Source organism: Rattus norvegicus, chromosome 17 (genome assembly GCF_021556685.1).
Source record: "Rattus norvegicus strain SHRSP/BbbUtx chromosome 17, alternate assembly SHRSP_T2T, whole genome shotgun sequence".
In the NCBI taxonomy this organism is placed as follows: domain Eukaryota; kingdom Metazoa; phylum Chordata; class Mammalia; order Rodentia; family Muridae; genus Rattus; species Rattus norvegicus.
Genome location: NC_141550.1, coordinates 34,051,539 through 34,123,627, shown reverse-complemented (window position 1 = coordinate 34,123,627; position 72,089 = coordinate 34,051,539). Strand labels below are relative to the sequence as shown.

Here is a 72,089-nt window from a genome sequence, read left to right as displayed (position 1 = left end):
TGAAAGAGACTCAGACCACCTGCTCCGTCTGGAAAGGTTACTCTACAACCTTTGAGGCTCTGTAGTGTGCTCACAGGTGAGCTGTCACCGAAGCTAGGGTGGGCTTTCATGATACAGCTGTCTTTGAGTGCTTTTTCCTTGTGTTGTATCCTCTCACTTATATCATCTATAAGTAATCCCAGTAAAACTCATCACTGAGCTGGAGTTTGGTGGTACACATACTTTGATCGATCATTGGCTCCCTGTGTGGGGTAGACATTTGCTCATGTCTCTCTAGGGAAAGGCTCTCTTACAACTAAGTGCCAGGAAACATCTGCTGTCAACTGGCTTATCCAAGCTCCATTAGTGCCTCTTTAAGTGAGCGTTAGGTCTCTGGACTTCTAGTTAACACCTTGTCAACAAAATTATGCTATCTTTTGATCTTCAAAAAGAGGCATAAAGTTCAAAGGAAAAAGTAGTAACTACAGGTGGATATGAAAATAAACTTAAGAAAACTAGTCTTTGATCTCAATTTTTGAGGATAGGTAAGTTTTCAAATAGCAAAGGTTAGAAGGGAAGTCTAAACAATGGGTCGTAGAGGATAAAGATTAAAGTAGAAAATTGGGAGAATGTATAAAGACAGGAAAGGGTAAGAGAAAATGAAGTAAAAGGAGGCCTTTGAGGGTTGAGAGTCAGCAGTGCTCTTTCTTAGCATTTGACCTGGCATGCTGCAATAGCAACTGGCTAGGCAAGAGAGTTTACTGGTGGAATAGTGGCATTGCTGTTACACAGGTAACCAATTGATTACTGGTTGGCTCTGAGGCTTACTCCATACAAGGACGTTAAGGCCCATGAATGGGGAGACATTAAAATGAGTCTATTACTTTTGTTTTACTAAATTGACATGTCAAACTGCCTCATAAATATTTATGTTTGTACAACATAGACTAGTGATGTTCTCAGCCTTGATCAAAGTAGCTTCTCTTTGTAACAAATGGCTGTTAATTCAGATATTGTGGTTGACAGGTTGAAAACAAGTGATATTTGAATGCTTGATCTTAAGTGGGGACACCCACAAAACTCCCTTCAAGCCTTAGAGGACATTATGGAAGACAGGTCCAAAATAACACAAGGGCTGACAGTGGAGAGGAGGCTGTGAAATAAGGTTTTTGTGGAATGCCGCGGTTGCCTGGATAGGGCCATCACCAGACTGAGCCCAGAAATGTTTAGTCATGATTAGGGAGGGGATAATAGGGCCCCGCCCCACCCTATAGAGCCAATGGGAGCCAAGGGCTATGAGGAAGATGACGTCATTGCCTTCAGGGATGTAGTTACTGGTGAGTTCCTTGTGCTCCAGCAAATAGCTTCATACACCCACACAGCGGTCCTGCTTATACCAGTGGGTCACAGAGCAAGACAAAGCAAAGCAAACAAACTGGCAAAAGAAAAGGTCAGGAATCAGGAATGGCACCTTGGTGGTGGGAGGAAGGCCTGTGGGGGACAAGGGTGACAAGCCAAGTGGTAGGGATGCACAAGCATGACCAGCACTCATTATGTACATGTATGAAATTAAGAGAAATAAATTCACGTTGAAAGATAATATATTCCTGGATGACTTTTGAAAAAGAGTTCTTATCTCAGTCAAGCAGAGGTAAGACATGACTTGGTGAATTTGGGCCTTAAAAAAAAATAATCTAAAACCTACTTAGAGGCTTACAAATGCATTTTGAGGTTAATAATGATAATTATTTTTCCATTCATGATAATTATATTTTCCATCTTGTAAAGTACCTGGCATGATAACTCATCTCTATGCTTTTAGCTTTAAAGAAAGAGAAAATAATTTAGGTAAGATACTGCTAAATGATTAACAAGCTTATCTATAGAGGTACGGTTACCTCAATGGAAATGAGATAGACAGGGAATAAAACTACAGACACCAAAACCTTATCTTGCCTCAAGTGCCTTAGGAGTCCAAATAAAAAGTAAAAACTGTTGAACAAAAGTGCTTTTCTATGTGCCTGTTACATAAAACTTAAATGTCCCACAAAAGTTTCCAAGGCCATTGATTGATGACTTTGTCTCTGTTCTAGATACACTTTCCTGTCTTTCGTTTACAGATAATTAGCTTATTCAGAAAAAAAAATTATCCTATAAAAGGTTTCAAAACATTTATACATTTTATAACAAGAACAGTAACAATGATGCAGGAATGAACCATTATATAAATAAAAACATGTAAAGTTTGTAGATATAAAGTAAAATTTTGATAAAGTGTTAAAAGAAAATGTTTTTATGGGAATGTTTTTTGTATAGAGGGTTTTGCCATGAAGTAGATGATTATTTTAAGATAGAAAGAGGACAAAGCTGATGGTTGGGAGTGCCAAACTTACAGAAAGAAGACATGGTTACAGCTAAGTTAGCTGTAATATAAAAGTCATTAAAATGTTAAGGCCACCGAGCGGTGGTGGCACATGCCTTTGATCTCAGCCCTTGGGAGGCAGAGGAACGGATCTCAGGGTTCAAGGCCACCGTGGTCTACATACTGGGTTCCAGGACAGCCAGAGCTACACAGAGAAATCCTGTCTTGAAAAAGCAAAAGACAAACCAACAAACAAAAATGTTAAGGTCAAAGTTACATACGCAGAGCTGAAACTGAAGTTCAGTTCTGCATTCACAACAAGAAGGTTTTCCTCTATGATGATCTGTTCTAAGGATTGCTACACCAGAATCTGGTGTAGAAAACAAGAATTTTCTTTCATCCTTTTGCTCAATGAGGCATTTAAAGCTCTCTCTCTCTCTAACCACTAGGCATGTTTTCCTGTTAGATCAAATACCCACTTGCTGGCTGGCCTACACAGTAGGAAAAATTCTGTTAAAATGCACTTATATTTGGGGCATTCCTGGTGAACTCCACAACGACAGAAGATTTAGCTTAATGGTGAAATTCAAACCTACTAATAACATTTGGGTTATTAGACAACACTAATAACTTTTCAAAATTAACCAAACCTTTGGCTTTATCTAAGATCCACACCTTTTAGAAACACCATCATCTATCTTTCTTTCTTTCTTTTTTTCTTCCTTCCTTTCTTCCTTTCTTCCTTCCTTCCTTTCTTTCTTTCTTTCTTTCTTTCTTTCTTTCTTTCTTTCTTTCTTTCTTTTTCATCTTTATTAACTTGAGTATTTCTTATTTACATTTCAATTGTTATTCCCCTTCCCGGTTTCCTGGCCAACATCCCCCTAACCCCTCCCCCTCCCCTTGTCCATGGGTGTTCCCCTCCCCATCCTCCCCCCATTACCACCCTCGGGCCAACAATCACTTTCACTGGGGGTTCAGTCTTGGCAGGACCAAGGGTTTCCCCTTCCACTGGTGCTCTTACTAGGCTATTCATTGCTACGTATGCAGTTGGAGCCCAGGGTCAGTCCATGTATACTGGCTTAGTCCCTGGAAGCTATGGTTGGTTGGCATTGTTGTTCACATGGGGTCTAAAGCCCCTTCAAGCTCTTTCAGTCCTTTCTAAGATTCCTTCAATGGGGTTCCCTTTCTCAGTTCAGTGGTTTGCTGCTGGCATTCGCCTATGTATTTGCTGTATTCTGGCTGTGTGTCTCTCAGGAGAGATCTACATCCGGTTCCTGTTGGCCTGCACTTCTTTGCTTCATCCATCTTATCTAGTTTGTTGACTGAATATGTATGGGCCACATGTGGGGCAAGCACTGAATGGGTGTTCCTTCTGCCTCTGTTCTAAACTTTGCCTCCCTATTCCCTCCCAAGCATATTCTTGTCCCCCCCCTTTTTCTTCTTTTCTTTTTTTCGGAGCTGGGGACCGAACCCAGGGCCTTGCGCTTGCTAGGCAAGCGCTCTACCACTGAGCTAAATCCCCAACCCCTCTTGTTCCCCTTTTAAAGAAGGAGTGAAACATTCGAATTTTGGTCATCCCTCTTGAGTTTCATGTGTTCTGTGCATCTAGGGCAATTCAAGCATTTGGGCTAATAGCCACTTATCAATGAGTGTGTACCATGTGTGTTTTTCTGTGATTGGGTTACCTCACTCAGGATGATATTTTCCAGTTCCATCCATTTGCCTATGAATTTCATAAAGTCATTGTTTTTGATAGCTGAATAATATTCCATTGTGTAGATGTACCACATTTTCTGTATCCATTCCCCTGTTGAAGGGCATCTGGGTTCTTTCCAGCTTCTGGCTATTATAAATAAGGCTGCTATGAACATAGTGGACCTTGTGTCTTTGTTACATGTTGGGGCATCTTTTGGGTATATGCCCAAGAGAGGTATAGCTGGGTCCTCAGGTAGTTCAATGTCCAATTTTCTGAGGAACCTCCAGACTGATTTCCAGAATGGTTTTACCAGTCTGCAATCCCACCAACAATGGAGGAATGTTCCTCTTTCTCCACATCCTCGCCAGCATTTGTTGTCACCTGAGTTTTTGATCTTAGCCATTCTCACTGGTGTGAGGTGAAATCTCAGGGTTTTTTGATTTGCATTTCCCTTATGAGTAAAGATGTTGAACATTTCTTTAGGTGTTTCTCAGCCATTCGGCATTCCTCAGCTGTGAATTCTTTGTTTAGCTCTGAACCCCATTTTTTAATAGGGTTATTTGACTCCCTGCGGTCTAACTTCTTGAGTTCTTTGTATATTTTGGATATAAGGCCTCTATCTGTTGTAGGATTGGTAAAGATCTTTTCCCAATCTGTTGATTGCCGTTTTGTCCTAACCACAGGGTCCTTTGCCTTACAGAAGCTTTGCAGTTTTATGAGATCCCATTTGTCGATTCTTGATCTTAGAGCATAAGCCATTGGTGTTTAGTTCAGGAAATTTTTTCCAGTACCCATGTGTTCCAGATGCTTCCCTAGTTTTTCTTCTATTAGTTTGAGTGTGTCTGGTTTGATGTGGAGGTCCTTGATCCACTTGGACTTAAGCTTTGTACAGGGTGATAAGCATGGATCGATCTGCATTCTTCTACATGTTGCCCTCCAGTTGAACCAGAACCATTTGCTGAAAATGCTATCTTTTTTCCATTGGATGGTTTTGGCTCCTTTGTCAAAAATCAAGTGCCCATAGGTGTGTGGGTTCATTTCTGGGTCTTCAATTCTATTCCACTGGTCTATCTGTCTGTCTCTGTACCAATACCATGCAGTTTTTATCACTATTGCTCTGTAATACTGCTTAAGTTCAGGGATAGTGATTCCCCCTGAAGTCCTTTTATTGATGAGGATAGTTTTAGCTATCCTGGGTTTTTTGTTATTCCAGATGAATTTGGAAATTGTTCTGTCTAACTCTCTGAAGAATTGGATTGGTATTTTGATGGGGATTGCATTGAATCTGTAGATCGCTTTTGATAAAATGGCCATTTTTACTATATTAATCCTGCCAATCCATGAGCATGGGAGATCTTTCCATCTTCTGAGGTCTTCTTCAATTTCTTTCTTCAGTGTCTTGAAGTTCTTATTGTACAAATCTTTTACTTGCTTGGTTAAAGTCACACCAAGGTATTTTATATTATTTGGGACTATTATGAAGGGTGTCGTTTCCCTAATTTCTTTCTCGGCTTTTTTCTCTTTTGTGTAGAGGAAGGTTACCGATTTATGAGTTAATTTTGTAGTCAGCCACTTTGCTGAAGGTGTTTATCAGGTTTAGTAGTTCTCTGGTGGAACTTTTGGGATCACTTAAATATACTATCATATCATCTGCAAATAGTGATATTTTGACTTCTTCTTTTCCAATCTGTATCCCTTTGACCTCCTTTTGTTGTCTGATTGCTCTGGCTAGAACTTCAAGAACTATATTGAATAAGTAGGGAGAGAGTGGGCAGTCTTGTCTAGTCCCTGATTTTAGTGGGATTGCTTCAAGTTTCTCTCCATTTAGTTTGATGTTCTGACCAACTCCCATGCTGCAAACCTTCAGGACATTAACTCTTGAATGTCTATTTCTCACATCAAACTTGCTCCAACTTCTGTGATCACATAGACTTCAGAAGTGCTGGGAGATAACCCCTTGTGCTGCGCTGAGAATTGAGTATCACAAGGGGTTAGAAATTCTCCTCACTTCCACATGTTTCTTAACTCTTGTGTTTAAATTATTATTGTGTTGATTGTGTATATATGTGTGTAATTAGGTATGTTTGTGTGTGTATGTGTGTGTGAGAGAGACAGACAGACAGACAGACAGACAGACAGACAGAGAGTACATGTGTGTGTTGTATGGTGTGGTGTGTGTGTGCACTTGCAGAAGAATTCAGCAGTCAACTTTCTTCTTCCAATTTGAAGATCGAGGGAGTAGAACTCAGATTGTCAGGTGTGGCGTTAAGCACCCTCACTCGCCAAGCCATCTTGCCAGCTGAAATGATTTTAAGTTTAGTACTAAATGTTGAAAGGCCAGTGAGCTAGCTCAGCAGATGAACTTACTTGACATGGAAATCTGACAACTTGATTACGATCCCTAGAACACATGTGAAGGTGGAAGAAGGCAGACGCCACAAAATTGTCCTCTAATATGGAGCACAACCCCTCATAATAATAATAAATGGGGGACTGGAGAGATGGCTCAGAGGTTAAGAGCACCGTCTGCTCTTCCAGAGGTCCTGAGTTCAAGTCCCAGAAACCACATGGTGGCTCACAACCATTTATAATGAGATTTGATGCCCTCTTTTGGCCTGCAGACATATGCCCAGGCAGAACACTGTATACATAATAAATAAATAAACAAACACCTCTTAAAAATAATGAATAAAAATTTGAAAGTAAATAAATAACATTTTTAAGATATTTAGGTGTTTCACTTGGTATGTTTCTAAGTGATAAAATACTATTCATGTGTTTTTTATGACTTTAAATTTTTTATGTGTTTGTATTATGTATCTATTGTCCATGCATGCACATGCCTGAGGAGTTCAGAGGAACCGTCTTCCATCAGCTGGAGTGGCAAGTGTTAGCAAGCTTGCTGACATGAGTTCTGGGAAATGAACTAAGGTCTTGTGCAAGAAAAGTACCCATTCTTAACAGCTGAACCATCTCTCCAGCTTCTCTAATCTTTTTTAACTTAAATATTTTTTGTTTAGGAATTTCATATGTGTTTTCTCCTTTCTCTCTCACCTCCAATATTCCTCTCTCTTTCCCATTTCCAACTCCTCTCATGTCCCCTTTCCCCACCTTATATATGTGTGTGCATGTGCATGTGTGTGCACATGTGTGACCCACTGAGTCCATATAGCATTGTTAGTATGTATGTGTGTACAGGGCTGACCTATCAGGGGGCACGCTCCTGGAGAAAATCAATTCTCTTCTCTCCATAGCCATTGAGCTCATCATTGGAGGTGGGAACTTCTGGGATCTCCCTATTTATGTTGGCATGTTAATTCGGTTTGTCATTATGAAGGTCCTGTTTAGGACCATACTGCATCTCTGTGGTAACCTCCATCTGCTGAAAACAGAGCTTCTTTGATGAGGAGTGAGAGCTACACTTATCTGTAGGATAAGGTTAGATATTTATAATATACTTAGGAACTATATTGATTTAGACAGATGTCATTAGTAGGTTCTCCTCTTGGGTCTGTAACTTCGCCAGCCACCAGTGATTGGCTAGGCACAGTACCAAGGATGCGTTTCTTCCTATTGCATGGGCCCTTTCTTGAATTAGGTAGGTGTTGGTTACCCCAAGATAAAAGTGCCACTGTTACACTTTTGGGGACATCTGGCAGTGCAGCCATTGTGGGTCACAGGCTTGGCAGCCCACCTATCACCTTCTGATATTATGTGAGCAAGCCCTTAGGCTCGAAAGTCAGTTCCAACTCAATTCTTCCAACTCCCATGTCCAACTTGTGTGGTTTATTCTGGAGGGCAACTAAGGGCATTGCCCATATTGCTTTGGAAAACTCTTGACCCAACAACTTAAAAGATTTCCCATGGTTAGCCCTGGAGTTATGGAAAGGTAGTATGTGACTCTTGTGAAAATCATTATCACCTCGTGTGGCATGACTCTTTTAAATGTACAACACACACACACACACACACACACACACACACACACAAGCACATATTTTAAAGTTCATAAAATGATACTTTGCTTTGTGGCCTCCTCTCCCGATGTGTTACTCTTCCTTCTCACTTTCCAGTATTGGCCTCCCTCATTTCTCCATTTTGTAGCACAGGTCTCCTGCTAACCCCTCTCTACGGTTTCTCCTCCCTTCTGCCCAGGCTCTCCTTCTGTTTTCCTGGTTTCTTAGGATGCTTCAGACTACATCTGGGTTGCCTTACTCAGTGGAATACTTTTCCAGTTTCATTCATTTACCTACAAATTTCATGGTTTTATTTTCCTTTTTAAGAGTTGTATAGTGTTCCATGTGTCTCTGAACCACATTCCCATCATCTATTCATTAGTCGAAGGACATTTAGGTTGTTTCCACTTCTTGGCTATGATGGATAGCGTGGCTATGAACGTGGATGATCAAGTGCAGTGGAGTAGATGTCAGGTCCCTCGGGATTGTGACAAGAGTGGTGTAGCTGGGTCACATGGCAGATGGGCTTTGAGTTTTGAGAATTTTCCACACTGATTTCTATATTGGCTGCATCAGTTCGAAGTCTGACTGAAAGCAAATGAAGGTCCCCTTTTCCCTGTGTCCTCAATAACATTTGCTGCTAGCTGCTTTCTTCATCTTCACTGTTCTAACTGGGGCAACATGGAGTCTTCGACTAGTTTGATTTTCATTTCTATGAGTGCTGAGTCTGTTAAACATTTTATAATATATTTCTTAGCCATTGTTATTTCTTCTTTAGAGGACTCTGTTCATATCCAGAGGCCATTTTTAAACTGCGTTTTCTTACACACATGGTATGCACTCATTGATATTAGCCCAAAAGCTCGAATTATCCAAGATGCAATCCACAGACCACAGGAAGCTCAAGAAGAAGGATGACCAAAGTGTGGATGCTTCCACTCCTTCTTAAAAGGGGGGGGGGAACAAAAATATCTATAGGAGGGAACATGGAGGCGAAGTTTAGAGCAGAGACTGAAGGAATGGCCATTCAGAGCCTGCTCCACATGTGGCCCATGTATATACAGCCACCAAAACTAGATAAGATGGATGAAGCTAAAAAATGCATGCTGAAGGGGACCGGATCTCCTCTGAGAGACACATCCAGAGCATGTCAAATACTGAGGTCAAAGCTAGCAGCAAATCACTGAACTGAGAACAGGACTCCCTTGAGGGGAATAAGAGGAAGGATTGAAAGAGCTGAAGTGGCTTGCAACCCCATAAAAACAACAATGCCAACCAACGAGAGCTTCCAGGGACTAAACCACTACCATAAGACTATACATTGACTGACCCAGGGCTCCAACTGCATATGTAGCAGAGAACAGCCTTTTTGGGGCACCAGTGGAAGGGGAAGCCCTTGGTTCTGCCAAGGTTGGACCCCCAGTGCAGGGGACTGTTGAGGTGGGATAAGGAGGGGCAGATGGGGGGGAACACCCTTATGGGGAGGGGAGGGGATAGGGGGCTTATGGACAGGAAACTGGGAAAGGGAATAACATTTGAAATGTAAATAAAGAAATATATCCAACAAACCAAACAAACTGTGTTTTCTTGACTGTTTTTTCCAAGTTATTTATATGTTTTGGAAATTAATCTTATAATTTAATAATTTATATATTACACGTTATATGTTAATACTATATGTTATGCCATACATCATATGTCAAATGTCATAGATTATATGCTGTATGTTACATTTCACACATTATATGTCAAATGTCATGTTATATAATTTTTCTGTATATCACATATTATATATAATTAAATAATGTATATGTTTTGGAAATTATGTATAGCTGGAAAAAATTTCTCTCCTCTTCTGTGGGCTTCTACCTCACTCAGTTGGCTGTTTCTGTTTCCCTCCCTGTGCAGAAGACCTTTATGGGGTCTCATTTATCAGTTGTTGGCCTTTATTCGGAGGGAACAGAATTCAGGAAGCCCTTTCCTGAACTTGTCTCTTGTATGTCACTGTTTTTGTTCTCTTCCAGCAGAGTTTCATACTAGAAAACCACCTGAGTTTATATCTTTGCAAAGATTTAATTAACATGCCCGTGACTTTTCACAACATCAGGATTTATTGGATAACAACAAATTCACAAGGAATGTTGACTTTGTAAGAACCAATTTGTAGTCTCTAATTCCTTGATAGCTTGACAAGGCAAACGCAGAAACAGAGTCTTTGATTCCAATCTTACCTATGAACATTAACTTTCAGATTATGCACCATATATCACACATACAATATATACATATACTTACATGTACACATACATCATATAATACAACATACACATATACTATATACACATACACATTCATAGTCACATACATGTACATATACATCAATCATATACATGTATATGTACATATATCATATGCATATACATATGCATATACATATACGTACTTTACAGACTGGCTACATGGGATTGAAGAGTATGTAACAGGGCTCAGGGAATTGCAAAGACACTTGGGAAGCAGGCAGGGTAGCTAAAGGGGTCAAAAGGGTAATAAGATAATCGCTACTGGAGGTCTGCTGCTAAGAGTCAAGGTTTGAGCTGAGCCATGGGCAGAGGCTTTAGATGCCAAGTGCAGGACTCAGTCCAGAAGGCAGTTCCATGGCAAGTAGAGACAGACAGATGGGCAGCTAAGTTGAAGCCCCTGGGAAGGTTGGGCTTTCTCTGCTACACACAGGGTGGCAAGATAAGGGCTTCTCCTCTTCAATGGGCTCAGGCGAGAGAGCCACATCCTTTCCCAGTCTTGTTAGTCTAGTGTGTCATCACTCCTGGTTTGATATTAACATTGGTGTGTGTGGCTACAGTCCCCCCCGCCCTGTTTAGTTTGCTTTATTTTATATAGTAGGGGCCCTTTCTGCTTTAAGAGTAAGTTGTTAATCTGTCTGTGCCTTGTGGGTGGTGCTAGGCAGATGGTGTTTATGTGCCCATCAAGGTGTGAATTCTACTTCTGCATTTTCACTTTAAATGGAACCAATGCTGCTTGTAAAATACAATCTTGGCAGCTCGAAAGCCATTGTATTGCACAGTGTGGAGTAACTCAGAGCAGGGCACATCCTGATTTCAATATCTTTATTTTTCCACTGGATTTGAATTGCTAGTGAGGACTCGAATCTCCACGCATAGAAGCTGTTAGTCTGAAGTAAGCTTGTACACTATTGCCTGAGTTGAGTATTAGAGTGATTCTGGCTCCCGATGCAGTGGGGAACGTATTTTCCTTTTTCGTTTCTTTCTTTCCTTTCCTTTCCTTCCTTCCTTCCTTCCTTCCTTCCTTTCCTTTCCTTTCCTTCCTTCCTTTCCTTCCTTCCTTCCTTTCCTTTCCTTTCCTTCCTTCCTTCTTTTCCTTTCCTTCCTTCCATCCTTTCCTTTCCTTTTATTAAATCTAGAATTGTCCTCAAATATTTTGTGCCATTTTGTTTTGGCAGTCTGTTTTTATTTTTAAATAAATGCAGCTCGAGCAACGTGTAAACTAGAAGGAACTGATAATCTTTTATTTTACAACTCTGAAATTAAACCATGCCATCTGTAATCCACAACAAAGGCGTCACATTTTGAGTCAGCCACAGTAAAGACAAGGGAGTTCCCTAAATCACCCTTAAACGTTTTCCAAGCTTCTTCTTCTTCTTCTTCTTCTTCTTCTTCTTTTTTTTCTTTCTAAGTGGAGCATTTATCTTGGAGTCAGTTCATGTGGCCTTATGCCCACCTCCCTCCATCTTCAACACTTCAAGCTGGGATGAGGGAGTCAGGACCAGCTGAGCTTGGATCTGGAAGGCGACACTGGGTGACTGGCAGCAGGGAAGGCGCCGTCAGAAACTAGAGAGGGAGCGGGTTGGACAGAGGGTCTCAGGGCGGGGCGGGGGAGGAGTGCAAAGCCGAGCCTGAGGGTTGGAACCTGCAGAGCAGCGACGCCCCCTAGGCTATAAATATGGAAGTGCCTAGCTGCTGACCTCCAGGCAGTTGGGAGGGACTGGATGATGCTGTCCCGCTGGAGAGGATTCGTGGCTTGAGTCCTGTTCCACCCGATCACCGATCACCGGGGTGGCCGAGGCCGGTACCAGCGCTGCGGCTCTCTCAGCTCTGCCACATTCCCTGGTGAGTCCCAGCCCAGGCGTCCCGCCAGCGTGGTGATCAGAGTCCGGAGTGGTCGGTTCCTTGTCACCACATCTGAATCCAGAGTACTGGGCACGGAGGACTTGGGGGACCCGGGGGAACGAGCTCATTCCCGGTCAGGGGAATGAGCCTGGAGCGGGCTGCCCTTCTCCGGATCAGGTGGGAGTAAAGTGCGTTGGTTTGCAGGGTGGTCCAAAGGCGTACTAATGTTTTGATCAAACTCTTTCGAGTACAGGGTAGAACTCTACAGAAATGGGGAGGGAAGCAAGCCAATTTTCCTCCGTGCTTTTAAATAACTTGTATTTTAGCTGTGACCTGAATTTAACCGTGGCCTGTGTGACCGCGGGGCCAACTATTTGAAGTTGTGCTACTTTGAGCTTAAGTTAAGGGTGTCCCCAGCCTCACCTCTTTGTTTGCCAATGACCCCCCCCCCCTACTGCCTTCTCTCCTTCCTCTCCCCCAGGTTCTACTAGCAGCAGGTCATCGCATCAGACAGTCAGTCAGTGGGTGGGCCACACTTCATCACCACAGGTGTTCGCAGCCATTCTGATTCCTCAGTCAGAGGTGGGGAGAAGCTAGTGGCTGCTCCTCAGTGGTCTGACTTTAACTGTAGTCCCCAGTGGATTTCAGTGGTCCCATTTCAGTACTGAACAACCGAGCTAGCGGAGGGCTCACCATTCTTCTATCTCATTTCCTGTTCCTTAGAAACGTTTAGCCCAGTGTCTCTGCAATCTCAGAAAGCTGTGGTCTCCAGAAAATGTAACCCAATCCTACCCAAGGCTTCACCTGCCCCCGTGTTTGGTCAAGCATAGGAGCATAGTCTACCGGTGTCCCCGTTTGCCCTGTTGTCTTTCTTAACTCTGGGGAGATGGTTTTTGTTTGTTTGTTTGTTTGCTTTTTCAGGGAAGTTTGGCACTCTGTGCCCTGAGGTCTCATTTGGAAGTTGGCAACATTAATTTCCTGTGTCATTCCAGGAGAGAGAGAGAGAGAGAGAGAGAGAGAGAGAGAGAGAGAGAGAGAGAGAGAGAGAGAGAGAGAGAGAGAGAGAGAGAGAGAGAGAGAGAGAGAGAGAGAGAAGCGCAGCCTCACAGCCTGCTCTCTTCAGTCAGTAATTCTTATTTCCCTTTTCAAGGTACTTTCATTCCTAAAATGATTTTCTTGATTGAAGTCCCTGTATTGCCCCTAACAAAATACTTAACCCTCTTTACAAATATAAGGACCCCCAAGAAGCTTGTTTCAGTGTTTCATTTCCTTGGTTAAACCGAAATCAAACACTACCTGTCTAGTTTGCCTGTCTCCTGAGGCCCTCCGGAGCCATTAAGGATCCACTGGGAAAGTCACTTCTCCATCCACAGGATCAATTTCCTGCTACTGCCCAGAAATCCTCGTTCTTACCCTGAATTAGCTGTGTGATATTAAGAGTGTTTTTATTTGTCTAACAATTCCGAGTCTCTGGTCACTACCCAGAAGGTCTCTTACAGTCATTAAAAATCCTTGATACTTTCTTTTTCTTGGTTATTGCTGACAAAATAAAAGTCTAAACAGTGACCTTACTATCCCATGATAAGAGTCTTCAAAACTGTTCAAAATCGTCATTCTTTTGATCATCTCTGGTCGAATGTTTCTTAGGGAAATTCCACAGGTCCATCCTCAGATTATAGGTGACGAGTCCTATAACATATAATACATAATGCTTGAGCTTTAGGGAGTGGCCTCAAGCTGCAAGGTGTTAAAATTTACTGACTTTTCTGAGCCCTTCTTCTCTTCCTGGATTCCTTGTTTTTGGTTTATTGTGGTTTTTTTGTTGTTGATATAGGTTTATTTTCCCCTTCACAAGGTTTTGATTTCTAATTCTGTTCTTCCTTGGCACTCACTGAATATCTAACTGACTGACTAACTAACTGGCTAACTAACTAACTAACTAACTAACTAACTCAGCATCCACCACCTTAGAAGAGAGTGGGCTTTCTCTCACTTGAAAACCTGTCATCCGGAGGCTTACGGAATGTTTGCCCATCAATGTCTGAGGCATGTTTACTGGGCTTCGGTCCGTCTTGTCTTATTGTAGTCAGCGTAAGAAGGGCACGTCATAGACCTTTCAGCTTTCTAGCTTTTCTCGTCTCCTGTCTGGTCTGGAGGAAGAATTGTCCTTTTACCTTCAGAGCCTAGTTTTGCAGCCTTTGAGTGCTGCTACCTATGACTGCGCGGATCCTGCGTTACTAATTAACACTAACAACTAATTTTGCTTGTGCCGAGAAAAGGAAAGTTTAATGTTATACCTATTCCAACTCGGAGTAAGTACTTCGCCACCGAGGACTTTGAAGCATAGTGTGAACCACAGATGTGTGGCTTCTCTGTGCTCCCAGGGTGCCCTTCCCAGCAGATAGTTGAGAACTGCTACGTTTTGCTTTCAAATCTGTTCTGGGGACAGAGATGGAGCTCCTGTCCCCCTTGTGAGTTTGGGCTGCCCAGCGTAGGCTATTGTCCTCCTTTGGTCTTTTATTATCTCTGTACCTGGTTTTCCCCTGAATTTTAGGTTCTAAAAAGTCACTTCTTAATGACTTGATACCTACAATTGCTTTTAACCAGTATTACCTAAGTGGCAGAAGGTAATAGTCAAATGATTTGGCAAGTGACTACTATTAAACCATCAACAGCTCTAAAATATGGTGTTTCCTTTCCAGAAAAGGTATCCAAAGTGGCATAAATGTACCAGAAGTTTCATTAGGGTTATTACTTTAACACCAAATCTGACAAATGGAAATGCAAAACAAAGTCTATATTTAGAGCATTCACAGAAATAACAAATGAGTGATGCTGCATTACCACGAAATATTTACTGACTTTTTAATTCTTTTCATAGCGGATATTCAGAAAAGAAAAATTCCTTTGCATGTGAAAAATGAAATTCTGTTTCAATTTTTTTTTATATAACAAGAGTTTGCCATGCGGTTGGAAGGCTGTGTGATTGCTTTGTTTACTTTATTCTCATAGGTCAATTTAGCAGCACTTACTTTAAGTTTTGCATTTTCCCTGGGCACCTCTATGCGTGCTTCCTCTGACGGTCTTCAGTAGACGAGAGGCCGTCTAGAACCAGCTAGCTGCTGCTGTAACTCTTGCGCCCGAGACCGTCTTTGAGTGTTTTGAGGCTCTTATGTTCTGTTGCATTTGTAAGATTTAAAAGCTTGGGAAGCAGATGAGCAATGAGACCCCATTGCTTCGATGGCAGAGTGTCTTTCCTAATTCTGGATGTGTTCCCCATTTTAAACCACACGATCAACCATCCTTTGGTTTAGATCGACTGATTTCTTACTCGTTTTGTATACATAGAAGACACCTTGGTCTTCACCAAGAGATAAAAGTCTTACTTTAGGTCAGTGAGTTTATCTATTTGTCTGACTTAACTGCAGGGCAAGAACATTGAAAACGCATACATGTGGCTATGTGCTTGCTTATAAAGAGACTCTCTGCTTGCTAATTAACTCTCTGGGTTGCTTAGCTATTCACTTCACTCCTTTTCTATGAATCAAAGATCATACTCTGCTTTAAGAAATGAAGACTTGTCTGTGAAATTGGCATCAGCAGCTGCAGGTTCTTGCAAAGTCAATTATATGGAGCAGAATGATGTTCCACCCTTGAGGACACGTCAAAGTATAAAAATGGTCTTTGCCCTGCAGTTGTTGGTCAGGCTGCATGCATATTGAGAAAGAGGAGATTAAAAACCACTCGGCCTCCTATTCTAGTGTTCATATGAGATAGATGTCTTGTGTGGCTGAATTGTTTGGTTTCCCTGTAGTGGGAGCATCTTCTGTTCCTCTCAAGAATTCCCTTAATATTATGGACCAATACTGTGCACCCTCATAGCTTCGTACAAAGCACTGAGCAAATTCCTCATGCCAGAGGAAAGGTGTGACAGTGGAGCTACCTTTCCAATGGGATGTTTCATCCTGCCTCTCTCTCTCCCGCTCTTCCCCCCTCACCTTCCCCTCCCCATCTCCTCTCCCTCTCCTTCTCTCTCTTAACCCCACACCCCACATATATAAACACACAAAAGCTTAAAGCCAATCTCATTGAGACATAGACATTAATGTCATTTTCAATCTAAAGAAATATTGGCTGGGGAAAAAGTAAAGATAATGAAAAGATTAATCAAAAACAGTGAAAGGCCAGAGGCTCACATCAGTGCTTTTAAATGTGTCAAAGGGAGTCAGGCATCTCTTTTCTTCTGTTCAGGCTTGCCACATTTCAAATTAGAAGCAACTACCTAGTCACCTCAGGTCCTATCATAGTCCACAGCCCAGACTCCTGAGAATTTATGAAAATGTAAAGTCTCAGACTCATTGAATAAGAATCTGCATTTTCACAAGACTCCCAGGCGATTCATGTTATAGACAGAAAAGCACTCTGGTACTACCTATCCCTCACCTAAAATGATTACCTTAGATGTTATTTTCTTGGCCTTTGTATAAGACAATGCTTTAAAATTGGGCAGTGGTGGTACATACAGGCAGAGGCAGAGGCAGAGGCAGAGGCAGAGGCAGAGGCAGAGGCAGAGGCAGAGGCAGAGGCAGAGGCAGAGGCAGAGGCAGAGGCAGAGGCAGAGGCAGAGGCAGAGGCAGAGGCAGAGGCAGAGGCAGAGGCAGAGGAGGCAGAGGCGGAGGCGGAGGTGGAGGCAGAGGCAGAGGCAGAGGCAGAGGAGGCAGAGGCAGAGGAGGCAGAGGCAGAGGCAGAGGCAGAGGCAGAGGAGGCAGAGGCAGAGGCAGAGGAGGCAGAGGCAGAGGCAGAGGCAGAGGCAGAGGAGGCAAAGGCGGAGGCGGAGGCGGAGGCAGAGGCAGAGGCAGAGGCAGAGGCAGAGGCAGAGGCAGAGGCAGAGGCAGAGGAGGCAGAGGCAGAGGCAGAGGAGGCAGAGGCAGAGGCAGAGGCAGAGGCAGAGGCAGAGGCAGAGGCAGAGGCAGAGGCAGAGGCAGAGGCAGAGGCAGAGGCAGAGGCAGAGGCAGAGGCAGAGGCAGAGGCAGAGGCAGAGGCAGAGGCAGAGGCAGAGGCAGGCAGATCTCTGAGTTCTACAAATCCAGTTCCAGAATAGCCAGGGCTATGCAGATAACTCCCCTTTCCCCAAAAAATAAAATAACATTTTAATAAAGCTAAACTTTATTCATCACATATCACATGCCACAGAGTGTTCGTTCTGCAAGTGTCCTTATTTAAGCTTCATTAATCTCTATGAGATGGTCTCTACTATCTTCATGCTGTCAGTTGCAATACTAAGAAATAGTGGGGATGAAGAGAGGACCCAAATATGGTAACTGACGCTTAAGATTTAAACACGGTATTCCACAGTCCAGAGTCGTGTTCTTTGCCTCATTGTCTGTCCTACATTAGGCAACCTACTTTCTGACGAAAGCTAATGGTTTAAGAATGTATTTAAAGTTATCATTTGGAATCAAGACCTATTTCTCTAAAGGAAGAACATTAAGAATGATTGTTTTATTTGCAATATTTTATTCATAAGAACACTAATAAGAAATCTAGAAATTCCAACTATCAGTTGGAGGAGCTACTGAAACTATGTCAGTACCATTTAATGTGCACGTGAGCAGAGGAGCCCGGACAGCAGTGGTATCTCAATCAAGCTTTCTAAAAATGTAGCTGGACACAGTACAGTCTGTAGTCAATACTGCTTGGGAAACTGAGGCAAGAAGCCCCACTCAATCAGGAGTTCAAGGGCAACCTGCAAGATATCCAAAGATGGTTTATAAAAGGTTAAAAACAGGTGATGGGCTTTAAAATTGGGGTGTCGGGGCTGGGAGTGTAGCTCGGTTGGGAGCGTCTTTGCCTAGCACCTGCAGTTCTTCCCCAGAACAACATGAACTGGTTCATGTGTAGATACTGACTCAGTCACATCTTACTCTCAGCTTTCAGTGCAGGCTCTTGCTTACCTAATGCATGGTTTATAAACACTGTTGCAGGTTCTAGATATAAAGTGGTTAGGCTCCAAGCACGTGGGGATTTCTTTTAAGCCAGTGAATCTTCAAATGTTTTGGTTCCTGAAGGATTCCCTCTCAATGTATGTAGATTTCTGGCAGCTGTTAGACAGACCCAGCCAAATACTTTTTGTTTTGACAGAGCATCATCGATGTTGGCTATCTGACTTAGCCAAACCTAGATTCTCTAGAAACATGTCTGAGAATTATGTCCTCTCCATCAGGATATTGTCACAGTTTTCTGCTGCTTGCATCTAGGACTGAAGCCTGCAGGCAGCTTTAATAATACAGAATTTAACATTTATGGGAAAACGTGGAGCAGAATTCCACTCAGACACCAGCCATGCAGTGTGAGTGAGAGAGGAAGCCATACACAAAACACGTAAAACACCAGCAGGCAGAGCTTCTCAGTGCTAACAAGCGACAGAGTATCAGTGACCACCCTCACTGGCTTGTGAGTGAGACAGTTTACTTTTTTTCCTTCCACACATATTAAAACATCTCCTTGTACTTCTTCCAACAAATGTCATATGCTTACAATTTTATCTTCAAAAATTTCTCTACTCTTTGACCCAAATTCTTCTTGGTTTGTCAGCTCAATTCCATTCAGGATTCTATGCGTAATTCTTCTTGAGTGAGAATGTTCTGTTAAGCTGGGTTTAATAACCATCTTCCCGTTCAGATGATGTCACATGTTGTACCGTGAGTAAAACACACTGTACCATGATGCTTCCCAGTGCGCACAGCTCCCTGCTGCCACTTTCTCTGCAATGGAAGAGAACGGAAAGTGTTTCCTACATAATGACTTCTTAAATACTTCCTGAAACTTGACCTGTTGAGAAAAGAGATTTGCTAACAAGACCAAGCTGCCACAATGTTAAGCACTATGATAAAGAAGTATAAAGTCGTAGTATATGTATCTTATATTTTAGTAACATTTAATGACTATGTATCCATAAGACGTAAATCACAAGCACCATCCTGTGTGCACATCTTGTCAAAATACTATTGAAGTCAGACTTAGGTTCTTGGCACCCTAGTGAAAGCAATCTAGTTTCATTATCACTGACTTGTAAGTAGAATGCTTTCTTTTGTTTTCATTAATGCCTGGAAATTTGTAAAGCAGAGCCGCCTTCGCAACAACAAAAAGCAGAAGGGAAATAAGCAACAGGTCTAAGAAGCTTTAGGTCGTTAACTCAAGATTATTTTTGTTCCAAGTTTTCTTCAGTGAGTCTCTATCCGTTTCATATCCCCACTTCGTGTTTGCTTTAGACTGTCGGTCAATGTCCTTGTCTCTCTGCGCTTCTTTCCTTAGCCCGCCACTGTAACACACTGAAGAACAGAATTCTAACCGATGCGTTCCTGAATTCTCTCCCTAAAGTGCAGTCTTAGAGAGAGCCCACGGCTTTTACATCATCTTAGCATTTTAAATGAAAATCTTCTCATGAAAACACCTTTTGATAAGGAAGACAGTGCCAAAGCCCTGCTGTTATGATACGCTATCCAAGATGATCTTCATACGGGGTTTTCTCTGTCACCGTGATGCAGTCCTTTTCAATAACTCTGCAGCTTACATATCCTTTCTAGAATCTTCTGAACTCATCATAGACTCTGCTGCTGAGCTTAGCTACAGAAGACTGATAAGCAGCCCAATAAGTAAATCCCAGAGATACACTGCCAACTGGTGAAAGCTGTTTGCTGCACGTTACATGTGTAACATTAGCTTCTATAAATAGCATGTATAACATTAGCTTCTATAAATAGCACGTACTCTTTAATATGAGAGATTATGAATTGCCCGACTGAGAAAAAAAATAAGCAAAGGTAATTGCTAAGTAAATATGAGTAGAAAATCCCCTGAAAAGCATTAGCAGTTGAGAGACTGCTTCATCCATAAGTACGAAAATGCCAGTCCAAACAACACATAAAGAAGGTTTTGCAAAAACCTAGACTTTTGGCATCAGACTTTTATTGCAAACTTTATGGGTGATATTTTATGCATATCCACTGCAACATTAATGACTATGCAAACAGTTTAGTCAACAATTCCATTTTGGACTCGTGCTATTGACGTTCATGTAGGTATAAAAGTATCTACGCGTGGACGTGAGCGTTGAAACTTTTTACTGTAGCTGAAAGGGAAGCTGGAAAGAGAGAGACTTAAGGCCCAAGAGCAGGCTGGCTAGAGAAATGACCAACAAATAACCCCGCTTTAAGGGTGCTGACAGAGGAGGTTCTGTGAAACTGCAAAGCTAAGTAAAATGAACAGAGTAAGGCAGCAGTGAGCAGAGACGTAACCCACCCAGACCGCATGTACATGCACTTTGAGTGCTGAGGGAATAAACCAGAGAGGTAGCTCTGGGAAGTAAGTACAGAGACAAGATTAGAGTAAGACATTCATATTGTTAAGGAGCAATACTTATGTAACATGTGGGTCTTGTATGAAAAAGAAAAACCAAAAAAAAAAAGAGCCTTTTATAAAGGAAATTTCAAAACACAGCACAGTAACACTTGTACAAACCTCATAATAAAAACTGAGCATTTAGCAAGGTTTAACTGCAGATTCCTCAGTAAGAACTCAATCTGTTAGAGTCGGCATCCAGCAGCCTGACTTCAGAGTCTGTTTCTCCCGTCCTGTCCCCCTTGTCGAGTGTCTGTGAAACATGAGAAAGGGTGCTGACCATCATCAGGAAGACGGGGTCTGAGATAGTTTAACTCCGTATTAGGGAAAATATGTTGTCAGTGTGGAACAAGTGACTTCATTTTCTCCTCACACAGTCTTAATGTGCAGGATGAACAATTACTTAGCCAAGAAATTAAAATCTGATCACTGTCGTGAATCACTTTAATATTTCTTCTCTTCCAGAGTTAACATATGAGAGATTGGTATAAAATGGCTGGCATTTTGTCTGGATAAATCACACAACCCTCCCAGAAAGTGATCACCAGGTAAAGGTATCATCCCTCAACATTATATCTGCGAGTAGTGTTCCGTAATAGTCTATGGTGGGCCAGACAGGGAAGAGTAAAATTCCAGTTTAAATTTACTTTCTTGATACATGACTTATGAATGTGTTCTCTACAACTGTGAGTGCAATCACTAGCATAGTTACCATTCATTTGTGGATTGATAGAAAAATCATGTCAGATCTGCAAACCTTTGTCCAAGAGCCTTTGGTGGTCGCCTGTGCTGCATTCTTTCTGCACAAAGGGTGAAGAGACTCGCTAGGCAATGGCTGTGGTTTCATCACTCACTGTCGGGGATCTAAAGACCAAAGCCTTAAAACTAACCTGCTCACTTTCAGAAAGCTGGTGTGTCTCCCAGTCTCCCCTTGCAAACCTCTCCCCTATGCTATTGATAACATGGGGTAACATTAGCCAGAGAGGGAGGTCCTGTAAGTTCTGAGATAAGCCTGAGGGAGAGATGGGGTCACAGAGTAGGACACTGGTCCCTTGGAGAGTGACACAGTGCTCCAAGACTTTTTGGAGAGCCAGCTCTTCTGTAGTGGACCTTATTTAATATTTTTTACTAAGGGGGTCCTTCATTTACTCAACTAGTAGAGAAAGACAACTTCAGAGAACAAGCCTGCAGCTCTCCGCTCTACTTAGAAAGATTTAAAAGGCAGTGTGTGCACTCCAGAATGCGTGATTCCACTTCGCTGAAGCAGAAACTAGCTGGGTGCTAGTGGGGTACAAAACTGTCACCAGTGACTTTGCTTTTATTTTCCTCAGTGGCATGTAGGAACTCTGGCCTGTACCCAGGGTGGTGGTGTGAGGAAACTATTTAGGACTACTTTAGTCTTGAAGGTAAAAATAGTCACATTCTACAGAGTTGTCACTGCGTATCTTTGGAGTTTGGTTTTGGTTTGGTGTGAGTATGCATGTGTGTCCGTGTGTGTCTGTGTGTGTCCGTGTGTGTGTGTGTGTGTGTGTGTGTGTGCACATGTGCACACGTGTGCACGCACGTGCTACTGGGGATTGACCCCAGGACCTTATAAATGATGTACTTTTGAGTCACATCAACAGCCTTCTTTTTTCTTTTAACTTTTACGTTGAGACCTAGTATTACTAAATCATCCTTGCATTTGTGATTTTCCTGTGTTGGGTTCTCTCCCAAGTACTGAGGCTTGTAAGACCACAAGCCCCATTTCCAGCTGACATGATGTATTTTAATAGTTCTTGTGCTGGTTTGTTTTTGTTCACTTGTCTTAAACCTAGGAGGAAGGGCTATTAATTAACCAAACCTCTCTATAATGGTGACCTGTATGCAAATCTGTAGGGTATTTTCTTAATTAGTTATTGATGTGGGAGGGCTCAGTCACTGTGGGTGGTGCTCTCCCTGGGCTGGTAGACCTGGGGTTTATAAGAAAGCAGGCTGAGAGCTCTCTGCTCCCAGACCCTGTGAGAGAGAGACCCAACCGCCTGGTCACGTGGGCACTCCTGAGGCTGCAGAGTGGAAGTGACCACCAACACTGCTCACCCCTGCCCACATCCCTGGCCCAAGAGGAAACTTTATAAGGCATCTGGGCTCCCGTGGGGGAGGGCCCAGGAGCGGCAGGACCCCTGCCTGAGACACCGCCGGAACCTGAAGGAAACAGACCGGATAAACAGTTCTCTGCACCCAAATCCCGTGGGAGGGAGAGCTAAACCTTCAGAGAGGCAGACAAGCCTGGGAAACCAGAAGAGACTGCTCTCTGTACATACATCTCGGACGCCAGAGGAAAACACCAAAGGCCATCTGGAACCCTGGTGCACTGAAGTTCCCGGAAGGGGCGGCACAGGTATTCCTGGTTGCTGCCGCCGCAGAGAGCCCGTGGGCAGCACCCCACGAGCGAACTTGAGCCTCGGGACCACAGGTAAGACCAACTTTTCTGCTGCAAGAAAGCTGCCTGGTGAACTCAAGACACAGGCCCACAGGAACAGCTGAAGACCTGTAGAGAGGAAAAACTACACGCCCGAAAGCAGAACACTCTGTCCCCATAACTGACTGAAAGAGAGGAAAACAGGTCTACAGCACTCCTGACACACAGGCTTATAGGACAGTCTAGCCACTGTCAGAAATAGCAGAACAAAGTAACACTAGAGATAATCTGATGGCGAGAGGCAAGCGCAGGAACCCAAGCAACAGAAACCAAGACTACTTGGCATCATCGGAGCCCAATTCTCCCACCAAAACAAACATGGAATATCCAAAGACACCAGAAAAGCAAGATCTAGTTTCAAAATCATATTTGATCATGATGCTGGAGGACTTCAAGAAAGACGTGAAGAACTCCCTTAGAGAACAAGTAGAAGCCTACAGAGAGGAATCGCAAAAATCCCTGAAAGAATTCCAGGAAAACACAATCAAACAGTTGAAGGAATTAAAAATGGAAATAGAAGCAATCAAGAAAGAACACATGAAAACAACCCTGGATATAGAAAACCAAAGGAAGAGACAAGGAGCCGTAGATACAAGCATCACCAACAGAATACAAGAGATGGAAGAGAGAATCTCAGGAGCAGAAGATTCCATAGAAATCATTGACTCAACTGTCAAAGATAATGTAAAGCGGAAAAAGCTACTGGTCCAAAACATACAGGAAATCCAGGACTCAATGAGAAGATCAAACCTAAGGATAATAGGTATAGAAGAGAGTGAAGACTCCCAGCTCAAAGGACCAGTAAATATCTTCAACAAAATCATACAAGAAAACTTCCCTAATCTAAAACAAGAGATACCCATAGGCATACAAGAAGCCTACAGAACTCCAAATAGATTGGACCAGAAAAGAAACACCTCCCGTCACATGATAGTCAAAACACCAAACGCACAAAATAAAGAAAGAATATTAAAAGCAGTAAGGGAAAAAGGTCAAGTAACATATAAAGGCAGACCTATCAGAATCACACCAGACTTCTCGCCAGAAACTATGAAGGCCAGAAGATCCTGGACTGATGTCATACAGACCCTAAGAGAACACAAATGCCAGCCCAGGTTACTGTATCCTGCAAAACTCTCAATTAACATAGATGGAGAAACCAAGATATTCCATGACAAAACCAAATTTACACAATATCTTTCTACAAATCCAGCACTACAAAGGATAATAAATGGTAAAGCCCAACATAAGGAGGCAAGCTATAACCTAGAAGAAGCAAGAAACTAATCGTCTTGGCAACAAAACAAAGAGAATGAAAGCACACAAATATAACCTCACATCCAAATATGAATATAACAGGAAGCAATAATCACTATTCCTTAATATCTCTCAACATCAATGGCCTCAACTCCCCAATAAAAAGAAATAGATTAACAAACTGGATACACAACGAGGACCCTGCATTCTGCTGCCTACAGGAAACACACCTCAGAGACAAAGACAGACATTACCTCAGAGTGAAAGGCTGGAAAACAATTTTCCAAGCAAATGGTCAGAAGAAGCAAGCTGGAGTAGCCATTCTAATATCAAATAAAATCAATTTTCAATTAAAAGTCATCAAAAAAGATAAGGAAGGACACTTCATATTCATCAAAGGAAAAATCCACCAAGATGAACTCTCAATCCTAAATATCTATGCCCCAAATACAAGGGCACCTACATATGTAAAAGAAACCTTACTAAAGCTCAAAACACACATTGCACCTCACACAATAATAGTGGGAGATTTCAACACCCCACTCTCATCAATGGACAGATCATGGAAACAGAAATTGAACAGAGATGTAGACAGACTAAGAGAAGTCATGAGCCAAATGGACTTAACAGATATTTATAGAACATTCTATCCTAAAGCAAAAGGATATACCTTCTTCTCAGCTCCTCATGGTACTTTCTCCAAAATCGACCATATAATTGGTCAAAAAACGGGCCTCAACAGGTACAGAAAGATAGAAATAATCCCATGCGTGCTATCGGACCACCACGGCCTAAAACTGGTCTTCAATAACAATCAAGGAAGAATGCCCACATATACTTGGAAATTGAACAATGCTCTACTCAATGATAACCTGGTCAAGGAAGAAATAAAGAAAGAAATTAAAAACTTTTTAGAATTTAATGAAAATGAAGGTACAACATACCCAAACTTATGGGACACAATGAAAGCTGTACTAAGAGGAAAACTCATAACACTGAGTGCCTGCAGAAAGAAACAGGAAAGAGCATATGTCAGCAGCTTGACAGCACACCTAAAAGCTCTAGAACAAAAAGAAGCACATACACCCAGGAGGAGTAGAAGGCAGGAAATAATCAAACTCAGAGCTGAAATCAACCAAGTAGAAACAAAAAGGACCATAGAAAGAATCAACAGAACCAAAAGTTGGTTCTTTGAGAAAATCAACAAGATAGATAAACCCTTAGCCAGACTAACGAGAGGACACAGAGAGTGCGTCCAAATTAACAAAATCAGAAATGAAAAGGGATATATAACAACAGATTCAGAGGAAATTCAAAAAATCATCAGATCTTACTATAAAAACCTATATTCAACAAAACTTGAAAATCTTCAGGAAATGGACAATTTCCTAGACAGATACCAGGTACCGAAGTTAAATCAGGAACAGATAAACCAGTTAAACAACCCCATAACTCCTAAGGAAATAGAAGCAGTCATTAAGGGTCTCCCAACCAAAAAGAGCCCAGGTCCAGACGGGTTTAGTGCAGAATTCTACCAAACCTTCAGAGAAGACCTCATACCAATATTATCCAAACTATTCCACAAAATTGAAACAGATGGATCACTACCGAATACCTTCTACGAAGCCACAATTACTCTTATACCTAAACCACACAAAGACACAACAAAGAAAGAGAACTTCAGACCAATTTCCCTTATGAATATCGACGCAAAAATACTCAACGAAATTCTGGCAAACCGAATCCAAGAGCACATCAAAACAATCATCCACCATGACCAAGTAGGCTTCATGCCAGGCATGCAGGGATGGTTTAATATACGGAAAACCATCAACGTGATCCATTATATAAACAAACTGAAAGAACAAAACCACATGATCATTTCATTAGACGCTGAGAAAGCATTTGACAAAATTCAACACCCCTTCATGATAAAAGTCCTGGAAAGAATAGGAATTCAAGGCCCATACCTGAACATAGTAAAAGCCATATACAGCAAACCAGTTGCTAACATTAAACTAAATGGGGAGAAACTCGAAGCAATCCCACTAAAATCAGGGACTAGACAAGGCTGCCCACTCTCTCCCTACTTATTCAATATAGTTCTTGAAGTTCTAGCCAGAGCAATCAGACAACAAAAGGAGGTCAAGGGGATACAGATTCGAAAAGAAGAAGTCAAAATATCACTGTTTGCAGATGATATGATAGTATATTTAAGTGATCCCAAAAGTTCCACCACAGAACTACTAAAGCTGATAAACAACTTCAGCAAAGTGGCTGGGTATATAATTAACTCAAATAAATCAGTAGCCTTCCTCTACACAAAAGAGAAACAAGCCGAGAAAGAAATTAGGGAAACGACACCCTTCATAATAGACCCAAATAATATAAAGTACCTCGGTGTGATTTTAACCAAGCAAGTAAAAGATCTGTACAATAAGAACTTCAAGACACTGAAGAAGGAAATTGAAGAAGACCTCAGAAGATGGAAAGATCTCCCATGCTCATGGATTGGCAGGATTAATATAGTAAAAATGGCCATTTTACCAAAAGCAATCTACAGATTCAATGCAATCCCCATCAAAATACCAATCCAATTCTTCAAAGAGTTAGACAGAACAATTTGCAAATTCATCTGGAATAACAAAAAACCCAGGATAGCTAAAGCTATCCTCAACAATAAAAGGACTTCAGGGGGAATCACTATCCCTGAACTCAAGCAGTATTACAGAGCAATAGTGATAAATACTGCATGGTATTGGTACAGAGACAGACAGATAGACCAGTGGAATAGAATTGAAGACCCAGAAATGAACCCACACACCTATGGTCACTTGATTTTTGACAAAGGAGCCAAAACCATCCAATGGAAAAAAGATAGCATTTTCAGCAAATGGTGCTGGTTCAACTGGAGGGCAACATGTAGAAGAATGCAGATCGATCCATCCTTATCACCGTGTACAAAGCTTAAGTCCAAGTGGATCAAGGACCTCCACATCAAACCAGACACACTCAAACTAATAGAAGAAAAACTAGGGAAGCATCTGGAACACATGGGCACTGGAAAAAATTTCCTGAACAAAACACCAATGGCTTATGCTCTAAGATCAAGAATCGATAAATGGGATCTCATAAAACTGCAAAGCTTCTGTAAGGCAAAGGACACTGTGGTTAGGAAAAAACGGCAACCAACAGATTGGGAAAAGATCTTTACCAATCCTACAACAGATAGAGGCCTTATATCCAAAATATACAAAGAACTCAAGAAGTTAGACCGCAGGGAAACAAATAACCCAATTAAAAAATGGGGTTCAGAGCTAAACAAAGAATTCACAGCTGAGGAATGCCGAATGGCTGAGAAACACCTAAAGAAATGTTCAACATCTTTAGTCATAAGGGAAATGCAAATCAAAACAACCCTGAGATTTCACCTCACACCAGTGCGATTGGCTAAGATCAAAAACTCAGGTGACAGCAGATGCTGGCGAGGATGTGGAGAAAGAGGAACACTCCTCCATTGTTGGTGGGATTGCAGACTGGTAAAACAATTCTGGAAATCAGTCTGGAGGTTCCTCAGAAAATTGGACATTGAACTGCCTGAGGATCCAGCTATACCTCTCTTGGGCATATACCCAAAAGATGCCTCAACATATAAAAGAGACACGTGCTCCACTATGTTCATCGCAGCCTTATTTATAATAGCCAGAAACTGGAAAGAACCCAGATGCCCTTCAACAGAGGAATGGATGCAGAAAATGTGGTACATCTACACAATGGAATATTACTCAGCTATCAAAAACAACGAGTTTATGAAATTCGTAGGCAAATGGTTGGAACTGGAAAATATCATCCTGAGTGAGCTAACCCAATCACAGAAAGACATACATGGTATGCACTCATTGATAAGTGGCTATTAGCCCAAATGCTTGAATTACCCTAGATCGCTAGAACAAACGAAACTCAAGACGGATGATCAAAATGTGAATGCTTCACTCCTTCTTTAAATGAGGAAAAAGAATACCCTTGGCAGGGAAGGGAGAGACAAAGATTAAAACAGAGACTGAAGGAACACCCATTCAGAGCCTGCCCCACATGTGGCCCATACATATACAGCCACCCAATTAGACAAGATGGATGAAGCAAAGAAGTGCAGACCGACAGGAGCCGGATGTAGATTGCTCCTGAGAGACACAGCCAGAATACAGCAAATACAGAGGCGAATGCCAGCAGCAAACCACTGAACTGAGAATAGGACCCCCGTTGAAGGAATCAGAGAAAGAACTGGAAGAGCTTGAAGGGGCTCGAGACCCCATATGTACAACAATGCCAAGCAACCAGAGCCTCCAGGGACTAAGCCACTACCTAAAGACTATACATGGACTGACCCTGGACTCTGACCCCATATGTAGCAATGAATATCCTAGTAAGAGCACCAGCGGAAGGGGAAGCCCTGGGTCCTGCTAAGACTGAACCCCCAGTGAACTAGACTATGGGGGGAGGGCGGGAATGGGGGGAGGGTTGGGAGGGGAACACCCATAAGGAAGGGGAGGGGGGAGGGGGATGTTTGCCCGGAAACCGGGAAAGGGTATAACACTTGAAATGTATATAAGAAATACTCAAGTTAATAAAAAAAAATTTAAAAAAAAGAAAGCAGGCTGAGTAAAATATGAGGAGCAAGTTAATAAGCAGCGTTCCTCCAATGGCCTCTGCATCAGCTCCGGCCTCCAAGGTTCTGCCTTGATCGCTACCTTGAATCCCCAGGATGATGGACTGACTACGAATTGTAAGATGAACTGAAATCCTTCCTCCTCACGTTGCCTTTGAACATAGTGTGCTGGCATAGTGATAGAAACAGTGACTAAGACAGCGCTGAGGAGGATGGAACTCATTCTGTCATTTCCCATCAGCCTCAGGTGGAGGAAGCCAGGCAACCAGTCAGAGTGCTCCTTCTAGGAGGGGTTATGGGGCTTTAGTCCTGGACCTGCCTCTCTTCCCTATGTGTCCAAAGACTTCGTTCCTGATACTTACACTTGCAGGAAAACTTCCCAAATAACTATGACACCTTGCTTAAGAATAGCAAACCCAGAAGACATATTATTATACATGTCTTTTTCAAACATTTCAGTTTAAGGCTAATAAAACTAACATTCTTTATTCTAAGGAGCCATTTTTTTTGGTGTTGCTAAGGAACTGATGCTCTACAAATCCTTCTAACTAGGAACCATGCCCTGGTTTCCTTTTAACTAGTCCCAAAGTCCCCGTTCCCAGCTGTAGCTGCTATCCTGAAATACAGAAGATGCCTGTTTGCAGAAGGACCTTGTGAATTCGGTAATATCCCTTTAAAACTTTTACCAGCCTACAACCAAGGAACTCTGATCTCTCATTGATTGAAATGTGTAAACAGCATTTTAGAGTTTGTTTTACAGGTCCAAAGTGTTTATGTTAAAACCAACTTTTACAAGCAGGGAAACCTGAAGAGTACATTTAAAAGAATGGAAAACTGGGTCATGGACACAAAATCTGTGGTTGCTCACTGTCCAGTATTGTTGCCATTGACCGCATGTGGGTACAGAAACGGAAATAAACATTAATTCTGACTACAGAAAATAGAAACTCAGCATCTCAAGTGTTTGGTAGACATGTAGTTGGTGGATGGCACAGATGTGAAAGTTCCTGTTCTCACGGCAGCTCCATTTGACAGGGGGCAATAAACACAGTTTTAAAGAATACAGTAGTCATTTGTTGCCAGGTAAAGGAAAGTCCTATATTGTTTTTAACTTGGAAGTTTTAGAGCAGTTTGAGACTCAAAGTCTCTTAGTGCCTTAGGAATACAGCTGTCACAGACCCCTTCATGCCTTTTACATTAGTTTGTACACTTAAATATTTCATTTATTAGTCTAGTTTCACACTCTTAACTTCTTTCAAAGATGTGCACAGGGTCCTGTATCACTTTGAGCTAAGGACAAACCTGTGGATGTGACAGTTGGCTTATTTACCCACAGTGTCACTGTTGTCCCTTTCTGTAAGGTCTCAATGTTCTCTTAGTAAGAGCCGTGTCTCATTTGTCTAATTTAAATACAACTAATTGATATGTGTGGATTTTTTGAATAAAGAATTTGGTGAGCTAAACAAAACCAGTTACAGAGCACTTGTCTTTTGGACATCTCTAGTTCTATTTGACTTATACACACTACAGATAATAGTGTAGCAATTTGATTTTGTTTTTTAATGAATATAATCAACTGTAATATGTTCTTAACATTCTTGTTCATCCTGTTTCCAAACGTTCCATTAACAAAATGTCAGTCTCAGATACATTCTAGTCATTATCCCTTGCAAGGCAGCTTTGTTTATTTCCTGGAACAACACAATTGCACAAGACCGAATATTAAACACGAGATTGCCTTCACTGTTGAAGCTCAGGATTGGAAATCAGCTGTCAGCCTCGTTTTGAGAAAGGGATGTCACAGCTGCTGGTTTTCTTGTCACACCCTTACTAGTCACTTTTCAACCACAGCAGAAGTAATAGAAGCCTGGAGTCAACTAAGATTTTAAAAATACAACTCCAAACGCTTCCAGTGGGGGAGGGGTGGAATCTAGCAATTGTGTGTGTGTGTGTATGTGTGTGTGTATGTGTGTGTGTATGTGTGTGTGTATGTGTGTGTGTGTGTGTGTGTGTGTGTGTTTTAAGGAGACGAAAATGTAATTTGATTTATATGGTAAATTACCTAATAATCACAGATCATCAGTGGTAACTGGATTCCTTTGCTAACTAGCATGGGTAGCCAGAGCCCACCTGTGGACACGCCACATTAGTTAAGGAAATGCTAAAGCATCACACATTTTTATATTTCATAAGTCTTTTTTTCTGGTTCTATGACCATCAATATATATCCCCAAGAGAAAGTAATTCTGCAGTCTTTCTAAGTAATTCACTGTAACAGTGAAAATTCCTAAGCTAAAAAGTTTCATGGAGAACTTTTATTCAATATGTGCAATTAATTTTCCTTAACTTTATTAGTGAGAGTTGCAAATTGGTTAGGTTTACAGTAATCTGATCCTGGAGACCGAAGAGGGGCTGTATCTCTTACAATAAGATACCATTTAGTTCCGAAGCAAATGTGATCACATTTCTTGTGATCACTATTCTTGTCTTGACATAGAATCAGGCATATACTTAGGCTGGACTATATACTGAGAAGAGATAAGAAAAATAGTGTGGTTTTACAAATGTTGTCTTGGGCTATTGACTACTGGTGGCTAAAGAGAGCCTTTGAAGACAGACAAACTTCATTTAGAGAGAGCTGCTATAAATTCTTCAGTCAAAACTGAATTCTTTTACAGTGGGATAGTCTGCTAATTCACCACCTTGTCACTGACCCCACTGCTCTTGGTGCCCATGCTCCACACATTTACTTGACCGTCTAATTCCTGTGATAGTCCAGTTTTCAACTGTTAGTATAGGAGAGAGTCACTGAGCAACTGTGAGGTAACTAAGGGCTCTTTCCTCTAACTGCAAGGCTGGAATATCAAGTAAATGTCACAGTATAATGAATTCTTAGTGAAGATGATACACACGGTGCCCTTATTCAGCAGTGCACTTTGTACTAGAGTCTGCCATTGACCGAGTGGGTACTTTTACCGAGTGGGTACTTTTGAAAACCTGCATGCTAATTAGCACAGAGGCCAAAGGTGTGAATGGAGACGAAAGCCCCAGGCAAGGGTTCGGGATGATGGTTCAGTTGGTAAAGTACCTTTTGTGTAAGAATAAGGACCTGTGTTTGGATCCCCAGAACCCATAGAAAAAATGGGTATAGTGGGGGGAAGGACAGCAAGATTGGCAGAGTTTATGTGCCTGTCAGCCCAACCAAAATGGTGAGCTTTAGCGAGACATCCCATTTCAAACAATAGTATGGGGAATGAAGGGAAGACACCCAAAGTCAAACTCCGACACCTACACACACACACACACACACACACACACACACACACACACACACCATACCACACACCACACACACATACCACACCACATACCACACACACGCACACACACACACTACACCACACACCACACACACATACCACACCACATACCACACACACGCACACACACACACTACACCACACACCACACACACATACCACACCACATACCACACACACGCACACACACACACTACACCACAGACCACACACACATACCACACCACATACCACACACACATACCACACCACATACCACACACACGCACACACACATACGCACACACACATACACACACACAAAGGTGAGTATACCTATACACACACATACATACACTTACATTACATGTGCATACCTACAAACATAAGTACACACAAAAATGAGTTTACTTAACACACACATGCATACACATACCTACACTACACACACATATATACATATACCTACATCTCACACACACAAAGGTAAATGTGCCCAAACACACATGCATATATACACTTAAACTACATGCACATATATGCATATACCTATACTACATACACACAAGCACACACACAGGTGATTATACCTACACACACATGCACACATATCTAACACTATACTACACACACACACACACACACACACACACACACACACACACTTTAAACATGTTCCAGGCTTCATACAAGTTGTAGTGGATGGAGAGAAAACTCAACTGAGTAAAATATATAAAATGCTGAAAGGCATAAAGAATGAGAATCCTTTCAGGGAAGTAGTGAGTAGTAAGTGTGAGCAAAGAGCATGAGCAGTGAACATGAGCAGAGAGCAGTAAGTGTGAGCAGAGAGCAGTGAGTGTGAGCAGTGAGTGTGAGCAGTGAGCAGTGAGTGCGAGCAGAGAGCAGTGAGTGAGAGCAGTGTGAGCAGTGAGCAGTGAGTGCGAGCAGAGAGCAGTGAGTGCAAGCAGAGAGCAGTGAGTGTGAGCAGTGTGAGCAGTGAGCAGTGAGTGCGAGCAGAGAGCAGTGAGTGTGAGCAGAGAGCAGTGAGTGTGAGCAGTGAGTGTGAGCAGAGAGCAGTGAGCAGTGAGCAGTGAGTGTGAGCAGAGAGCAGTGAGTGTGAGCAGAGAGCAGTGAGTGTGAGCAGTGTGAGCAGTGAACAGTGAGTGCGAGCAGAGAGCAGTGAGTGTGAGCAGTGTGAGCAGTGAGCAGTGAGTGCGAGCAGAGAGCAGTGAGTGTGAGCAGAGAGCAGTGAGTGTGAGCAGTGAGTGTGAGCAGAGAGCAGTGGGTGTGAGCAGTGAGTGCGAGCAGAGAGCAGTGAGTGTGAGCAGTGTGAGCAGTGAGCAGTGAGTGCGAGCAGTGTGAGCAGTGAGTGTGAGCAGAGAGCAGTGAGTGTGAGCAGTGAGTGTGAGCCGTGAGTTCGAGCAGAGAGCAGTGAGTGTGAGCAGTAAGTGTGAGCAGTGAGCAGTGAGTGTGAGCAGAGGTTGATGCAGGTTTAAAGTGGTGTTACAGAGAAGCCTTTGCTCAGAAAAGAGCTATGTGGACATGTGAAGGAAGATTGCTCCAGGAAGAGGCTCTGAGGGAACATACCACCTTAGAAATGTCAGAGGCAGAGGGTATGACAAGTGACATGGAACACCGAAAGACACCAATTGACAGAAACTAGAGGCACATTTAGAATGGAACTAAGAAAGGCAACTAATAGAACTTTAAAGCTCAAATGGTTGTATAACTTGAAATATTTTGGTATACAATGAATCATTCCAGTTAAGAATTTTAAGTAGAAACGAGGTCCACCACTGTCCTGACCAACTTAGTCTGTGATAGTGACTAGAACTATTAGAGCCCACCTGATGGATATGATCTGTTCCCTGGGACCCCTAACTTCTGGGTTTGGTGCTTTATATACTTCAGATACACTTTGCTTACAGTTGTGATACACTTGCCTACAGTTAATCCTGTCTCTGGGGCTAAAACTACAAGTCTGTGAACACTAGAGACTTACAGCCTTACCGCATTGTCCATAGCTCAGGTTTACTGATGTATCTGCATCCTCAGACACAACGTTCTTAAGTCCTGGGATATTACCAACTTCAAAATATTCTCATGGACTGTTTGTTCCATTTAAATTATTTTATCTTCAAGCTCAGAAGCAAACTCTAATATATATTATATATGTACATGTTTATGATATATATATGATGCATATGCATATGATGTATATGCATATGATGCATATGTGTATGATGTATATGCGTATGATGTATAGATGTATGATGTATGGATGTATGATGTATATGCATATGATGTATAGATGTATGATGTATGGGTGTATGATGTATAGGCATATGATGCCTATGGGTATGATGTATATGCATATGATACATATGCATATGACGTGTATGCATATGATGAATATGTATATGATGTATAGGCATATGATGTATATGCGTATGATGTATATGTATGATGTCTATGCATATGACATATATGCATATGATATATATGCATATGACATATATATGTGCGATGTATAGGCGTATGTGGTATATGCATATGATGTATATGCATATGATATATATGCGTATGATGTATATGCGTATGATGTATATTTGTATGAGGTATATATGTATGATGTATATGATGTATATGAATTTGGTATTATATTTATTTGCCCATCCATCCTCATATAAGAAGGAATAAAATCATTTACTAGGAAAAACTCAAACATACTCACTCTGAGATATACAGATGATTTGAGTGAGGATAAACCATCCTGATGTTGTTTATTTTTTATCTGGTGTTGTCTGTAATGTTTATTTGAGTGTTTAATTTTGACTGGTGCTGTTTTTCATAATCTTCGAGTCTTCTCTTGCTCTGCCATCATCCAAGACTTCTAATGAGGATCAGGGAGCTAATGCATTTAGCAGTCTGTTTGTGGGATGGAAGCAAGAACATGGAGATTAACAGTATCATTCTTGTTAATTAGATTTTCTACAGCTTAAGTAAAGGTCTTTGTTACTATTTTCAGCTAATGGCCCCAAGGAGAAAAGACATCTCTGATGTCATGCCTCTCCCAAGAGGGCCTGCTGCCACAGAGGCTTGACTTAGAGAATTCCTCAATAGAAAAAAATGATTTAAAAAAAAAAAGGAAAACTCCCTTCATTGAAGGAAACTATAATAGCTCAAGGGTTAGGGTGTTCTAGAGTCTAAGAGACTTTGAAAGTAATGTGATTTCCGATTAAAAAGAGAAAACCAATGCCATTATTATTACTTTCCAAAGAAAAATTTTCTTAATGCACCTTTCAAATAGTCTAAACCTTAATAACTCAGTAATGAAATATGATTATTGATAAAAGGCTTAATAGGAAATTATGCCAAATGAAGCCTTTTCCATATTATGCATTCTTCCTACATAAAAGGTATTTAGTAATAAGAAACTGCTTTTGTTGGTTGAAAACTTGTTCAATTTGGTTTGTGTACATCCCTGAGCCTTGGAAAGTGTTATTTGGACAACGTTCAAACAACTAATATCGACATATTCGTAACTTTTTATTTAATTTTATTTTTTTGAGACAGAGCCTTGCTATATAGCTTAGGCTGACTTAGAACTCTCTGTCCTCCTACTGGGATTACAGGTATATAACACATTCCCAGAGCCCAAACTTCTTAAAAACTGGGTCACCATGTACATGTAATCACTGTACAGCAAAGGTTATATCACATAAAAATACAGTTCCAGTAGGTTGAACCAATTTGTGCCTGGAGAACCAGCTGGGGAAAGACTAGAATGGCTTTCAGCAGGGTCCCTGCCACCTTTTCACAGCTTTCTGCCCTGAGCTCTGGTTCCCCTCTCCAGAGGCATTCAGTCCCCTCTACCTTCTCCCTTAATCTCCCAAGGGAATCAGGCTTCACCCATCATCAGGTTGCTCTAAAGATGAGGTTCTGCTAAACCGACAAAAAAATCTGGGAATCAGGTCTGCTCTGTAGGTGTGGCTTCTAAACTGAAATATGAGCCCCAAAGAATATTTGCAGTTAAATGCCAGGCTAGTGTGTACTCAAACCGCAGACAGTCACTGATAACTAGGTGCAGATTTGTTTCCCAGTATCACTCCTGTGAATGAGAATGCAAAAGGCAGCCCTCTTCACAAGCAGCCTGCTGGAGAGTACACGATACAGAGCCTCACATGAGTTCTTCTTTCTCAAACAAAGACATGAAAGACTTTTATATTAAGGTAGATCGAAACTTCTTTGCCAGGGCCTCAGTGCCTCTGCTGCTGACTTCGGGGGACATGCACCTCTTTTATAACTCCAGCGAGTCCTTTGAAATTGCTGTATATAAAGGCCAAATTGCCAAAGTCTAGCCCTTCTTCCCTGAATCAGACCTTCTAGCTATATATCGACATCTGGTCACAGTTCTCTTCATGCTCCCTGAAAAACGAGGCAGCTCTAATTGTGAGTTCCAACAGCTAAACTAAGAGAATGCCTGCAATTGAATCAGCGTCCCTTCCAAAATAAGAGGCTTCGAATTCCATCCCAATGGGTTTCTGGTCAGGAAAAGCAAGCAAACTAACACCTCCCCCCACCCCACCCACACCACACCTACCCACCCAGAAATAGCAACAGTCTTTGAGAGAATTATAATCTCTCAGTGAGAGCTGGTGGAATTGTGGAATCACACCTGAGAGTTTTTGGGGTTTTTTTTAAAGGTTTATTTATTTATTATATACATTGTAGCTATCTTCAGACATACCAGAAGAGGGAATCAGATCTCATTACAGATGGTTGTAAGCCACCATGTGGTTGCTGGGATTTGAACTCAGGACCTTTGGAAGAGCTGTCGGTGCTCTTAACCACTGAGCCATCTCTCCAGCCTGAGAGTTCTAATAGATGGTTTTCTTGAGTCGATTGGATTTGAACAGATTTTTAACCTTACTCTTCACACTTGCCAACTGTTCCAGAAATGGTTTGTGTCTATTTGATTTTCTTCTCTTTTTTAAAAAATCTTCTCTTTTTTAATAAAATGATCTGTTTATTTTTATTTTATGTGCACTGATGTTTTGCCTGCTTGTATGTCTGTATGAGGGAGTCAGATTCCAAGGAACTGGAGTCACAGATGTGAGCTGCCACGTGGATACTGGGGATCGAACCTGGGTCCTCCGGAAGAGTAGCCAGTGTTCTTTACTAATGACCCATCTCTCCAGCAGGTCCTTATCTCTATCCACTGTTTTGTCTGGTAGAGTCACAGGTGTAAGTCATCATCCAATTTAGGGGGAAAAGTGGTATTTAAAAGAATTTAAATGTCATAGTGTTCTCACTTAAACATCAAAACTAAAGATTAAAATATTGGCAGTCCAGGAATGGTTCATCTTTAATATTCTCTCAACTTGTTTCAAATGTGAGGGTAGTGGTAGCCGGGCTGGGAGAGCAGCTGGTATTGAGGAGTGATCTCACCTGTTCCTCACTGTGGTCGGAGGTCACCATATTAGTGACGTTATATTATACTGCCACGTCATGGATGAAAACAGGAAGAATGAAAACAGAAAAATGATAAAATAATAGTGGACGTCTTAAGTGGACACTCCCTGATGCAGGGCAAAAGAACCCGTCACTTCGCTTTATCTTTATTGGTTTTAAATCTAACAATAGTTTTAAGAATGTATAGGCTAATTTCTCTTACTGTGCCTACTTTTTGACAGCCACAGTGTGGGCTGTACAAGTTGTTAAACAGTATTGGAGCCAGGATCTAAATCTGGGACTTGCTCCAGTAGCTTGCTTCCAACCACATCTCTCCCAAGCAGCCATCCACCAAATACGCAGCCCCTAAGATCTGGCTGTTACTGTTTAACTGCTACTGTGAACTGTACTTGTCATGTTATTGGGGGTTCCTGTCTCATTCTATTCTGATCAGCTCCCAAATAAAAGATGCAAAAACTTGGCATTTTTATTAATGAGCTGCAAGCCTAAACTGAGCTGTTCTGTGCTATTCTAACTTGACTAGTCTATTAATAACCAGAAAAATGCCCAGTTACTTGCCAGCTGAGTCTTGCTCTGGTACATGTGAGAAGCGAGCATCTCTTGGCTCTGTGCTCATGGCCCATCCTGCCTCCTGGCAACCTTCTTCTCCTTCCTTTGTCCTTCTTCTCGTGGTCCCTAGCTGAGACCTCTTACCCAACCTAAAGTCCCACTTTCCTCTCTCCCCTGCCCAGTCACGGGCTCTACCTTTTTTATTACCCAATCTGAGATTAGAGGGGAACATTCTTTACAGTGCATTGGTCAACATATTGCCCATGTCCAGACTGCAACCTGACCTTGGAGTACAGAACTCAGCATCTGAATGCACAGCACACAAGACAAACTGTGATGGTTGGCAGCATTTTTTCATGTAAGTGAACATTGTACTAATATCTAATTACACTGTCTAAAGATACTATGTCCAAGTATACGCTAACATTATTTGAATGATAGAGTCAGAGGCTCTAGAAGATGGGTGCAGAGTCATGTAAATAGGAACTGAATCATATTTCAGTGAAGAAAATTATTAACTTACATGCCACCAACCACAGGCCCAAATGAAAAAGAGTACCAAGAAACAATTAATGTATTCTGTAGGACAAATTATTTCACTGTGAATTGGTTTCTTTTGGCTATGGAGTTGGTCGTTTGGGTGTGCAGAAATTATTAAGATTATTGTTGCAATTCTACATTAGAAGAAAGCAATTTTCTAATAATATATAAGACAATTTAAAATATTTTATTTTAAATAACATGTGTGCGCGCACACACACACACACACACACGCACACACACACGCATGCACACACGTGTTTTTGGAGACCGGAAGAGGGAGACAGACACCCTAGAGTTGAAGTTGCAGGCAGTTGTTTGCCAACCTTCATGGGTGCTGAAACCAAACTCAGGTTCTCTTCAAGAGCAGTAGCTCTCAATTGCTGAGTCATCCTTCCAGCCTCACAGAAAACGCTTTTTTAAATGAAAGGGATGGTTTGTCTCCCTTCCTATTTAATAGTATCCCTTGAAATGAACCCAGCTGATCTGCAACATACTACTTGCAAATTATACGTTAATAAAGCCACAGACAGATGGTATAGACCTCTAGTGACTGGACGGGTTTCTAAACCTTTGTGGACTGAGGAAGTCTTCAAGAAGATAAATATAAAAATAAATATGGAAATAGGTATAATAAGCCCAGTCCTTTAAAATAAATGCTTATTCACAAAGGAAAAAAAAACAAGGAGGAGGAGGAGGAGGAGGAGGAGGAGGAGGAGAAGAAGAAGAAGAAGAAGAAGAAGAAGAAGAGGAAGAAGAAGAAGAGGAAGAAGAAGAAGAAGAAGAAGAAGAAGAGGAGGAGGAGGAGGAGGAGGAGGAGGAGGAGGAAGAAGAAGAAGAAGAAGAAGAAGAAGAGGAAGAAGAAGAAGAAGAAGAAGAAGAAGAAGAAGAAGAAGAAGAAGAAGAAGAAGACGACAAAGCAAAAACCCCAAAACCAAGGGCTCACCAAAAGTCCAATAAGGAAGTCTGTGTGGACTTCATCTCTAAAAGATTATATAAATGGGGGGAATGGGGGTGAAAAGAGTCATACTATGTAGTGTATATTTTATTTTTCTTTACCTGGTTTGGGATTTGGGATTTTCCTCTTTATATACCAATTTTTTCCTTAAAACAGAACTTCCATCAGCCTGAACTAGCTGGTCTTAGTCTTGGGTGGCCATGTCCCAATAGAGTGGGTTAGTAGGTAGGGTGGGTTCTTAGAGCCATCTGATTGGGAAATGCTTTGATTCATCCAAAAACTTACGCATTGCTAAATCTTCCTCTCAAACTTCAGTGGGTGCCGGGTCTCCTGGGGAATCTATGTTTGAACTTTGTACAACATTACCTACCATCTCTCGCTGGACTTATGTGCAGACTTCTGTTGTTGAAGAGTTGAAATTCTGGTCTTATATTTTACATGGACCTGCTGTCATCTGTCTAGGTTGGTGACTTATTGGGCATTTTTAAATAAGATCAGTTGGAGGAGTGGAAAGAACAGGTTTTGTTCATGTCACATATGTCTAGAATACTTAATAAGGCCTCTTAGAGCATCCACATCATGAAACTTGACATTTAAAAGCATAAGCTGATCCTTATGGCTTTAGGAGTTCAACAGATCAGCATAAAATATAGAATGGTTCACGAGGGCCAGGTCCATTAGAATTCTCTTATCAGACTCGCTTCACAGCATGCTGTCAACCTTAATTCTGAAGTCAGTAGTTCTGGAACTCATGTCGTGGGACTGTCTTAATAAAGCTCCCAAACATTTAGCAGTTGACCTGCTGACAGACTGCAGCATGAAGGGAGCTTACATTCTCATCATAGCTCTGGACGAATAGGAATCTATGGGTTTTAGTCAGAGTCTGCCGGGTGAAATAATTAGCCAGGCTCAATACTTACAGTAACAATATGAAAGTAAATCCGATGCCCCAAAGTAAATAAATACTCAGACTGAATAAGCACGCAATTAAAACACACAGGGTTTTATTATTTTTTCACTCCCATTACTATATTAGTAAGGTGAAATATTAATGTACAGAACAAAGGAACTTTCATTTAACCAAATATCATTTTATTTTCAATTAATGTACTCATCTATGCTGCGTGAGTTCCATGTGTTGGTGGCATATATTCTCAGTTAATAGTTCTGTGCATATTTATACTTTATAGATTATTGAAAGTAATTAGCTACTTGAGGTGTGATGAGAAAAAATTTATTAGTGCAAAACTACATAGACTCTGGTTTGTGCCGTATCCTGTGCTGTGTACCCTCTCTTGAGATATTTCACATAAATGTAATGTCCTGTGAGTTCTGAGTGAAGGCAAGCTGTTCATTGGCTTGTAAGCCCCGTAGCAGCAGGTACCATGAGGAAGAACAAGATAAGAGGGGGAAACCCAAGCAAACTACTCTGATTGGACAAGAGAAAACGCCTCATGTGACCCTGCCGAGGAGGATTCTCTGAATGCATCCCTTTGTGTGCAGTTGCAGGTGTGTACAATATTGTGTGTGCATGCGCAGGTACAGGTCAGAAATCTCTCAGTAGCTCCCCACCTTAGGTTTTGAGACGGGGTCTTTCACAGGGCCTGGAGATCAGCAATTTGGCTAGACTGGATGGCCTGTGAGGGCTGCCTGTCACCATCATTCCTCTCTCTCTCTCTCTCTCTCTCTCTGTGTGTGTGTGTGTGTGTGTGTGTGTGTGTGTGTGTGTGTGATGGGGGTTACAGAAGCCCATAACTTCTACATGGTGCTAAGCATCCAGACTCATGTGCTGATGCATGATTAGTTCCTTTTCTGTTGTTATAGTAAAACACCGCGACCAATGGCAACTTTAGGTGGAGAGAGTTTATTTTGGCTTACGGTTCTACAGCGTTAAGAGCCACATGGTGGCAAGGCACAGCAATAATCAGCAGGCATGGTGATAGGAACAGGAAGCCGAGAGCTTGCACCTCTATTGCAAGCACAGGGTAGAGAAAGCATTCTGGAAGTAGGGAGGCTTTTTAAACCTCATAGCTCGCTCCCTTGATGATCTTCCTCCAGGAAGCTCTACCACCTAAACCCCCTCAAACAGTGCTACTGACTGGCAGCTAAGTGTTCAAGTCTATGAGTCTATTTGGACTTTTTCTCACTTAACTCACTACAAAGAGTGGTCTCTATATTAAACAAGCCATCTTCCCAGCCACATAGTCCTTTCTGAAGAAGACTCACTATGAATTCATTTGTAAAATCATATACCCTAATATGAAATATTTCCCATGTAGACTTTCAATGCTTAATCATTGCAATATTACCTTACTTCGAAGGTGGGAAGTAAGTACAAGGCTTAGAGGTGCTTCAAGATTAAAAAAAGAAAAAGAAGCAGGGTTAGGACTCACTCTTAGACATCAGAGAGAGAGGAGCAACAGTGTCCAGAGAGTTAGGGCTACACCAGAAGGAACAGGAAGGTAAAAACTGGACACACTGTTTTCAAGACAGTGATCCTTGGGTGACAGAGAATTGTGATCCCAAGTGGTCCCTTAGAAGCAAATAAAGAGTCTATGATTAATCCAGTTTTCTCTCTGAATAGTATTTTCAAGGATAAACAGGGAAGGCACATTTAGGCAGAGCCTGGATGTCTTTCTAAATGAAAGAACTTGAGTTAAGAAAAGCTAAGAGGACTTGGGACCACAAGATAATCTCAGTGTGCGAGTGCAGTGACTGTACAGAGAACAGGTCTTGAGATCCAAAGGACATCTTGTGTCTCATTGTGTACAAATGAGTATGCTCATAAAATGGTTTGAAGAAACAAGACCCACAGATTGCTTTCGTTCTCTTTTTGAATGTGTCATGGATGCCTGTGAACAGTGAGATGTCTTTCTCTGGCTGGTGTGAACAGCGGCTGTTGTCTGTAGGCAGTCACTCCAGTACTAACTACTGCCCTGATTACACCTGATGAAATTAAAAAACAAAAAACAGGTCTCAAAGAGTTAAAGACCCAACAAAGTCAATTTATAATGCTAAGCGCTAATCAGAAAGCTGCCAGGCATTCAAAGGAGTAGGAAACGGGAATCAGCAAAAAGAAAAACAATCAACAAAAACAGACCCGTCATTGACATTTGTAGTAGGATTACCGTACAACAGCTTTAAATAGTTATTATAACTATATTCTGCACATTCAAGAACCTAGAGGAAAGCCCAGACATGTTAAACAGAGACTCAGAACACAGAAATGAGTGACATTATGCTTCTGAAGACAAAAAAACGCCATGTCTGAAATCAAAATGCTAAGTGGGACTTTTGATGCTTAGATTATAATTCTCAAACTATCTTCACAATATTTTACAGTAGCCTCTTCTAGACACTGTGTGGTGCCAGCAGCCTGATACATATTTGCCTACAATTAGAACTTTTAAACCAAATTTCATATGTGTGTATGTACATATACAATACATACAGTATATATTGTACACTGAGCCTCCTGACCCTGCTGACTTGTCCTGGCTCCCAGAGTAGCTTCCGATGCTTTCCGAAGGGCTGGGCGTTCCTTCACACCTGATTGACCCTCCTCAACAATGTAGCCACCAATGGTCTCAACAACGGTCTCTGACTCAGCTGCAAGAAAGCTCACAACCCCAGACTACCATTTTTCACCTAAGTTGACAATTTTACTATGAAAAGTCTGTCTGGATAGAGAATAAACACCTGCTCTTTATATAGAATAAAATTTATCTAGGAGTCAGCACTTTCGCAGATTCCCACCATTCCCATGTGAGGGGCATAGGGAGTGGGGGGTAGGAGGTGGGGGGTGAGTGGCAGGCAGGGAGGAGGAAGAGAAGGCCTTCTCCGAGGACTTGGTGTCACAGCCCTTTCAGACGAAGGCCTTCTCCAATGATCTTTAGTGAAGCAGCCCTTGGAGAAGATCCTAGTTTGTTCACATTTCTTTATAGGGGATGGGTTGGAATGCATACACTTTACTTGGGGTGAACCAAGGGTTATATAGTTTTTGGGGTGAGAATCTCCAGGGTAGAAAAAACATCATTGGCTGAAAACTAAGGTTCTGAGATACCTCGTTAACACGGAGAGTCGGTCTAGGTGCTGGGTACCTGACTGACTGCCTGTGACCACCCCGTTAGGGGTCACTTGGTTACATGTTCTGAGGCAGGCATGGAAACAGGGGAGGAGTTAGCCCTACACCTGCCAGTCTCAGGATGAGACTCTAATCCCAATTTTTTGAGCTTTACAGAGTTTTGATATGCTCAGTCACCGTCTCATGCCAATTCTCTGGTGGCACAGTCACGTGCTCTACACATGTGGGGAACAGCAGAGTGAGGCACAGGCTAGCATCTAGGGTCATCAGGCTGGTGTTGGACATATGCAGACAGGGCAGCCTGGCTGTCTGAGAGCCACAGGGTCCGTCCTCTGTCCCACACATCCCGCGTGCCTTCAGCAGCTCCGGTGTCTGGGCCGTGGATTTTTGTTGAATACAAAAATGAATGAGGGCTGTCTAGCAACCATAGGTATTTTTGCTTCAAGAATTCAACATCATGTAGAAACGTTGGATTGGTGTCTGTAACAGCCTGCCAGGGTTTCAAGGCTGTTTTCTCAGTTGTGAAATTAGGTGTTTGGCATAGTCAATTGGCAGCTGTGAGACCAGATCTAGTCTGTAAAAGAGTTCTGCTCAGTTCCACGGTGGTTTTTTTTTTTTATTTGCTCTAGTGAAAATATTTCCAAATAAGACATTTCACATAAAAATTGAAATTCCCAGCTTATCTCTAAACCCCCCACCCATTCCCAATTGCCTCAGTTGGCTGAAAAATAAATTCCCTGTCTTCTTCCAAGACAAAGGTAAGCCTTCATTTTCCATCTGCTCAACCCCCACCCCATCCCCCTTGCTTACTGAAATATGTGAGTACAGGAACCCTGGAGCTCACAATTCAAGGAATCATTCCGGAAATAAAATGGCATGAATCTCTGATTTAAGTTGTTTCAAGGGAAATGAAAGACTCTAAAGAATTGTTCAAATACACTAAAGGCTCAAAATACAAGTTTTATTTGGATAACACAACAATTAGATCACCTCTGAGAATTATCATGCTTTTGTCTTTGTAGACAAAAACAATATTACAAAACATATATATTCTCTGAGTAAGAAAGCAGTAAGCTTGACTCATGAACCTTTTAGAGCCACATCGAAAGAAAACTTCCTTCCTTCCTAGCCTTGATCAACAGTGCCCTAGTTGCACAGGTAAACAGAACACCTTTGGTTTGGGTACAACACGAAGCCAGACTATTGACCTAGAGTGGGGTGAAAGTTGAATGTTGCCCTGTGGGTACAACTGAGGCTATTGGAATAGGCTGGCTTCTCACACATAGTTTTGTAAATTGGAAGCTCTTATATATCCCAAAGTCATCAGTAATTGTGCCATTCTTACAAAAGTCTAATAAACTTCACAAATCTGTCTGCTCTCTGGTGAGCAAAAGAGAAGATCCAGGGTTACTGGTCTTTCCACTATTTTATGTAGTAATAAAGTAATGGAACCATGCCAAAGAACAGTAATCATAAATGCTAAGCCAGATAACCCAAGAAAGAATCACATGAATATACGAAGACCTGTAAGCAAATAAAGTTTTGGGCTCAAAATGTTGTATTTTAAAGGTCTTTTAAAAATATTTTTCTTATGATGTATTCTGATCATGCTTTCTCCTCCAGCTCCTCCCAGCTCCTCCCCACTTCCCTACCCACCAAATTCCATGCCTTTATATCTAAACAGCCAAACACTTCTCAAAAAAAAACCCAACACAACAACAAACAATAATTAGAAACACAAAGACCCATAAAAACATGAAATCAGAAAGCAAAATGTGCAGAGATCAATAAAACAATACAAACAAACAAACAAAGGTCCAAACAAAGCAATACAAGATGAAAGTCTACAAAATCACCTCTGAGCTCGTTTGTGTTGGCCAACTACTTTTGGGTATTGGTGCCTATGCCGAAGTGTGGTTAATGTACCCAGTGACACTCCATAGGCAAGAATGGATTTTTCCTTCGGAAGTAGGTACAAACTACAGCTACCTTCTTGGTTAGTGGTGTGAGCTCAAGTCTGCTCTCCCCTCTCAGCACCAGGACCCACTCGGGCTTGAACCTGTGCAGACATTAAAGGACATTTGTCATTTGATTAGTCCAGGTATAATGTGCCAACCAAAAATGAATATGCTGTTTAGTGAGATGTCTTGTTCTCTCAGTGTAATCTTGTAGTCACCTGCACTTCAAACGTTCACTGTTAATTTTATTCTTGTAATTGAGTCTTTAACTTGACTTTATTGGGTCAGTAACATTATACAACCATATAATATTAGATTAAAAAAGCTTCTAGCATCATTTAATTTCTTTCTTGTCTTCTATGTAAGAATGTGACAAAATGAGTATGAAATGTAAAATTTCATTGACTAATTTAGTATAGGTGTAAGAACATAGAAACATATATAGAAATGATATAATGAATACACACATATGTATTTCCATTATATCATACATATACATACACACACGCAGACACACACACCATATATGTGTGTGTGTGTGTGTGTGTGTGTGTGTGTGTGTGTGTAGTGATAGTAACAATAGATAGTATTTGATGGTTGGAGAAGAGATAGAGCACTGGTTGCCCTTGCAGAAGACCTGAGTTTGGTTCCCAGCACCTGTTTGGTGGCTCACAATTACCTGTAACTCCAGCTTCAAGAGCTCTGATGCCCTCTTCTGTCAATTGCAGGCAACAGACATTCATGTGGTGCACAGACACACTTAGAGGCATAACACTCAGAAGCATAAAAATAAGTAAACCTTTAAAAAATGGATAGCATTTGTCGAGTGGGTAATATTACAACCATTCCCCCTTTCATTTGACCTAATCTTCATGTTAAGAGTATAAGTTGATTTTAACTTCATATAAAACATAAGGCTACTGATTTGCAGAGAAGATGAGTAAATTACCCAATTATATGGTTACTCAGAGATGTAGTGGGAAGTCTCACCCTGACCAAAACTCCTGGGTTGGTTTGTTTCTAGTCAATAGACTCCAACCGTCAACCAAATCAATATTTCTACATGCCGGACATAGAGCTTACACTACAGACTGGTTTTCCATTCCAGCTATGTTCTAACCTTGTTTTTATTTTGATCTAGTCTATTTACCTCCATTTCTGTTTCATCCCTGACACCCTACCCCCAAGTCTTGGCCAGTGTGCTTCTTCTGCCGTTTTATTCCTGATAACCTACAGCCGACACCCTCTTCCATCTCTTGAATTATGATGCTCTTTTACTCAGAAATACTCATCATACTTTTTTCATTCCTAATTCCGGTTATATCCATCTGATTGCCTGCTTTTTTCTATTCTTTATGGGCCCCTAGTTTTGTTCTACCCTAATTGTCCAAGGAAGGCTGTTTTGATATTTTATGTTACCTATTCAGCTTCATCATACAGAGAGACAACATGGGCAGGCACTTCTTGGTGTTTCCATATAGAGAACAGAATTCTTAATAGGGTAGGATCAGGGGAAACTTCCTCTAAGGTAAACTTCCTGGTGCTTTTCTTCTTGAACTAGTCTAAAAGAATCTTGAAGCAAATGTTTGAGGGCAATGAACTAGTAAAATAAGGCCACAAAATTTTGTTTATAGAAGTCTATTGATAACTGGTATTCAGAGAGTTTTTCCCCCTTAGAAATATTTCTTAGTTGTGAGAACTCTGTGTCCTGATGGCTAGAAAAACAACTCACACAGAATGCAAATAACAGGAAATTGAGCTAAGTGGTCACACGTTTGCTGTGCAGTCCCCATATAATGCCATGTGTCAATATATAGTCCCCCTAGCTGTGTACATCTCCTCTCCTGACTTCTCTGGTTGGTTTATTCTTTTGAGTATTTCCATGTGTTTCTATTTAATGTGCTGTCCCACAGAGGGGAAGTTAGAATGAATGCAGAGCTGAACTTATTATGCAAATGTTTGCTAATTCAGTTTATATCCAGTGGCCCTCAAGCCCACCGAGTGTCTATGGATGTGATGCCACCAGAGGGCAGACTTTGATTTCCAGAGCAGGTGGCTTGTGGCCTCTAGTAGAGATCTGGTGGCCACTTGGACAGGCCTCAGTTGTCACTGACTCCTTGACTACCTCTTCCAATGTGCTTGTGCAAAATCCTTGAGGCCTAGAAAATGCTTGGAGAGATTATGTCCTAGAACGATCTCATGATTAGATGTTTAGGTTAAGTCCTAGTTCAGAGCCAGCTTTCACCCAATAAACACCAGTTTAGTCTTTCGAAGGGTTACTCAACATAATTGTGTCTTTTTGTAAAATCTATGAGTATATAAAGGCAGCATATAATTAACTTACTTCTTTAAGGTAAAAGTTTTAAACTATTAAATTTAATGAAAAGAAAAGGAAGTGAAACCCAAGAAAAGGACAGGAAGGGACGGAGGGGAGAAAAGAGGCAGACCAGTACTTGCCAGTTGCAGAATGGCTGACTTCTGGCCCAGGTAGTTGGATATTGAGGCCCATCCCTTGCATTGTAAATTAATTAGCACCCTCAGTGGTCTCAATGCACTAGACCCACTAGCCTTCCTCCCACTGTCTTAAAAATGAAATATGTCCATACAGTGTATCCTTAAATGGCACAGTGGTGCTGATTAGCAAGCACTGGACTGTGGCATAAACACAGGACTATCAAGAACTATAAACAGCCCTCCAGAGCTGGACATATTAGTTAGAGTCACCAGCGTATGGATGCTCTCTAAGCTTGTGTCCTTATCTGATAAAAGTAAAAGTATTTGTGCTTCCTCTCAACCGACTCTTGTGGAGATTCAAGCAGGTAACACAGCACTCAGCATGTAGTACCTCATAATCGATAAATGTCAGTCTGATTAGCCACAATCTAAGTCCTTTCTGTGAATCAGATACCGTTCCAGAAGTGCAGACTCAAGCAAGTCACTGTACATTAAATAAGCTTAATTGGACACTTACGTAGCTGACAAGATTAACTTGCGGTTTCCCACATTAACATTGCAATCACCTCACAGCAGCTAAGTCTTCCTCTACTTAAGTTCAAAAGACTGGAAGGTCAAAGGATGCTTCCTTAGCGTCCAGAGAGTACTCCATGTTCCCAAAGTAAACTTAAATGTTTGGCAGGCTTTCCTTGCAGATTAAGTTCAGTGTCTACAGTGCTAGAAGAGGAGGCTTGGACATGATGATCCACTCTGGCTCTCTTAATTTGAGTTCTAAGTTTCACTCAGTGTATAGAAGATAAGCACCAAAATTAATTGGGGAGGAGAAAAATAAACAAATGATCCCAAATAGCTGGGACACTCAGCTGGAACTGATCCCTGTGAAGAAACTAAATCATACAGACTAGCCAAAAATATTTTGTTTGTAAAAATTAGAAAGTGGAGCTGGTGAAGTGCTTCATTGGGGAATGACATTTGCTATCAAGCCTGGTGACCTGAAGTGTGTTTCCTGGGGTCCACATGGTGGGGGTGGGGGAGAACAGATTCCTTATAAGTTGTTCTCTGGCTTTCATATGTATTCTGTTGCAGGCATGTCCCTGAAAAAAATTAATTAAAAAATTTAAAAACTAGAAAGTTTTAGGTATTTCTATCAAACCAGCTTACTGGTTTCTTCTGACTCATGATGAATCTGAAATCATGCTATTCCGTTTCTTCTGTTGGGCTCTCCCATAGGCACAGTTGTTTTGTGGTGGAAACGTCAATTCAGAGAGTAGGTTGGGCTATCTGGAAGAGCAAGGGAGCTCTCACCACGTCATAGAGACAGGGCAGGCCCACAAGCTTGCTGCCTCAGTGAGTTTGGGCAGCATAGACACTGAGAGAGACTACGTTGAGCAGTGTTGTTGGTTAAAGCAGAATCACTAGTTGAATGCAGGGCTGAGAAAGGGAGAAACCACAGTAGGAGAGTAAAGTGGAGAAGACAATGGTTGTGTGTGGCACTGACCGCCCTGGTGTACTGTCACCTCCCTGGCACAGCACTTCTAGACAGACAGGCTCTTTCTCCTTCACAAATCAAGTGAGGAGTTTTATTCACATTTAGAAGAGGTACGAACTATCAGAAGGCAAAACAGTGTGTTGGTGCGTGTCTTGCTCTTGGAAAGAGTTCCCTTTTGACTCCTGTTCAGACTGTACATGAATACTGGGAATGTATTTTAATTTCAAGTTGACATGAGACATCTGGTTACTCATTAATTGCAAATGAAGCTGCCACAGGAAATGAAAGTCACCACCAGCAACAGCTCGTTTTAGTTTTTGAGTGGCAGGGTGTCTTTTATCCCGGCTCCTGTGCCTCTGTCACAGGCTGTTTACTAGACAGCACAAGGATCCCGGTGTCTGAAAGGGAGTGGGAGACGACGGCAGGTGGAATGAGTAACATATTATTGTTTTAGCTACAGTCAGTGGTGTAGTATTTGCATTTTAAAATTATGCACAATTCAAGGAGAATTATCAAGGTTGCTAGCATTGTCCAGTCCCCGATACTTTTATCAGTCTCTCAGTTTCTTGCTCCCAAGTCTACCCCTTGTTCTAGCTTTAGTTTGTTCTGTTTCTAGTACTGTGTTCAGTGTGCCAATCTCTCTGTTGCAGTTTGCTTGTACTGAACCTGATTAGTTATTTACACCATGGCCTAAATTTAAGAATACCAAGGAAAGTCAGAAGATAGGCATCCCTGTTGGTCTTCTTAGCACTACATATCAACGTTCTTCCTTATGATCTGTAGGATCGAATTCTTAGAATGATCTCATGCCTTAAGTTAGTTTACAGTTTTGTACTTGACTACCTTCATATCTCTCCTCACACAGCCCACAAGCCACAGGTTGGATAGGCCTGCTAGAGCCTCCTGGCATCTCATTTTCTCTTGCCACTGGCATTGTATGTCAGAGGGGCACATGTCGGCCACTTTAGCATTATCCATCACAAACAGTTTCCAAATTGGAAAAAGAAAAAAGTGAGTTACACATTAGGTGAAAATCCCAACCCCTGAACCTGTGAGAAGCAAATCATATGTGTAATCCAAGCACTGAGGAGGGAGGCTGAGCCAGTCTGTGCTGCATAATGATTTGAGGCTAGCCTAGGCTACAGACCAAGAGCCTCTCTCCTACCAGATTCTCTGTGTTCTTGAGGTGGAACTACCTGTTCTAGCAGGTAGCTAGTTCCACAGAAGAGAAGAGGCTGAGGCATCAGATGCCTGTGAGCTGATGGAGGCAGTGCTTTAGGAGAGAGCTGGTGCCATGCTCCGTGAGTCACCCAGTCCTGAATATGGGAAAGACAGGCAGAATTTCCTAAGCAATTCCCCATCTGGCTTCAGCAGTTTCTCTGGCTTCCATTTTGGATGCCTCATAAAGGGCAAATGAAACACCACTGACAGCATGGCTGCTCACTGGCCCTGATTCTGTTTTTTGGTAATGATTATCATCATGAAGTCACGGTTGCCAGCTTGGATGCCTAAAACTGGATCCATGGTTCTTGGTTCTCTTCCCGGGCTCTCCCCATGTCTTTTGTAACACTGACCTGGTGGAACAGGGTGCTGTAGTGAGGAGTCTGGGCATGAAGGGTGTGTGCACATTCACGCTTCCTTTCAAGTCAATGTCCACCCCCACCCTCCAATTTGGAATTCTCAAATGGCTCTTCATATCTAAAATGGTAAGACTATTTCCCACTAACCCCAGCATGGCATGGGAGATTTTTAGTGCATGGATTAGTCTTGACAACATATCTGTCATCCCAAGTTGTCTTCACTCTTTGAAATAAAAAGATAATAACATCAACAGTCAAGTCTGGGATAAAGGGTAAAGAGGAGGAGCTTAGAGACATTTATCAAAACTGAATGGTGGGGTTAGGGAGATGGTGCAGTGGTCAAAGTGCTGTCCAAGCTTAAGGACCTGAGTTTGGATACCCAGAACCAACGTAACACTGAGCGTGGGGGCGAATGCCTGAAACTTCAACATGGGAGGGAGGAGACAGGCAGAACTGGGGGAGGGGAATATCCAATCAACAGAGTTAAAATGGTGACTTCTGTGTTTACCCAGAGACCCTGTCTCATAAAATAACACCCCAGGGTCACCCTCTAGTCCCTCCTGTACACCTACATGACAAGTTCACCAGCAGATGCATGCACATGAGCACACACCACACACATATACATGCACAAGTGAGTTGTCGAAGCCATGATTAATAAGTAGAGATTACCAATAGTAGGTTCTTATCTTGAATAACTTCTGAGAAACAGAAGTGTGGGGGTGACGTTTAACTGTCATCATCTTAGGTCAAGACGAGTGAGTGTCCTCTCATAATGCTAGTTACTAATAACAGCACATTTGGTCGCCATCACCACAGTTGCTTATAACTGATATGCAGGACTAAAAGTGCTGCTTATCTTGTGCTCATTTGCATGAGGTCAGATGATTCTAATGGGGAAGGGATTACGAGCTGTTGTTACCACTTAAACACACCAGTCAGGCGTGCTCAGCAGAGATCGCATCTTCAATACTTCATTTATGGGCACAGATATTTGAAGAAAAAAATGTTTTTTTTTACTGAGGGGAAATATTCACCCAAGAATTGCAAGCGCAAGGGTAAACAAAATTATCTTCAAGGAAGAAGTTAGATGGTTTCTTTTTGAAAACTGCCTTGTCCTGGTTTCTTAACCTTCTTTTGTATGGATGTTGCATTTCCTTAATTTCCTCAAGCCCTCTGAATGCTTGCGAAAAATCCCTACCGAGTTGCGCCATGCTTTATGGCTCCTCCTCTAGACATGTTATCTGTTCCATGTGTGCGTGCTTTCTTGGAATTTGCCTTCATTTAGGCTCTGTTATCTTTTCAGTGCAGCCCTATGAAGGGAACTGGGTATGGAACTTCTGCGGGGGCATGGGACAATCATCCAATGAGGAGCGATTTTAAATCCAGTTCAAGGTTCACTGTCACCTTGTACTCTTTTCTGTAGACATACTGGATCAGGGCCCCACTCAGACTTTGGCTGGTCTCAACCATTGACCAAATGCTTCTGTACGGTATTCTTCTAATTAATTGTGTCAAGGCTGTTTTGAGCCTCTTATAAATGTGTCAGTATTGTTTCCAAGGATGCTCCCTTGACTGCTCTGAACAACCTTTCACATATTTAATATCAGCCAGTGAGAACTATCAGTGCTGAAGGAGAGGCTGGCCTCCGCTTATGAAAAGGTTGGATTTGAAAAATCTGCTTGGAAATTGATCCTTTAGAATGCAAGTTCATCCCCGGTTCATTTCGATGCGAATGCTGTTGATGGTTTCAGGCGAATCAGTACAATTTTAGACACTCCAAACATAGGATTAATGGAACCAACTGATTTGTGCGATGTCAAAGTAGGGTCAAGAGAGCAAAGAGGGAGGAGAGGACCATTTCCTCCTTACCCTGGCAGCTAGGGCTCCCCGGAGATTTTCATGCATTAAATAAATCCCTTCCTGTTGTTTTTTTGTGTCTTTTTTTTTTTGTAAGACACTCTCATGTATCCCAACACTAACCTCCAGTGATGCAGCAGAGGTAGGCCTTGAACTTGTTATCCTCCTGTCTCTGCCTCCTGAGTGCTAGGATTATACTGCAACTCTGTACAAGAACAGAAGAAAGGAGATAAAGTGATTAATTCTTGTTAAGACATGAATGACTGCTAGCCAAAACAATTTTATGCAGTAATTAACTTTTATAAAGAATTATCCAGAAATTCAGGCATAAGTTCAAAAACCATAATAAGATTAGTGGAAAAGTCAATAAAACATAAGGAAGTCCTTCTGAGAAAAAAGAGCAACAGACCTCCCCCAAAGCCAAGCTTTAGCTTTTACAAGTTAATCCTTCGTTTAGCTGTCTACTGTCCCCTAAGGCCAATTCTAAAGGTTTTCTGACTGCTGTGTTTTCTTGTCCACAAGTCTGGTTTGACCCTGGGTGTTTTGTGTGAGAGAGGAGCAGGGTGAATGGACTCCATAAGCCTGACAGAAATCAGAGTCAGTGCCTAGACTCAACCTCCCACCCTCAGTCTGTCCACTCGTTAGGTATTTAGTGAGGCATTGCCAGACTTAGAGTCACAGAGGAGGATGGACACCTCCTTTACAACCCCCCTTTGGTCCTATCTTACATGTCTCTGTAACACACTGGTTTTAGGGAAGAGAACAGTATCACAACAGACCCTCCTTAGAATCTGGCATGCCATCCAGGGAGGGGACAGCACAACTGCCTGTCTCGAAGATTAAAATGGAATATGAACAGGAGGAAGGTAGCAGGTTCATGGAGAGACATGACTTTCTAAGCTGTCAAAAAGACCCTACAAAGACATAGCTAGTCCTCCCTCAAGAGTTAATAATAATAATAATAATAATAATAATAATAATAATAATAATAATAAAGGGCCTATCTAATTATTTGGACAGGAAAACATCCCTCAAAAATCTGTCTGTTCCAGGACTTCACTCCCTGGGGACTCTGCCCAGCTGCTGGCTATTCCAGCTGTGTCCTTCCTGTGGGACCTCCCAGTACCCCTTTCTAGCCCCTTTCCATTCCTTAGTACCAGCCATCAAAACCTGGTGGTACTTTCTACTTGGGAACCCACTGATTGTGCCAGCCTGGGAATCAGGAAAGTGATTCCCACTCCCTTTCTTGTCCTCTCGTGCAATTTCCTAAGTCTCATTCCCAAACCTGTAGCAGACCACTTGTGGCGCTCTCTCTCTCTCTCTCTCTCTCTCTCTCTCTCTCTCTCTCTCTCTCTCTCTCTCTTTCTCTCCCCCTCCCTCCCTCCCTCCCTCCCTCCATAACCTCCAGGCAGACTCATCTTTCCTTCCTCCTGTGGACCCTCTCAGCACCTCCTTCTAGACCCTCTGATACCACACAGAGGTGTGTCAACAACTAATAGCTAGTCCACCTGGAAACTCAGCAGCCATACCGGTCTAGAATCAGTTATATGATCCCCACTCTTCTTCTTGTCCTCCACCACAAATTCCCCAGTCTCCTCTCCAGCCCTGTAGTAGACTACCTGCAGGAACCAGTCCTCCCACTCTGCCAGTGTTCCTGGCGACTTCACCAAACCTTGCAGTGGACTCAACTTTCCAGTTCCTTCCTTTAGCTCATCCCCATTCCTTTGAGTTACCCTGGAACACCTAGAAACAATCTACTTGGTCTCCCAGTAGTCTCACCTGTCAGGGACACAAGAAGCATTTCTTCCCAGGTAATCCATAGTTAGCACTTTCCTAAGGTCCAGAGAGGTCAACAGAAACCAAGGAGCCAAATAATCCCTACTCTAGATGGCCTGGACACCAACCCCCCAAAAAACAGATTTACCAGCACCCAAGACATGTCCCCAGCAGAAGCCAGCATCCTACCACAGCCGGCCCTGAGAAATGCAATATGCGCTGAAGCACAAGATAAGGACTTCAAAGTAGACATCATAAGTTTGTTCAAGGAACTTAAAGATGATGTGAACATATCCATTAATGAAGTCTATGAACACACAAACAGTGGAATAAAGGGAAGAAAACAGTTCAAGACATGAAAGTAGAAATAGAATTGCTAAATAAAAACACAAAGTGAGGTAAAACTGGAAATGAAAAATTGAGGAAGTCATGTGTGCATGAAGACATAGAAGAGGAATCTCAGTCATTGAAGACACGGTAGAAGAAATGGATGCTTTGGTCAAGGAAAATGAGAACTGAAAAAAATCCAGGCACAAAACAGGAAAGGTAAGACACAATAAATAGAGCAAATCTAAGAATAGTAGGAATGGAGAAAGGGGAAGAAATCTAGGTCAAAACCACAGAAAGAAAGAAAAAAAATTGAGGAAGAACAATTCCCTAACCTAAAACAGGAGGAGTCTGTGAAGGTACAAGAGGTATTGTGCCTGTCTAAGAGAACTGCAGGGACAAAAATGGAGAAGAGACAGAAGGAAAGTTGGTCCAATGACCACCTCAACTTGGGATCCATCTCATGGGGGTCCGGGGTGGGGCAGCAAGACCTGACACTATTTCTGATGCTATGATGTGCTTACAGATTAGCATGACTGTTCTCTGAGAGGCCCTACCAGCAGCTGATTGAGACAGATGCAGATTCTTATACCTAACCATTGTACTGAATTATTATATGATTGAATTAGGGGAAGGATTGAAGAAGCTGAAGCAAGGGGTAACCCCATAGGAAGACCAACAGTTTCAACTAACCAGGACCCCAGGGAGCTCCCAACCAGGGAGCATACACAAGCTGGTCTGAGGCCCCCATCCCCGACCCCTGGCATGTATGTAGCAGAGGACTGATCTGGCCTCAGTGGAAGAAGATGAGCCTAATCCTAGAGAGACTTGAGGCTCCAGGGAAGGGGAAGGACTGTAGAGGGGAGTGCTCTTTTGGAGGCAATGGGGAGGAGGAGTGGGATGAGGAATTGTGGGAGGGAAGACGGAGGGGGGTGGGGGGCAAATGCTGGAATGTAAATCAATCAATCAATCAAGCAAGCAAGCAAGCAAACAAGCCAGCAAACAAGCAAGCAAGCATACAGCATACCAAATAGACTGGACCATAAAAGAAAAATCTGTCCTTTCCATAATCTCAAAGAAATACATCTGAAGACATAGTAAGATGAATGGAGAAATTATCCTCACAATGAGAAACGTAGCTCAGAAACCCCTCTTTTGTGGGTGCAGACTCTCTGGGTTAAACCTGCCCTAAACTTGGAGGTCTTGCACTGAACACGAGGTCTTCATTTTTCTCTTTTTGGGTCCTGTTTCAGATACTAGTGATGACCCTAAAATGCTTGTCCTGCCATTTCTCTGATGCCCTTTACCCCAGGAAGCTCTCTGTGGGTTTCCTTGCCGACCCCGTCTGCTTGTTTGACTCTAACCCAAAACCCATGACTTTCTATCCTCATGTTTCTGGCTTCTGTCTCCCAGAAGCTTCCAAGGTTGTGTGTGCATGGTTGTTTTTCTCTCATCCTCTAATAAAATTGCCCTCTAGGTTCCTTCTGAGTCTGTTTTCACATTTGAGTGTACGACCCTGCAGAGCGGACTCTGTGTTCCCTGATAGCACGCTCTCTCACTGAAGAGACGTTTATCATCTGCCCCCTCTGGACTATCACAGGGCTTACAGTAGTAAACAAGATGATTCAGAACAGGCCTCTCCTCAAGCAGCTGGCAGAGCAGTGGGGAAAACAAATATGTCAAGATGATTTAAGTGTCAAGAGCTATAGCCAACGTTCCAAAGCTACATAGAGAGGTTGGGAAAACTTCTCAGAGAATGGGACACGCAGAGCGGACAATGTGTGTGGATACAAATGCCTCTGCAAGGGACAGAAGGAAAGGGTTCGGGGTGTATAGGCTGCGTGAGAGGGACGAGGAAATGAAATAGGAATGTTGGGGCATCTTTTTAGGACAAAGGAGTCTTTCTTGGAGCCCAGTGGCCTGGGAATTTGATGGCCACCAAAAGCTGCCCTGAGTCAGTGGCTTCTGGGTTCTGAGAACTGAAAGAAGCGAAGTTCCCAGATGACACAGGAAGAGTTTATTATGGAGTCACAGGTGGGTGTGGGTTGGAAAAGAATAGCCCTATATTCCTACTGTTGGACAAAGGGACACAGGAACAAAGAGAAAGTTACTTGGCAAAGCAATTTATTTTTGAAAAAGGTTTTAACAATCCAAACCAAGTGATCGAGGGCACAGGGGTGGGGGGAGTTCATATAGTGTTTATCCTATCTCGGGGTGACTGTGTGTCACCTCCTTGGTGGGAGCTTGACCTAATAAACTGACACAATTGGATAATTCAGAATTGGAGCAAAGGGGAAGGGTGTGATAGAGTCAAGTCTCAGGAATGCCCGGTATCCAGAACTTGGGCAAACAGACAAATATATAAGAGTTCCTCAAGCTGAGAGAGGTTAACAAAGAATATTAGCCCTCGGTGGGCTGGCCATCTTTAATAGAGAAACAAAAACCAACACCCTACAGTTTCTCACAATGGTTACTGGTTTTAGGGGGTCAGAGCTTGTGTCCAACAAGCGAAGTTCAGCCATTTATCCTCAGTAAGTCAATTAAAGGAGCCAAACTAAAGCAGAAAAGGGGATTCATTCAAGGAAGCCACAGGGACAAAGATCCAGCGACTCTTCTGGAGTCCATCTTCAGGGCTTTGACCTGAGAGTAGACTTTAATACGAAACAAGAGATGCGTATGCCCAGGGTGTGGCCCCATGCCCACTGCTGTCTCAGTCCCAAGTCTCTACTGTATGGGAAGTCTTTCTCCAGGACACAAGTGGTCTTCAGCTTCTTCCTCTCACAGCAGGACATACCTGGGGGAAATTGTAATTTAAGTTCTGTTTTTCTTGCAATAGTCCGCTAGCCAAAGAGAGAAGCGTACAGCATTTCTTTAGAATATGTTCATTCCCACCAGATAGGCCAGTTACAGGAGCAGAAATTGAAGATGGCCATGCTATCTGGGTGAGCATGAGGGTCAGCTGAAGTGACAGACAAGAAGTGCCATTGTAGAAGTGGGAGGAGGAGGCTTCTGAGAGACTGAAGAGGCCCAGGGCACAGGTAAAGTCTATGTGAGTTCTGACTAGCACCCAAAAGAAAGGCAGAAGAGCAAAAGGCAAGCATATGCCCGTTGGAGTCAGGACTCAGAGAGATAGACCCAACAGATCTCCAGTCTCTCCTGGGCTGCCTCAGAAGGTCAGAAGGCTGAAGAAAACTCACATCCTCTCAGTCAAGAGATAAAAAGTTACTCCTGTCTCTTTAAGCTTCTAGCAGATCTGCATTCTTTGGGGGAGGTGGGGGGGTGGTCCTGCTTTCAGGACTTGTCCAGGTGACTGACCTTCCCACAGCATTAGCATTTTTGTTTTGTTTTGTTTTGGGATTGCTTGGAATGTTAGGCCTCCACTGAGGCCTGAGAAACAGCTTTTCCTAATTGTCCCCACCAAGCCCTAATCAGGGCTACTGTAACAATAATGGGGCAAGAAACCAACCACTCAGCTAGGGACAGTAACTTCACCTATGGAGGGAAGGCTAAAAATAGGTCACCTAAAAATCTGCCCTTGATTTTTTTTTCCTGGAGAAATACAAAGATTATCTACTCGTGTTAATTGGGCATGGAGTGCGGATGATGGCTTACTTGCCAGGGCACCAATGACAACCAGCTGCAACGTGACACCACAGCCAGAAGAGTGAAGATGTCATGTGGCTGTACCTTCAGGTCCCCCTTCCATTAACCCCCACTTCCATACTCAAGGGTCTCCTACAGCCTTGCAGTGTGGCAGGCAGGAGAAAGCAGTGTCTGATCAGGGTTCTAGGATCCTTTTCTTTTTCTGTCATGGAGTAGTAACACCGTTGCTGTGACAAAGCTATCACTGAATTGTTCTGCTTAGTTCTTTGCCTTGGCAAAGGTTCTCTCTGCACCAAGACTTATGAGATGATTATTTAATGCCTAGAGGAAAAAGCTACAGAGCAAAAGGAATCTTTCCCTGTCTTCTATTCATTCCTTCTCTCTCTCTTCTCCCCCTCCCTCCATTGCTCTCCCCTTCTCTCTCCTTTCTTTCTCTACCCCAGCCCGCTCTACCTCTCTCTGTTTCCCACTCCAAATATATGAGAGTAAAAACAAAAACAAATAATCTTTAACCTTACATCTTTTATTCTCAAATAAAGATGTGAAGTGAAATAAGTTGTTGAACATCTAAGATACAGATTAATTAATTAGATCATATTGGAAACGACTTTCAAGTTACTCTGAGAAATTAATTTCTTTTTTTGACTTTGTAGCAGTATTTTCTGTATTTTAGTTTGTATTTTCAACTCTTTGTTTTCTATTTGTTTCTGTTTTTGTTTTTTATCTGCAGACACACTCAAGTAGGACCACGCTTCCATTTCTTACCACTGTAACTGGGGAACACATACACGGTCTCATTTGTGGGTTCTTACTCTCATATACAAGGGAAATTGAAAATGGACTCAGAAGGACAGTTTTATTATGGTTTGAGAAAAAACAACTGGACAGACGAGCTAGAAGTTTGGCAGAGATCACAGAAGCTTCGGGGAGGAAGAAGTAGCTAAGAGAGAGGTGGTGGTTTTAAAGGTTAAGAGTCAAAGAAGCAGGCAGCAGGTTCAGCAATAAAGATCTGGAGACCTTCCCATACCCTAGGGGACTTCAGAGAGGAAGGATGTCCCGAGTGTCAGGACCAGCAGCCTTGGGATGCTGGACAACATCCAGAAAGGGTAAGAGAAGAGAACATGCTGTGACCTGGAACTCAGAAAGCAATAGACTTACAAGTGAGGGTCCTAAATGACTGCATCTAAGAGGGACTTCTTGGGTGCACAAGGACATATTTCAATGAGGTAGCAGTTTCTCCCATCTTCTTAACCTGCCTTGATTATGTGTGTGTGTGTGTGTGTGTGTGTGTGTGTGTGTGTGTGTGTGTGTGTGTGTCTGTATATGGTGTAATGGTGTATATGGTGTATATGGTATATATGTATATGTATATGATAATTCTTGAAGTTTCAGGGGCATATTGTGTTTTTGAGGAATGGTTTCCTATCAGGTGACCAACTGGCCCATTTGGATTCTCTCTCTCTCTCTCTCTCTCTCTCTCTCTCTCTCTCTCTCTCTCTCTCTCTCTCTGTGTGGGGGGGGTATAGAAGGCAACCTTGGTGGTTGGTCCTCACCTTCTACCATGCTTCAAGACAAGGTCTCTGTTGTTTTTTCTGCTGTGTGCCAGGCCGGCTGGACTTGTGAGCATCCAGGGTTCTCCCAGTCTTTCCCTCCCATCTTGCCATCGCTGGGATGAAAGGCACAGTTCTGAGGATCCACACTCAAATCCTTTTGGTTGCAGAGCAAAACTTTACCAACCGAGCTATGCTTCAGACCCCATTCAGACTAACTCTCACAGTAGGAGACAACAGTATGTTTTTGTGGGTTCACAGTCTTTTGGATAGTTTAGAAAGTCACGTCTCTTCTTAGACTGTGTGACTCAGTTACTGGTCCTTGGATTGAAGAAACCAGGTATTTTAAAGATTGGAAGAAAAATAAAAAAAAATAAATAAACTATGAAACAGCTCTGCTTTCTCAGGCAGCAATAGAGTTCCCATAATGGCGCTCAGACAGAACCTGTGTCTCTACCTTCTTCCTTCTCATGTGCTGTTGGAAACTTCAGGTGAGGCAGCTGTGTTGCCCCGTCCTCCTCTTCACCTTTTGACAGACTTTCCTCTTTGACAGGCACTTCAAATTCCAGGAAGGATCACTTGTGATACGATCTCCTTAGTATATAGGGACCTGTAGCAGCTGCTAGACTTGTTATTTTAATATGAGACCTGAGAAGGAAGGAAAGAACTTCCGGTTCGAAGAACAGGCTGCTCTGAGGAGGGAGGCGTGGCTGTGTGGGACAGAACGATAGAGAGCTGTTACACTGTATCCACATCAGGGGGATGCTGACGCTAGCAAACTTTTCTCTTCTCAGTCTGTGACACCAGTTTGTGGAACAGAGCCCACAACAGTACCACAATCTCCTTACCTCAATGAACTTAGTCTAGACCATCCCTCAGACGTACCCAGAGGCTAGTCACTTACTTGGTGCACCTGCATCATGTCAGGTTGACCACCTGCACTAAGAATCACAAGGTCAATACGATTATAAAGGAGGGGGTCCATCATTCTAGGATCTTCAAGCTTGCTGATGTCTGATTGGCCACTTAACACTACGTAGGCACATGCTCTAGAAAAGTGGGCCGCCGTAGATTTTATCAGCTCACAAGGTTTCTTCGGAAAATATGGTCTAAAGTTTTTTCCAAAGCGTAAAGTAGAACCACTAGATTTGTGGTGGAAAATGAAATTTGCTTATTTACAATCGGAACTTATAATTTTTAACTTTTTAATGTTCTTTGGATTTTTGTTTTTTTCCAGGTCAAGTGGATTTCGAATAGTGTCTGAGACCAACTCAACCCAGAAAAACAAAATGGCCCTTAACTCTTCTGCTGAAGATGGTATCAAAAGAATCCAAGATGACTGCCCCAAGGCTGGCAGGCACAGTTACATATTTGTCATGATCCCTACCCTCTACAGCATCATCTTTGTGGTGGGAATATTTGGAAACAGCTTGGTGGTGATTGTCATTTACTTTTACATGAAGCTGAAGACTGTGGCCAGCGTCTTTCTTCTCAATCTCGCCTTGGCTGACTTATGCTTTTTGCTGACTTTGCCCCTGTGGGCAGTCTATACCGCTATGGAGTACCGCTGGCCCTTCGGCAATCACCTATGTAAGATCGCTTCGGCCAGCGTGAGCTTCAACCTCTACGCCAGTGTGTTCCTTCTCACGTGTCTCAGCATCGACCGCTACCTGGCCATCGTCCACCCAATGAAGTCTCGCCTTCGCCGCACGATGCTGGTGGCCAAAGTCACCTGCATCATCATCTGGCTGATGGCTGGCTTGGCCAGTTTGCCAGCTGTCATCCACCGAAATGTATACTTCATCGAGAACACCAATATCACAGTGTGCGCGTTTCATTATGAGTCTCGGAATTCGACGCTCCCCATAGGGCTGGGCCTTACCAAGAATATTCTGGGCTTCTTGTTCCCTTTCCTTATCATTCTCACCAGCTATACCCTTATTTGGAAAGCTCTAAAGAAGGCTTATGAAATTCAAAAGAACAAACCAAGAAACGATGACATCTTTAGGATAATTATGGCGATTGTGCTTTTCTTCTTCTTTTCCTGGGTCCCCCACCAAATATTCACTTTCCTGGATGTGCTGATTCAGCTGGGCGTCATCCATGACTGTAAAATTTCTGACATCGTGGACACTGCCATGCCCATCACCATCTGCATAGCGTATTTTAACAACTGCCTGAACCCTCTGTTCTACGGCTTTCTGGGGAAGAAATTTAAAAAGTATTTCCTCCAGCTCCTGAAATATATTCCCCCAAAGGCCAAGTCCCACTCAAGCCTGTCTACGAAAATGAGCACGCTTTCTTACCGGCCTTCGGATAACATGAGCTCATCGGCCAAAAAGCCTGCGTCTTGTTTTGAGGTGGAGTGACAGGTTCAAAGCACACTGGCAATGTAATGCCCTGACAGAAGCCAGGGCAGCCTCTGACTAAATGGCTTACGACCAAAGGACCATTCACCCTGCCTCAGGATCTAAGCAGAAAATGCGCTCATCAGACTGTAGATAATGACTAAAACTCTGAGAGAAGACTTTGAAGGAGTAACCAAGCAAAGCCGTCTTGCATTAATAGATGATGGCTAGCCAAAGGAAGAGTCAGGAGCTGGATGGATTGGTGGGTCTGGAAAACAGTTCGCTGGCAGAAATGCAATCTCATCAGTCTCCCTTTGCTATGTTCCTTTTGATTTCCACACGTAGGTATGTGGCCCATGCTAAATATTTAGGCAAGAAACAAGAGATGGAAATCAAGGTCACTTGTTCTGTTCAACTCCCAAAGGGCAAGGAACCTTTGTTGTCCCTGTAGTCATTAGCAGTGGAGACCCACTTGTCACTGTTACTACACCTATCGTGCAAAGATTTGCTAATCTGTAGTTATCAAGTTTCAGGACTCCTTTGTAAAATTCAGCCAGTGTTTTAGAAACATGTACTGTCCCCAGACAATGCTAGCCAGTGGTGTACTTATGTAGCAGTGTTACCCAAGTCCACACATCAAAGTCACACTGCTTTAATAACGTGACATACTAGGTACATCTGCGTTATTTCGCATCTGAGAAATGTACACAGTCAGAGGTGAATACACTATATTCCATACAGTCTGCCTTGCTCTCTAAAAATATATATTCTCCACATACGTGAACATCTTTATCTCTAAACTGTCATTTGATGAAATTTTGGCAATGTATGTTTACCTCTAAATAAAGTAATTTTATTGTAATGTATCTAATCTTCATTATTTAAAATAGAAGCCTATCTATTTTTACAATGACATGGATAGAAGTAAAAATACAAAATTACAATAATGCATTTTTACTTCAAGTTTGATCTGGTTGATAGTTTAATATGGTTAGATATAGGTTTTATATCCCACTGTTGAAAAAATCATGAAGGCCAGCTTGTACCCCACAATGTAGGGAAGATACAACATTTTTAATTTTTTTAGTTATTCATATAACAGCAAAAACATTTTCATTGCTATTAACATTAAATTAATACTTTTTTTTACTCATAAGTTTTGGTTACATCTAGTTACATGCATGGTAATTGCAGGAAATATAGAAGCTCTGGAAAACACAAAGCAATAGTCATATTTAGTTCTTCAGTGCAAAAATACTCCATTTTAGTATTTTAGCCCATAAGTAGGAAGCAGAGGGTGACTTGTAAGGCCTCATGTCTTCTGCAACCTCAAAGCCCACCCCAGTGACAGATACATGTGCTTCACCAGGTATGTCAGACTTACTAATCCCCCAGTCCTGCCCAGCCACCAACTGGGGATCAAGTTTTCATACTCACTATACATACATACATATGTAAATTATGGTGTTAGAGCCATAATGTATATACAATTCTGTATATAGGCTTGTCCCTCAGTGTCATTGCAGAGTACTTAGTATACCATTCAATGTATTTCCTCAAACATTCCAGTACTGTTAAAAAACACAAGCACACCTGATAACATTAGGGAATCACCAAATTGGAGCATTTACCATTCTTCTAAAAATACTTTGGGCACTAGAAGTCACCCTGAGCTGATCAAGCACACAAATCTGATAAACTCCAAGAAGAAGCAGAACTGAGAATATGGTTATAAACGTTTTTCGTATTCCCAATATGTAAGAGCACGTTTTCCAGAAAGTATAACACAACTTATATACGCTACCAGCTATGTTTAGCTGTAGCTCATGGCAAGCTCAGTGGAGAGGAGTTCACTTCCTCTAAGAACCCAGGTGCTGTAGGCTAGAACAGGAAACAAACTAGACCAGAATATTGCCATGGGGCGGCTGCCTAGTCACCAGAAAGCTTACACTGTCTCACCCCAGGGATGCTGAGGCGTCCATTCTGTTGCAATAAACTGTGTGCAAAGGACTGAGCAGTGTGGAGACCAGCTGATAGATGCTGTGGGCACAGGGGTCATATGTAAAGTAGCCAATAGATGCTGTGCGCAAAGAGGTCATTCAGAGACATCGTGGACAGGGCCAAACCTCCACCAGCTTAAGTTGTGTTCTTGGAAATAAATGTGGTTACATGTGCTTCATATTAAATTTTTCTTGTTTTATTTTAAACTTCATTAACACAATGCAGGCACTTATTTCTTTCCCCCCCCAAAAAGATTGTATGGTACTTTGAAAGAGGTATCTCTCACAGGTCTCAGGCACTGAAATACTTGGCTCCCAGTTGGCGGCTATCTGGGGGTGGAGGGGGAAGAGATTAGGAGGTGTGGCCTTGCTGAAGCTCTATGTCAATGGGAGTGGGCTTTGAGGTTTCAGAAGACTCAAGCCACTTCAAGTCGCTCTCTCTACCTCCTAGTTATAGGCAGAGATGTGGGCTGCTGCTCCAAAACCATGTCTTCCTGTCTGCCCCCACGTCCCTCGTTGGTTATGGACTCTTACGCTTTAGAACTCCAAGCCCTCAAATAAGCCTTTTCTTCTGTAAGCTGCCTTGGCCCTGGTGTCTTATCACAGCAACAGAAAAGTCACTGATACAGATTTCTCCAAACATTAAATTCTACTTCATCTTAGATGAGAGGCCATGATTTATCTTTTGTGAACATATTTAAAGTAAGTACACTACTTGTCTTTGGAATATCTTCTAAGTGTACAAAACCCAAAGATGCCCCATAAAGATTTCAGGTGCTCCATGAAATGTAGGAGCTACAGTTCCCAAGTCTTATTTCTCCATGAACAAATCCATCTTTTTGGTTAATAATTCACTTATTGATCAATCCAGTAAATTACTAATGTGTACCTAGTCTGTGTTGGGACTCGAGAGTTATGTAACACACAGCTTCTAGGGCGTAACAGGCCTTTCTATGGTTTGTAAGGTAAGAGTAGTTTGATTGACAAGCTGTGAAAGAGCTCAGAGTTTTTGCACAATGTATTTTCAGTTTCATAACTTTATATACTGCTGCATTTCCCCCAATAAAACACCAAACTGAGGCTCAAGGGAAGAGAAAGCAGGATCAAGCAGGTGACAAGAGAAGTGGAAGAAATGTGCCTAGGGAATTCCAGATGTGTATGGAGGAGAAGATCCTGGAGGCATAGAACAAAATGAGAAGAAAGTCAGAGGAGGGGATAGGAGGATGGAGACAGCCAGTCACTGCCTCACACTATGATCCAGACCTCATAGGAGGACCACACAGATGTCTGGGAACCCAGGGCCATGCTGGATTTAGGCCTAGACCAACAGGAAGAAGAGGAAGCCAAAATATCAGGGAGAGCTATAAAGTATAAACAATGGTACGGTCATGGCACAGCTGTACAAATTTTAAATATTACAGGTTGTATAATAGGAAAACATCCCTTTAATTCAAGAGGCACAAAGGAGATTAGAAGCCTAAATGTAAATGAATGAGGAAATAATATTCCAACCACTGATCAGTGTTGAATTTTCAAATTTTTAATTTTTCAACTTTTTTTCATGATCATTATGCATTTGCTGGTTGGGTCTGGCTCAGTGGTAGGATGTTATTTAGTAGGCATAGGGCTCCTACTTCCTTTATGATTGCAAAAACCAGAATGTAGAAGTGCATCCACTTTTTTCTACCTGCGCAGTAGACTTTTGCACTGTCCACTTCCTCCTTGAATGAACATTTTTTTCATGCCATCTAAAGGCAGGACTGCTTTAGAATGAGCCATTTTTCTACCAACTCCATCCCTAGGCTGCAAAATGGGTACAGGTTTGGCGTGATCCATTGGTACTTTTATAAGGACAATCAAAACAGGTATGGAGGGAGTGGAGGACAAAGCTACTACAAGGAACACATCCTTCTGCAACCTGTATGGGTATCCAAGGAAGCATTCTGTAGTAAACATCCATGCTTACAGAGTAAATATGGTGAGCGTCCCAGATAGTTCCTAGGGACATGAATACATTAACTGGAGTTAATATATCTCTATCTATCTATCTATCTATCTATCTATCTATCTATCTATCTATCATCTATCTATCTATATCTATCTATTTATATCTATAATCTCTCTATATCTATTATATATAATGTACATTTAATGCTAATTATGATAGATTATGGATCCTGAAGAAGTTTATCCTTAAGCAAGGCAGTCAAACTAAGGTTTCCACACAAGTGCTATATTTTCTTTATTTCTTTCCTAATAAATGCTTAAAGTTATGAAAGTATATTTGAGGATGAACAGCAGCTCAAATCTGTCTCTTCATCAGTTTCTTACAGAAGTCTGAGTCTTACATATATATATATACATATATATATGTGTGTGTGTATGTATATATATGTGTGTGTATGTATATATGTGTGTGTATGTATATATGTATATGTGTGTATGTATATATGTATATATATATATGTGTGTATATGTATATATGTATATATATATGTGTGTGTGTGTGTGTGTGTGTGTGTGTCTATAAGAACTCTGGGAATTAGATCATTTAAGACTCATTTGCTTTGTGTGACTTCCTTGTAGATAAGTTTTTCTCTCTCCAAGTAATTTACAAATTGCCAAATGGAATAGGTTGTACATTAGGAAAATGTAGAATTTGTGAGATACAACTTTGGAACCTACTAGCTGCAATGTCTCCCATGCATTAGAATGATATTAACAGAGATGACAAGAGAGCTAAGGTCACACCTGAGTCCTTGAATCTACCTAGGTCTGATACCCACCTGTGTCTTTATGTATGGCAAATGATAAAACCAACATTCATGGTTTTAAACAGTATTACATTATTTACTTACTGTGTTAATATCTGTGGCTAGCCACGCATGTATTTGCCAGAGTGTGTATGTGGAGGTCAGAGGATAATTTGCAGGAATAAGTTATCTCCTTCCATTATGTACGTTTGGGGTTTTGAACTCAGATCCTTAGGCTTGCTGGCAAACACCTTTACCCACTGCACTATCTCAACAGCCCAATACCCAAGGGACTAGGGCTCTAAGATCTGTGACTAAGATCTACAGGTGGGACTGTGATTGATAAGAATTACCCTTCTTATTGTCTAGCACATCATTCATTGCCATCCAATAAGAGTCCTCTCATCAAACTCTGCAGCCCTTTGGTTTAGGTCCAAATGAAGGAAGGCGATGAGGACTGACCTCTTTTCTGTGCTACCTTCTAGCCAACAAGCACCTAGATATTCACGAGAGTGTGTGTCCCAAAGGGGAAGAGCTATAGAAGGGCCTGCTACCAAATGAAACCGGGAGTCTGACAATACCAGCTATTTTAAATTATTGTAGCTGAGATCTATATCCCCTGAGGTAGCATAGTGGCAAAATATTGACTATAATAAATCTAATTTGAAGCGTGGAGTCATAAGGGAGGAAATGAGTGCCCACACCATCTGACAGTCCAAAGACACAGCCAGCCATCCCCACTAGACCCAGCAGCCTATTAGTCCTTTTGATCTCAGAAAAAGCAAACACAATATTCCTCCATGTCCAAGCCAGTAGAAAATGTCAAACCAATTCATCCTGCTTAAGAAATCATATAGTGAGGTTAGGAAGTGAATTTCCATGACCGGAAAGAACCAGAATTAGTAACTTGGAATGAGTTTGTGTAGCTTCAGTAATATTTAATTTTGTCATTCACACACAAGAAAGCTTTGGATAGAAAAATTCCTATGTGTCGAAAAACCCCAAGACTTACCCTTTATCAGCCTTATAAGAAATTATTTATGTATTAAGGTGAGATGTACATTTAAATGATAAATTATATGAATTTTGAGACTACTTAAAGCAAGTTTTTTTTTTATTACAGTTACTCAGTTTCAAGAGTCCCAATGGCATTGACTCATATATGCCTCTGGGCCTAGTTCTTGATTCTTTCCCTGTCGATAAAGTTCCTTTCAAGAAATGAAACAGGATGAAATAGAGATTCTGACTGAATCGACTTGTGAATTGGGTTAGAGCTCACAGAAATACTTTTCCAAGTGCAACGAAGTGTTCTTACGTCATATGGGTACACACAGTTACCAAATAATGGTTTTCCAGAAATAAACAAATAGGCTTCGAACTTCCAAAGCAGCAGATTTAAAATCAGGCCGATGTCCGTCTGAAGCAAGAAAGTCTCTAAGATTCATCAGAGAGGACAGAGATACCTGGGCAGATGTGCTGTGCATTAGCCAGCCCAGCGTATGTGACCAAGAAGCCCCAGTGTGGACCCTTTCTTACAGTGGCCATCTCTTGAATGGAGGCTACAGGGACAGCTCCAAGCTGTGCTCACTGCTCTCAAATCAGTGGGCTATCCTAAAGATGCATAATCAGCTCTCCAAACAAGCTCTCAGGTAGCAAGTGGATGGTGGGGAAAAAAGACCCTTCCTTCTACTAATAACACCTTTATAGCTACGTCTTGAACTCCCAAAGATGCCATCTTCTTCCAGAAATATCCTGTGACTTTCGGTTAGATCTCCCACAGAGTGTAGACTGGCTAAAGCCCTCTGCTAGATCTCAGTGGGCCCAACCAGAGCAAATTGCAGGATTTTACCAGAACAAGCTACAAAGGAGAAATGTTTTTCCTCCCCATTACATAAAACCTAAATGAACACAAAGAGCTTTTCCTATCAAGGGATGTGTGGGAATTTCCAGGAACTTTTACAGAGAGAATAAGAATATTAGCAACATAATGAAAGGCCCGACAAAAATCTTTAGGACATAATTTGAGAATTTCCAGGAGTTAGTACCGCCCTTCAGATATCTGTTTTTGTTCATCTGTTTTTCTCCAACAGGTTCTGGATGGAGAAAATTATACACTAACGCGTAGTCTCTATGTAACCATCATGAAGTTCTTGCTGGAGTCTGGTATAAAATGCTCAGCTCATATGCACAGTATTATCCAGTCTTCAGCGCCCTCTTGTCAGTTCCCTTATTATACAATGAGATACAAAGAAGCTTAGAGGTCTACATAATCAGTGTTATAGCATTCCTTGTCAGTGCTGACACTGGTAATGGGTGCTGTTGCTGCTGACAATGGTGCTGATGCTGATACTGATGCTGGTAATGGTGCTGATGCTGATAATGGTGCTGAGGCTGGCAATAGTGATGATACTGATGCTGAAATTGGTACTGATGCTGGTAATGGTGCTGATGCTGGTAATGGTACTGATGCTGGTAATGGTGCTGATGCTGGTAATGCTGCTGCTGATGGTAATGGTGCTGATGCTGATGCTGATGCTGGTTATGGTGCTGATGCTGGCAATGGTGCTGATGCTGCTGACAATGGAACAATATTCCCTAAGGCTGCTTTGTCCCCATGCCACACCCCTACAGGGGCATCATAGATTCTGAATAATGTAGCTACTTTCTAAAATAGTTCTCCATGCAAAAACTTCAAGTCTCTCAAGAAAGAAATCGAAGAAGATCTCAGAAAATGGAGCAAGCTCCCATGCTCATGAATTGGCAGAATTAACATAGTAAAAATGCCGATCTTACCAAAGGCAATCTACAGATTCAATGCAATCTCTATCAAAATCCCAACACAATTCTTCAAAGACATGGAAAGAGTAATTCTCAAATTCATCTAGAAAAGCAAAAAACCCAGAATAGCAAAAACAATTTTTAACAATAAAAGAATGATTGGGGAAATCACCATCCCTGACCTGCATAGCATTGGTACAGAGACAGGCAGGTAGATAAATGGAATAGAATTGGAGACCCAGAAATAAAACCACACACTTACACATACTTGATCTTTGACAAAGAAGCCAGAAATATACAATGGAAAAAAGAAAGCACCTTCAATAAATGGTGCTGGTCTAACTGGCTGTCTGTTTGGAGAACAATGAAACTAGACTCATATTTGTCACCTTGCACAAAGCTCAAGTCCAAGTGGATCAAGGACCTCAACATAAAACCAGACACACTGAATCTAATCTAGACTGTAAAAAAATTAAATAAAAATAAAATAAAATAGTTTTCCATGACTACTTATTCACAATCAATATACTACTTTGTTTTTAATCTTAGCACATTTACTGCATTTCATTTAGAATTCGCCCTGGAAAAGCGGGCTCACTAATAGGAAGGACTGGCCGATTAGACAGGAAGGTGTCGAGTCTTGTTTATTTTAATTTGATCTGGCCTGAGCTTGTCTTGCATTCAGCAAACGAGCAGGCTACAGCCGTTAGCTGCCTCAGCAGTAAAACGCTCTGGTCCCTTCTGTAGCTAAGAAAGAGGCAGGAGAGCAAAATCTCAAATCAGTTTTGATGGCAAAGTCGTACCTTTTTACAACTCAATAAAACGATGCTCTTTGGGAAATACTGAGGAGAGACTATAAACACGAGCCGGCAGCTGCAGTTCAATCCTGAAAGAACCCCAAGGCCGGAACCTCACGAGCAGTTCTTGGATGAGTTTCTCTCTGGTGTCACCACTAGTGGAGTTCAACAACTCTATGTAAAGTGAACCAACTCCTGTGTGTCGTTAGTGAAGGATGGTGAGCAGAGCAAACCAAACCCATTCCCCACTGTCTGCGGGGTCATGTTTATATCCTGTGTTCTCTCACGTGTTTGCTATTATCAAAACCTCCTTTCACCTGTGCCTGCTTCAGGACAACATTCTTTCACATGTCTGCTTTAGCAAGACATCCTTTCGCCTGTGTGCCCCAGCAAACATCATTTGACATTACTAACTTTCCGAAAAAGTAGAAGTTTCCACTTCAGTGTGTGGTTATCCTGATTTTTACAAGTTATAATGGGTTCCTTTGCTCTGTATTTCCTGTTCTCCCACGCAATGTCTCAAATTGCATTGCATGTAAACTTCAGCTACAAAAACCAATTTTGTGGAAAAAATTGTGTGAAAAGAGCAATGCCATTTCTTGAGTTAAATGAGCAAATCTGCTAAGATTGTACCTAGATCTATGTGTTTTAAAGTCACCAAGGCATTCTAGAAGCAAAAGCAGGTGCAGTGGGTGGGGTGATGTAAACTTAAATTGCTGTGTGAAACCAAGACAGCAGCCGTGTTGCTATTAAGAGAGCACATTGCTAATACGTTGTTACTAAGTATCCGTACCCTACAAGAACAAGATGCTCTTTCCTAAGCCTAATACATCCTGCAAACCATTTTTCAACCTATGCTGAACTTGCAACTATGATGTAACACACCCCTTTGCCTGGCAAAACTCCAGAACCTGGATATGTGATTGTCCTTTTGCCTAATGAAAGTGTGTCTCCCCAGAAACCTGATGACGCCCCTTCCACATGATGTATCC

At 42.0% G+C, this 72,089-nt stretch overlaps 1 protein-coding gene across 3 annotated transcripts; it reads left to right on the top strand.

The window, feature by feature from the left end:
- Positions 1-11,994: 11,994 nt before the first annotated feature.
- On the top strand, positions 11,995-63,635 carry Agtr1a (angiotensin II receptor, type 1a). 3 transcript variants are annotated; one of them, XM_087589756.1, is made up of 3 exons: positions 11,995-12,135; positions 21,001-21,089; positions 61,659-63,635. In XM_087589756.1, exon 3 carries the CDS (start codon positions 61,711-61,713, stop codon positions 62,788-62,790), a length of 1,080 nt encoding a protein of 359 aa, XP_087445882.1. In that variant the 5' UTR covers positions 11,995-12,135; positions 21,001-21,089; positions 61,659-61,710; the 3' UTR covers positions 62,791-63,635. The 3 variants fall into 3 exon arrangements, with proteins under 3 accessions (XP_087445882.1, XP_087445883.1, NP_112247.2); NM_030985.4 differs by having other exon boundaries at positions 12,007-12,135; positions 21,001-21,083; positions 61,659-63,631; XM_087589757.1 differs by lacking the exon at positions 21,001-21,089.
- Positions 63,636-72,089: the final 8,454 nt, after the last annotated feature.

Excerpts from the sequence above, each read along its gene's own strand:
- Agtr1a (XM_087589757.1), top strand. The coding sequence starts at position 61,711 with ATGGCCCTTAACTCTTCTGCTGAAGATGGTATCAAAAGAATCCAAGAT.